Source organism: Sturnira hondurensis, unplaced genomic scaffold (assembly GCF_014824575.4).
Source record: "Sturnira hondurensis isolate 20B ecotype Veracruz unplaced genomic scaffold, ASM1482457v3 Scaffold0002597, whole genome shotgun sequence".
NCBI lineage: Eukaryota > Metazoa > Chordata > Mammalia > Chiroptera > Phyllostomidae > Sturnira > Sturnira hondurensis.
This window is the reverse complement of record NW_028075228.1, coordinates 3,894,287-3,945,473: the sequence shown is the minus strand read 5'-3', so window position 1 is coordinate 3,945,473 and position 51,187 is coordinate 3,894,287. Positions and strand designations below refer to the sequence as shown.

The 51,187-nt window shown below is 54.9% G+C and overlaps 1 protein-coding gene across 2 annotated transcripts; it reads right to left on the bottom strand.

The window, feature by feature from the left end:
• Positions 1-802: 802 nt before the first annotated feature.
• CLMB (calcimembrin) lies at positions 803-46,213 on the bottom strand. Of its 2 annotated transcripts, none has more exons than XM_037040248.1 (4): positions 46,051-46,213; positions 21,238-21,283; positions 3,602-3,742; positions 803-1,282 (listed from the first exon to the last, which is right to left on the bottom strand). In XM_037040248.1, the coding sequence occupies exons 1-4, from the start codon at positions 46,081-46,083 to the stop codon at positions 1,224-1,226; spliced, it is 279 nt and encodes a 92-aa protein (XP_036896143.1). In that variant the 5' UTR covers positions 46,084-46,213; the 3' UTR covers positions 803-1,223. The 2 variants fall into 2 exon arrangements, with proteins under 2 accessions (XP_036896143.1, XP_036896144.1); XM_037040249.1 differs by lacking the exon at positions 46,051-46,213 and adding an exon at positions 31,478-31,706.
• Positions 46,214-51,187: the final 4,974 nt, after the last annotated feature.

The window sequence follows — 51,187 nt, the reverse complement described above, 5'->3', positions numbered from 1 at the left end:
CTGGAACTGCGGTTTGCTGCCCCCTACCCATGCACCCCGGGATCACCGCCCAGACAGACTTCTTGATCCCCAAGTTGTGGTCCAGGTTCTGCTTCTGGGAGAAAACCCAACTATGACGGCGGACAAACCAAAGGCAGGACAAGCCTCTGATAGAAGCCAAAGAAAATAGACAGAAACTCCTGTGCCACGATGAAAACGGTCCACAGGGAGAGGGGCCCGCCAACAATCCGATGTGCTTAAGAAAAAAACACAAAACCGACCTGGGTGGTGTGGCTCAGTGGATTGAGCGCAGGCCTTCAAACCGAAAAGGTCGCCAGTTTGATTCCTCGTCAGGGCGCACACCTGTGTAGCAGGCCGGGTCCCCAGCTGGGGGCGCGCGAGAGGCAGCCCATCCATGTTTCTCTCTCTCTTTCTCCCTCCCTCCTCCTCCCTCTAAAAATAGATAAATAAATTCTTTTAAAAATACACAAAACCACTGCCTCCCATTATTACCAGGATCCCGCAGCTAGCAGGGACTAGCAGGCACAGAGCTGGGGCTCAAACAAGGTCTGTGTGACTGATGAGCCAGTGGCCTCAGCCACGCCCAGGCCCACCCCGTGGCGGTCTGCAAGTCACAGAGCCTGAGACCATCCAAAGGCACATCGCCAGCCAGGCCTCTGCGAACAGTGATTCTCCTAAACCCTCCTCTGTATCTGTGTGCCCTGCCTCTTCCACCCAGACTGAGAAGCAGGGGTCACCATTCATTCCAGAGGGTCTTTATTTGTAATGCAAAAAAACCTATAAATCACTTTTGGACTGTTTCGATACCTGTAAAACAATTTGTAAAAAATGGAGCCACTCCTTTGCAAGAAGTTCTTGTGTGTGTTGACCTCCTGGGCATCGACCGCATGGCCCAGGGTGCTGCTGGGCATGTGTTTGTCCAGAAGAAAGCCGCCCCTGGCACCCCAATGGCCGTCACCACGGGCCTGGGGTCAGCAAGAACGTGCAGGCATTAGAGGTCTGGTCCACTCAACAGGGCCAGGGAAACACCATTCTGGAAGCATGCAGGGCTGATTCTTTGCTCATCTTGCCACACTTCTCCTGGTAAAGTGCCGAAATCACTCTCCCATCCAGCATACTCAGCACATCTGTGCCAGACGGCTACACCCCCTTGGGGATGAGTGGGATGAGGGATGGCCAGAGCAGGAGCCGGAGCCAACAAATCCCTGACCTGTGCCTCCTTCTCACGCTTCAGGGTCTATTTCTCCATCCTCTGGACACGACCCCGTGTCTTCCAGCCAGACTAGGAGACAAAGGGAATCAACATGTAGATGAATCCCCCACCCCATCTTGGCCCCCCTTCCCAGGGAGCTCCAGGGACAGTGCCTCTGGGCTCCTTGCTCTATACCACCTTCCTGAGAACCCTCAATGGATGTTGAGAGGGGACTCCAGTGATGTTCAGTCCTGCTGGATTCCTATGCACCCCTAATCCCACACTCAGCGCTGAGCTCCTGGTGTCCCTGGCTGAGGTTCCTGGGATTGTGCCATCCACCTGGGCCGCCCTAAGTTCAGCCTCTTAAAGCCCAGGGCTGGGCAGTTCTAGAGACAGGAACCTGAGGCTCAGAGAGTGGAGACGCGCTCCAAGTCAGCAGGTGCCTAGGAAGGGCCAGGGTTTCTCCAGTTTCTCAGAAGCTCCAGGTGGCTAGCTAATCACCACTCAGAGCCCTCAGGCGGGGAGGAAGTGCTACCCAAGTCTGGTGGTCTTTCCTCCTGCACTAAATACCACTGGCGAGAATAGCCACAACATACCACAGAAATCAGCACTCGACCTTCCTCATTTTTAATCATCTTCAACCTCTCTGAGGCACTATTATTGTCTCCATTTTACAGATGGAGAAGCTGAGGCTCAGGGACGTGGAACTTCCTGTTCAAAGTCACAGGCTGGTGAGTGGCAGAGCCATGGTCCAAATTCGGGATTTTCTGATTCCAAACCTGTGCCCTTTCTCCTGTGCTTCCCTTCTCTGAATGGGGAAAGCTCAGGGTGAGGTCTGAGCTCTGCCTCTGGACGGGACAGGAGGGGACCCCGCACTGGTCCCTCGCACTAACCCATCCTTGGAACTGCTTAAGCTTAAAAGGAACCTCTCCCGGGGCCAGGAATCCCCCTGGGGGCCCAGAGCCTCCAGGCTCTGACCCCACAGACCCTGTAGAGTAACAGAGTCCCCCTGCACTCACACGGTCCCAGGAGCAGGAAGGGTGATTAGGGTCCCATTTAACAGATGGGGACACTGAGGTTCAGGGAGGGAAGGGAGTATAATGGCAGTGCCAAGGACCTGGGCCTCTGCCGCCCACACTGAGCTCTTGACTGGACACTAGAGCAGGGGCCCAGCCCTTCTCCCACTTTGCTGTGTGCCCTTGGGTGAGTCGTTCTCCCTCTCTGGACCTCAGCTTCCCATCTATAAACTAGAGATAAGGATGGTACCCACAACCCCTGGGGTTGGTATGAGAAATAAGATTGTGGGAAGCACTTAGCCTGGTGCCTTCCACTTGGACAGGTGACATAGGAAGGTGACCCATTGCAATCCTTACTGAGCGTGGCCCAGCCTAGTAACTGCACAGGCCTGGCCCCGAGTCCAACGTCTTTCTCTACGTCACATGCCCTCCAGGGCAAGCTGAGATCCCAACTCAACACATCTGGAAAAGTGCGCCTAAGTTTTTGCTGCCAGATGTCCAGGAGCCCCACACCAGCCTTGTCCACCTGTGCCGCCCGCCCGAGTCAGGCAGAACTCACGTCTTGGTGGTTGGCTGGCCGAACACTGCCAGCCACTTAGGAGGGCATCTAGACTAGGGGTCCGCGGGGTGAGCTCCAGACCACGCAGCCTGAGCCTGAATCCCAACTCTGCCACTCATCAGCTGTACGGCGAGTGTCCCAACCTCTCTGACCTCAGTTTACCTATCTATAAAATGGGGGTGAACACTGGACCTATTGGGACTCAATGACTGCTGTCAGAACCATTACTTACTATTCTTACTATTCCCAGTGGCAGCCTCAGAGCCCCACACAGGCCTGGCTCAATAAATCTGTTTAACGAATTTGTCCCGCCAGCTCCAACAGTGTCTATAGAGGGGCCCAGGGCCCTCAGTGTCTCCTCTCCCTCTCGCCCTCTCTCTGGTAACAGTTCCATCTTCTCCCCGCACCCTGCAGTGAGCTGCATCCAGAGGACCCAGAGATCAGCCCCAGCCCAGCATGAGTGCATTTCCAAGCCTGGCCTGTCCCGCTGAACCTCTGCAGCCAGCAAGATGGAGCACCAGTCTGCCAGCCAGCAGGGGAAGGCGCATCCATCAATCACCTTGGGGAGCCCACCCAGCCCCATCCATCACTTGCTCGGCCGCCGGCAGGGGCTGTCTAGCTAATTACTTAACATGCCTCGTCTTGCTGAGGCTGGTGCCACGGTGAGGGGCCCCTGGTGGGGGGCCAAGGGTAAATATTTAATAGACCCAAGGAGAGGTGGGGACATGCACTCAGACCCACAGCACAAAAGGGGACCCCTTGAGCTGTCCCCAGCCAGACACTCCCCCCCACACCCACCCTGGCTTGGTAGTGAGCGGGGCAGGGTGGCCTCACCTGTCCTCCTGCAGTCCCTTGGCAGCATCACGCCTGTGGGGGTCGGGGGGGTGATGATGATGTTGGGCACGTCCAGGTGCTTGTTGTTCAGGACGGGGGCCTCGTCGTGGCTGCTGCTGCTGCTGACACACATTTTAAAGCCTGAGAGGGCAGGCCACGGAACACACACGTACACACACGACAGAGAGACACGCATCAGTGGCCGCTGGGGAGTTGCCCACATTGGCTGGCTGCCTGTCTGCCCCCCCCCCTCCCACCGTCACTGCGCGTCCAGACAACTCTCTGGCAATAGGGCATTGCTGTCCCCACCTAACTGAGGCTCAGGACAGTTAATGACCCACCCGATCTTGCACACTCGGCAAGGACGGTGAGTTTTACCTGCTTTGTTCACTGACGAAGCGTCAGTGCCCACGGCGCTGTCTGACATGTGACAGGGACTCAGAACATGACTCTGCACGGATGAAGGCAACAGGGCCCCAAGCTACAGCCCAGCCTGTCTGGGGGGCGGGGCCGGGGGGCGCTGCGCACGTAGCACCCGCCCACCGACGGCTTTCTGACGCAGGCTGGAGCACCGTGCTGTTTCTTCCTTACGAGTTAGACCAAACTCACCAGGGAAACTGTCCAGGCCTGGAATTTTCTCTGTGCTGAGACTTTGGATGACACACTTGGTTTCTTTAATAGCTATGAGGCTCGTTTGCTTTTCTGTTTCTATCTTGTGTCAGTTTTGGTAAGTCGCCCTTTTCAGGGAATTTGCCCTTTTCTTCTCAGGTGTTAAATCCCTTTTCTGCTCTGTGCTCATAAATTGGCCAAGCCCAGTCACAGACCTCCACCTGACGCACCACCCACCCCACCCAGCACCTCCCTCCGCTTTTCCGGTCTGGAGTCGATGGCATCACGTCAGCCTGGAGCCTGAGTGCCGGCCACACGCCTTCCCTTTGCACCTCACCCTCCAACCCCAGCCCGAGTCAGCAGCCTGGGAGCCTGGGAGCCGCAGGTGCCACCCGCACAATACCTCTGAGGCCGTCCCTTCCTCCTCCGGCCCCTAACTAGTCCCTCTGTCTCCCTCTTCAGTCTGTTCTCCAAACAGCAGCCGGAGAAGGCAAATGTGATCATACCACATCCCCACCAAGAACATTCCCTAGCTCTTGACAATTATCAACAAGCAACATTTCCCAAAATGTGTTCACTGGCCTCAGAGGCTCCCTCAAGAAGGGGGTTCCATGATCAAATAAGTTTGAGAATCCCACTGATTCTATCCGTCTCTTGGAGATTTCCGTGCACGCTGGAGAATTAAAGGCTGTGAGAAGTCCTGCGGGAGGAAGCTGCTGTACTTGTGTTTGACCTTGGGCTTCCTTAAATAACCTTAGAGTCTGTCCACATCTCACAGAGTCATAAAATGCCTTGTTGATGATAAATTAAAGTTAACCTCTTAGCTCAGCTTTCAGCCTTCACAACCTGGCCTCGACTATCTGCAGCCATATCGTATCCCCTGCCGACTGCCCACGCTCTCCAAACTGCTCAGCTGCCCACACACACGGGGCTTCCCAGCCCCTTCGCGCCCCTGTACAGGCTGCTCCCCTGCCTGGAAAGCGCTTCCTCCTTTAGCATGGTGGTGAGCTCCTGCTCATCATTCAAAGCCCATCACAGTAGGCTCTCCTTTGGGGAAGACACCCCAGCAAATCTGGCCTCTCCTCCTTTGCCATCTACACTCATTCATTCATTAGTCCTCCAGCGCTGATCACAACATATTGAAATAATTAGTTCTATTTTTTTAAAGATTTTATTTATTTATCTTTAGAGGGGAAGGGAAGGAGAGAGGGAGAGAAATATCAATGTATGGTTGCCTCCCGTGCGTCCTGCAACCCAGGCATTGCCCTGACTGGGAATTGAACCGCGGTCCTTTGGTTTGCAGGCCCAAGCTCAATCCACTGAGCTACGCCAGCCAGGCCTGAAATGATTAGTTCTTAATCCTGCCTTCCTTTGCTGCGAGCCTTCTGAGGGCAGCCGCACTCTCGCTTGAGTCTAGCGCAGTATCTGGGACCAAGCAAGGAGCAGTGCTTCGCATTTGAGTTGAAAAACAGCTTCAGGCACCCCTGGCCTGGGTGCCAACATCCTTAGCTCTAGGTTTTGCAGTTTTTCCCCAGAGCCCAAGACTATGAGTTCCAGTGTCCGAGCCCCTGGACAGCAGCCAGAGCCAAGCAGGGGATGACTGTCATTCCCGCTCCTCCTCAGGCCGACCCTGAGCGCCACTGGAACGGTGCTCCCGAACAACCCCCACGGGTCGATGTGGTGGTTCTCGGGTCCCGAGAAGTGGGGCCCAAGTCCCTGCCCTGCAGTGTGGGGTGGACTCAGGGTGAATTCTAATGAACAGAAGAAGACAGACGGATGGTGTGTGACTTCCAAGGGGCGGTCATAAGAGATACTACAACTTCCTCCTTGCTCTTCTTCCGGGGGAAGCCAACCGTCACGTTTGAGGACAGGAGCGCAGCCTGTGAAGGAGCCACCCAGGAAGCGGGTCCTCGGCCCAGTCAAGCCTTCGGGTAAGACTGAGCTCAGGCCAACAGCTTGACCGTTACCTCACAAGAGACCCTGAGCCAGAACCTCCCTGCTAAGCCATTCCTGAGTTTCCGACCCACAGAAACTGAGATAATGTTTGAGCCACTAAACTTTGTTGGGGGGCGGGGCGGCTAGCCGCATAGCAATAGATGCGTGGTGCTGTCAGCACGGCCTGCCCGCCCTGGGGAGCCCCCGTAGCCCTCTGAGTCTGCCAGGCTGCTTAGTTCTGCAGGCAGAGGCCCCAGCAGACTACCAGCCCCGCAAGAGCACCTGCCCAGGCCTCTGCCAACTCCACCCAAAGCCGTGGTTTCCAAGCCTCCTTTAAAGCAGCAGAACGATTCTGCCTGCGGAAAGTAAAATAAAAGGAAGCCACTCAGAGCAGGCCCTCCGGTCAATACTGGTAACAGTCGACGTTTACAGATCCTTTGCTGCTGGACACATAGGGCTGAACGCCTTCATGGCTACCCCGAGACGGTGAAGTATGAGCAGCCCCATCGCACAGAGGTGGAGACCGAGGACCAGGTAGAAGGAGAACTGACGCGGAGTCCAAGAGCGTGTGGCGAAGCCGGGATCCGAACCCAAACCAAGCCTATCAGATTCCATAGCTGCTGCTTCTAACAACCACACTTTTGTATAATGGAGCCAGAAAACTTTATGAAAAGGGCCAGATAGTACAAACTTTTTACTGTTGGGGCTTTGCAGCCTCTGTTACAAGTATTCCACTTTGCCACTGTGGTAGAAAGCAACCTCAAAGAGTATGTGAATGAATGGGTGTGGCTGTGTCCCAATAAAACTTTATTTTTTAAAAAGGGCAACAGGCCCGATCTCTGTGGTTTGCCAATCCAGTTCCGTAACATCTCAGTGGAGTTTGGACCAGGGACCGGCATGGTGTCGGAACAAGTGATAACAGACCCTCAAAAACCAGAGGCACTTAAATGCTAAAAACACAAACCAGATTCCAAACCTGGCTGCTGCTGGCACTGGCAGTACCGGCCTCTGAAGGGCGGCGGGCAGGACGCAACGCGTGAACCGTGTAAAGCTCTTGCCCAGCTAGTGGCCCGGGGGGCACTCGATCCCTGTAAGTGGCCCTGTAATCATCCATAAAGAGCGTCTCCTTGAGCGCTGGCAACAAAAGGAAGCTCTGATTATTGTTATCTGTGACAGGAGGGAGCCTCTCTGCTTAGTCTCTGAGGCCCCTTCCTCAGTGAATCTTCTACGGCTCTAAAACAAAATGCTAATAGAGAAAAGCCACACTCCTCCCAGGGCCCCACATTTGCATTTTAACATGTTCTGGGAGCTTGGCGACAAAGCCACATTCTTAATCAGGAAGCATCAGGTCACTCAGTGGGCCCTGGAGAGATGCTGCAGGAAGAGAGGGGAGAGGAGGGAGAGGGGGCAGGAGGGAGAGGGGGCAGGGAAGAGGGAGGAGGAGGGTGGGCCTCCAGCTGCACTCAAATCCCCAGGCTGCTCAGCCTCCAAGCAGAGGTGGCCGTGCAGGAGGGGAAAGCTCTCAGGGGGTAAAGCTGACTTTGGGGATTAAGGACAAATGCCAGCCCAGCCCCCCCTGACAAGGAGATCATGTGTGCAAAAGCCAGAATTGTTATTTGTTAATTACCTGCCTGCCTCCGGCCTTTAAGAGCCTATTTCCTGAGGGGAAGAGCTGGTCTGAGGTTCCAGGGCCCTGTGACCCAAGAAGGGAGGAAGCAGGGAGGGGACCCCAGCACCTGGAGTCATTCAAAGGTTTCTTGAGTGGTTGTGGTTGGAAGCTTGAGCAGGAAGCCGTGCCCCTGTGCCCCGGACTTACCTGGGCCCTGCTGGTTATGGGCCCTGGAGATCAAGGAAGCCAGACTGCCCAAACCGGGCCTCCCAAGCCTGCCTCCCCAAGGGTGACACCAGGGAGCTGGCTTCCTCTGCACCCAGGCTCTGCTGCTGCCCTGCGGCAGGGCAGGGCAGGGCAGGGCAGGGCAGGGGGTTCAGTGTCAGCTGCTGCCCAGGGCAATCATCTGGGAAGTTTAAAAATATGGATGTGGGAGCCCACCCCCAGGGTGCCAGATGTCACTGCTCACCACCAGGGCTTCTAAAAGCTCCCAGGAGAGTCTCATACCAGGGTTGGGAACCCACAAGCTCGGGTGACTGGAAACGGGTGGATTTACTTTATGAGCCTCAGTGTCCTTGCCTGTACGAATGGAGTTACGATACCAATCTTGCAGGAATGAAATACCCGGCGAGGGGCATGTGGCTACCAAGGGCGGGAGAAGTGACCAACAAGAGCCAGCTGGCCAGGGCCTGAGGGACCCCGGAGGGGGCGGTGGGGGAAGCGGATCCAAGGACTGTTGGCTCCTCCCACTGAGACTGGCCACCTCTCCTCAAGCAGCCCTGTGCCGGCTCTGGGCTGAGCCCGCCCTTTTCACGACTGCATTAATCCTCGGTGTGGAAACTAGGGTCATGACCATTCTCCAGATGAGAAAACCAAGGCTTAGAGAGGGAGGCCCCAAAATAAGCAAAGGCCAGGGGGCTCCAGGCCCACGCACCCACCTTGCCTTTTCTGGTATCAGCCACCACTTCTCAGCCTTCAGATGCCCTGAACCATGCAAGCCTATCCTCTGTTCAGAATGCCCCAGGTTCCCGGGGACACAGCACTGTTCCCTATGTCAGCTCTCAACAATCCCCAGGCCACCACCACACCAGGCCCCAGTGGTTGGAGCCGAGGGCAGGTGCTGTCCTTCCACAGGCATCACGGCACAATGGCACCCTCTGCTGGTACATTTAAAAATGATGCTGGGGCTGGCACCTTGTCCCCCCATTAGGATGGCATCCACTTTTCCTCAAGACACCAGCTCACACACAGTGGGCCTGCAGGACCCAGAATGCAGTGGGAGGCCAGAGCATACACCTGGGCTTCAATCCACCTGGGCAGTGGCTTCACCTCCTTGGAATTCCTTTCCTCGCCTGCAAAATGGTTTGAATAACAGTCCCCACCTCCAGGGGCCGCGGAGTGGATTGAGACCACACTGAAGCCCTCATCCAGCCAAACTGGGTGCCGTCTCCATGTGCAGTTTGCAGGCTAGAAAACCAGAGCCGGCCTCAGCAGCACCCACTCCATAAATACACACTGTTATTAGTAGCATGCGATGCCACCCTTAGCACTTATTCATCGATTCAGCCATTACTGAGCGCCTCCCGGGTGCCACCTCACCAGAGTTTGGGTTGGGGACCTTGTCCCCCGCCACCTCGCCTTGCAGCTGCACAGCTGGAGCTGGGGCTAAGTGTCTATGCACTGACTCTGGCAAGATACTCCTGGGTTCCACTCAACACTGCAGTGTTCCCCGCTGGATGGGAAGGGCCACGGGCTTGGGAAGGAAGAAAAACAGTCTGAGTTTCAGTTCCCCGCTTCCAGGGAGTGACCCAGCCTCGCTCAGGCCAGCTTTCTCACCTGTAGAGCCTGCTGCTCCCGTGCCCTGCGGCACCGGTATAAAGTCCAGCACAGAGCTGGGCTAGGGAGGGCTCAGTCAACAGGCATTTCTTGTGCACCTACTATGTCCTAATTTGTTCCAGGTGCTGGGGACACAGCAGAGAATAAAATAGTCTCAACAGATGTTTCTCCCCTTCTCCACCACTCTTTGCCTTCCTATGCCTCCAGGCTCCAACAGCGGAACGGGGACCCCAAAGATTTCAGGGTCAGCTGGAAAAGAACAGGGAGGAGAGAACCAGTGGTCCAGGCAGCTGTTGGGACAGGCCCACACTGCTGAGCTGGGAGGATGGCACCCACGGAAGGTCAGTGGCTATGTGAGAACCTCATGGGAATTCATCATTGTCCTTCCCAGCTGGGCTGACATTACCAGACACCAACCTTCCAGACGGGCACAATGAGCCACAGAGAAGTCAGGGTTCTTGCCCAGGATCATGTGGGATCTGATGCTGAACCTGGCCTCCCTGGGGCCCAGAAGCAAATCAACACCTCCCAAAGCTGGGTCAGCGATAGGAGGAGCAAGGAGATGATGGGAGGGAGTGTCAGGATGGGGAGAGACGTGGGAATCAGAAAAGGTCTCCCAGAGAGGGCTGACCTGAGAGCAGCAGGAGGGATGGAGGAGAGGGCATTCCAGCCAGCCACAGCACGCACAAAGGCCCTGTGGCAGGGGCGCTGGGCGCTGGGGCCCGCGCTAATTCCTCAGAGGTGACCAGGAACCTGGATTTAGTGCAGATCTTTCAAAACACAAACCAACAAATGCCTCTGAGGGTTTCAGACGCACTTAATCTTTTTTTAAAATTCCAATTAAAGGGAAAGCCTTGTGTTATTATGGATGAGGCCAGGGCACCGTAGCGGTTTTACCTTCTAGAGGCAGCCGGCCCAATGAAGATGACAGTGGATGCTTTAAATCTCTTTTTAATTAAGGAAAAAGCTCTAGTTTGCGTCAGGGATGAGCTGCTGGAGAGAGAGCCTGGGGGGAGGAGCCAGAGTCAGGATCCAGCACAGCAAGGTGGGGGGATGTGTTCACCTCCCTGACTGTCCCACCCTCCTGCCAGCCCTTCCCAGTCCCAGGAGATGGTCCCCATTCTTCCTAGCTGCAGCCCCTTTGGGGAGGCTGTGGGGTCTCAGCTGTAGTTGGGTGTGCTAGGTTCAGACAGCCCCCTCCCAGCCCTCAGTCTGCTCACCTCTAAAATGGACGCAAGAAGATCGCTGTGAGAAACACAAAGTGCTTGGCAACCACCAGTCCTGGGGACTCGTTTGATGTGAGCAGCCCGGGGCTCCTCCCCGTTGCATCGGAAGCGAGATCGCTCCTGCTCCTTTGGCGGGGCTGTCCCATGCACTGGCAGGGGTGCAGATGCGTCCCCGACCCCTAGATGCCGCTGCCTGCCAACTGGGCCAACAAAAGTGCCTCCGGACACTGGGAAGCGTCCCTAGGGGTGGGGTTGCCAGATCAAATTCAGGACACTTTTTTTTTAGTATACTAAAAAGTATGTCCTGCCCTGGCCAGTGTGGCTTGGTTGGGTGTCGTACCACAAAACAAAAGGTCGTCTTTTCAATTCCAGGTCAAGGCACAAGTCTGGGGTTTGGGTTTGGTCCTTAGTGGGGCGTGTACAAGAGGCAATCGATCAATGCTTCTCTCCCTCTCTCTCTCCCTCCCCTTCTCTCTAAAAATAAATGAATGAATAAATAAATAGTATGTCCCATACAATATTTGGGACATAATGTACATTAGACAATCATTCCTTGTTTATCTGAAATTCAAATGTAATTAGGCATCCTGCTTTACGTTTTTTTCCTCCTATATTTGGCAGTGCTACCAGTTTGGGGGGAACAAGGCACGCGGTCACAGCCTAAGTCAACAAGAGCTTGGCACTTGGGAATGGTGCCAAGGGCAGCTGTTCCCCTGTCCCGGCGTGGCCCCACCGCACGGCCCCACCGCTGGAACTGCAGGACGGCCCGAGCCAGAAGGACTGGCATCCCCAGCTTGCCCTTGCCAGCTGAGTGAACAGAGCAAGTTTTTCACCCCCTCAGAGACTGCTTCCTCGGCTGCAAAGGGGCTAAGTTACAGACGGCAACACGTGGTGGCCCCTTGTGGGAATAAAGATACGAGCTTTCAGCCTGGCTAGCGTAGCTCAGTGGATTGAGCGCGGGCCTGCGAACCACATGATCGCGGTTCAATTCCCAGTCAGGGCACATGCCTGGGTTGCAGGCCAGTTCCCAGCAGGGGACTCACCAGAGGCAACCATACATTGATATTTCTCTCCTTCTCTCCTTCCCTTCCCCTCTAAAGATACATAAATAAAATCTTAAAAAAAAAAAAAAAAGATACGAGCTTCCACCCTAGACCAAGACTCAAAACCCGCAGGGCTCTCACAAGGAGGCATGGTACTAAGTGGAAGGTGTCCGGGGCTGCTGGCCAGCAGCAGGGCACAGTGGGGCCACATCATTAGGACTGTGGTTCCTGCTGTTACAGGGACAACCAGGCAAGGGGATCCTGGGACCAGACTTGTGCCTCGCTCCTCTCCCCTAGTCTTGGCCCTGCCCAAGATATGCCCTTTCTGGGTACAGCCCTCTCCCATGTCCAGTAGATGGGCAGATAGAAGGCCTGTCCCCCTCCATCCTGGACAACTCTAGGGCAACCCTGGCTCCAGAGGACCCATACAACAGAAGGTGCCCTCGGCCAGCCGGGCTTCCCATTGTCCGTGGCGGGAGCGAATGCTCTGAGCACTCCCAGGCCCACGGGTCTGTCCTGCCTCCCAGGCCAGGCCAGGCCAGGCCAGGCCAAGAACAGTTATCGGCTTGTGTGCTAGACTCCAGGCCCAGTTGGTGACCCTTCAAGGTGTGTCCCAAACTCGCTCACTGGTGCTTTGGTTGCAGAGGACCTGGCCCATAGTCATACACACAATCTTAAAGACATTTTGAAAGGGCAGAAAGAATACAGGCACATTTTAGCAGCAACAATGGCCCAGCAGCGATTTCTGGGCACCCACCACATCCCAGGCCCCATTCTCAGCTCCTGACCTGCCTCCTTCCAACCCAACAACAGCCCCGCCCTAGTGCTCATTTTATAGCTAACAACGAAAAGCTCTCATTCAGCGAGTTGAAGACCCTTGGCCAAGTCACGCAAGGTTTGGACCTGTTGGACCAGAGTGATGGCTCCGACTCCGGCACCGAGAGGCCTGCAAAGCACAAAGTAAAAGGATGGGAGGAGGAAAGATCCGAGGTGGACGTGGGCGTGGCACTGCCCTGGCCCAGGCTCCCGTCTGCAGCCCTACCCTGGCGTCCGTGCCCCTATCCTGGCTTCTGAGGCTCCTTGGAAACCATGCCCCCAGGAGGGAGAAAGGCAATTCCTGGGGACCAGGAGAACCAGGCTGCTCAGCCTCCGGGCCAGCTGCATTCTGTCAGGGGATTATTGGCCAGCACAGACCTTACTCAGGAGTCCTGAGCAGCACAAAGCCAGGGTGGCCCTCACTGTGGACAGCCAGAACCGGACAGTGAGTCTCAGCACCTGCCTCCCTGTCCCTTGTGTCCCTTCTCCTTCCTACCCCTCCCTGGAGGCTCAGTCTTCATTCTGCATTCATTCCAAATGCTTCTAGAACACCCGGTCCATGCAAGACTTGGAGGAACCTGCCAGGCAGGAAGAGGTAGGGATGGGGGCGGGGCAAATGTCTGGGTGCCCCGTCAGGTTTGTGGACGCCCTCTGCAACCCAGCTCGGTCACATTCTAGCTGTGACCTTGGGTGGGGACTTTTACCACCTGATGCCCCCGTTTCCTCAGCTGTACACTGGGGGTGATGACCAACTCTCCTCGGTGTGGGAGAGTGGGAGTGGGGTCTGGCTGGAGGCAGTGAACTCCCTGCTGGGCAGAGGGAGTGGCGGCACAGCGGTCTCCACCCCTGGGGGAGGGTCCAGGGACCGCTCATTCCGCAAACAGCGACTGAGTCCCTACTGTGCGCTGACCCAGAGCCAGGGCAGCTGTGGTTCACGACCCCGTGGAACTGGGACAGTAAGGGGGACGGAGGTCTCCTGAGTACTAACTGGTGCACTAGACTGGCTCCTGCCACCTGTTGTGACACTTGACTTCCACACCCAGGGCCCCCCCTCCCTCCAGAGGGAGGGCAGCAGGCGCTGGAGGTTTAGTTCAAGTGGACGGAGACTCAGTCCCTATAGTGAGCCCGGAGGCTGCTCTCTTCAGGGCAGGGCAGGGCAGGGCAAAAGTAAGCGCCATCTGCTTCAGTGTTTATGACAGGTTAGGGTTAAAAAGTAAATTAAAAAAATCATAAAACAGGCTCAGATTCTCCACCCCTCCTCTCAGCAGGCAGGCTGGGGGGCTCCAGCCCTCCAGCTCCTATCTCCAGGGCATAGATCTTTCCAAAAGGTTCCAGAACGAGCCCTGGATTGGAGCCCCCATACCTAGGCTCTCAGCCGAGCTAACCTGCCCCCTGTCACCTTGGGCCCATCTGAAAAGCAAGGACAATGGACCCGGACAGTGGTTCTTACCCTGGGCCGGCCAAAGCTTCGCAAACACACCGGTGCCCAGGACCCACCCACACCACCCACCCTGGAGAGTGGGCCAGGCCCGTGTTTTTCGAAAGCTGGCCACGCAACCCAGATGTGCGGCAGAGGTTGAGGCCCCTGGTCTGGGACAACTGTGGGGCTTCCTGCTGCTCTGCAAAGCAATCCTTGATACCGCACTGCAGCGCCACCGCCCTGCTCAACCCCCACTCCCACCACGCTTGCCTCCTGCGTGTTCATTAGCTCACCAAGTTTGCTGCGATCTCAGGGCCTTTGCACCTGCTCTTCCCTCTGCTGGAACACTGTTCCCTGTACCCACATAGCTGGCCCTGTGACAAAGAGGACCTTGCCCATCTCATGCCCCTTGATTGCACATCCTTCATAGTTCTTGTCACAAAGTCTGCAATCTGGGTCGTGAGTTCAAACATTCATTTCTGTCTCTCCCACGGAGCTCTGTGACATTTGCTGCCACATCCCTGGGCCCGGTGCAGTGCCTGGCATGCAGCAGGTGCTCAGTGACTATCTGCCAGACAAATGAGAAGTTACGCCGGAATACAGCTCTGGTCTGGGCTCTTTCCCCTTGGGAAGGGAGCACCTGCTTGGGTGACAGGTGCTGCTCCGGTGGGTGCAGGGTGGGCAGAGCAGACAGAGGCCCCTGCCGGTGGCCCCATGGGCAGGAAGCCACAGCCCATTTCACAGATGGGAAGGCTGAGGCTCAGGACATTAAGACAATTTCTACCTTGTGGTAGATCTTACCAAGGGACCTTCCCTTTCAGATACTCACCCTGAAAACTGCTCAAAGTATATTAGCCAAATAGATGCCTTTAATCCTCTCCCTTTTCATGCAGCTCCCCATCCCTATTAGTGTAAAATCCCAAATTCCCTGCCCACCTCATCGGCTGTCGCTGTTTCCTAGTCTTTGTCCACGCACTTCCTGCTGCCTGGGACACTGCTGGCTTCCCCACTCTTTCCCAGGCCAGCTCTGGCCAGCTTGGTTGCATCCTCAGTGACGCCATCCCTACCAAGCGCGGGCCAGGGCACTGGTCTCCATCTTGGAGTTCGGCAGTCGGTACTCAGGCCATCTGACCCCAACACCCCAGTTGCAGGGGTCAGGAACCACGGCTGTCCTGCTCATCCCTGACTGGCCCTGGACCAGTACCCAGGAGGGACACAATTGGTGTTTGTGCCGTGAACAATCTCGCCCAACCCCGGACCACAGATGTGAGACAGCTGGGTCCAAGTGTTCACACCACAATGGGCAATATGGATGGTGCAGCTCACGTTGTCACTGTGACCTGTGGCTAGTCTGGGACCTCTAACCCCACTCAGGCAGAACGGGCACCCTAAGTGCCAGCCTCCCCACCCCCACCCTGCCCGGGTCACAGGCCAAGTGGAGGAGAGGCTCTGAGCCCCTGGGTCGGGCAGCCAGGAGACACGCCTGGGCAGTCAAAGGGTCCCAGTGCCCAGCCCCATCGCCACATCCTCAGCAGGGGAGGCTGTGAAAACCTGCTACCACTAGCCAGACCCCACCAGCAGGGCCTCCCACAAAACACCTGACCAGGCGTCCTCAAAATGATCATCACAGAGACACGAAAAACGTCACAAAGACATGGAACTTCTGAGAAACCGTCGCAGCCCAGAGGAGCCTAAGGAGGAGACAAAACACGAGGTGGGACCCTGGGAGAGAACAAGGACACTGGGTAAAAACTGAGGAAATCTGAACAGAGTACGGACTTTGGAATAACGTCCTGGCACCAGTTCAGTGACTGTAATGGACGCACCGCACTCGACGCACGACGTTAACTACTGGGCAAAGTGGCTGGGGGGATGTGGGAATAAAGGCTATTAAACAACCAACCGACCACTGACCCAGGACAAAATCTCTATCTCCCGGCCCTTTCTCACCTGGCCGTGGCTGCCCAGAGGCCAAGCAGCTGGGACCAGCCCTGTCTCAGGAGCCTGTGTTCGTGGTGATGCGAGTTGGCTGGGGCTGGAGCTGGCACCGTCCAGAGGAGGGTGGCACCCTCAGGGGGCCCCAGAGACCACACCAACCCCCATGGAGGCCCACTGGGCACCCCCCCTCCAGTTTGGCTTTCCCCTGTGGCGGTCTCTACACAGTGGGAGCTGTTGCCAGAGAGGGAAGGTGCGCTTGGTCAGCGTGGACAGGGAGCCCTGTCCATTGGACATCGGCTTCAGTGCTCAGCTCAGGTCTTTCTTGAGACCTGGCCCTGGAGATGTTCCCATTCATCCCTCCATTTTACAGATGGGAAAACTGAGGCTGGGGCACATCAAGTGAGTCGCACAGGTCGCAGTTAGTCAGGGGCAGAATGGGATTTGAATTCAGTCCTCTGTGCCCCCTGGGCCACTTCATCAGTGGTTCTCAAACTTGACTGGGCTCCAGACAGAATCTCCCTAGGGTTTGTTAATAACCCCCAGAGCTTCAAACTCAGTAGGACTGGTGGGTCCTGCACGTCCGCATGTCTGACTGGTCCCCAGGTGATATTTAGGCCGCAAGTCTGAGGATCCCACTGACAACCCCAAAGCTCCACCATGCTGCGTCCTGGGCAGTGCCCCCTGCTGCAGACCAGCAGAGAACGTGCTTACGAACCTGGGAAACCACCCCGCCCCCGACAGGCCACGTGACCTTGAGCTCCCCTGTGCCTCAGCCTGTCCGCAAAGCTACCTCCATAGTCCAGCTGCAGTGAGGACGAAATGAGCAGCTGGGCGCACGTGCTCAGGCACAGTGCCGGGCTCACAGGGATGCCCACTCAGCACACGCCAGCCTAACACGAGAGGACACCAGGGAGGTGCTCTTGGACCGGGAATGTTCCAACCCATCACAGCTGCCACGGCCAGGCCCTGGCGCAGAAGGACCCCACTTACCATGCCCACTCTCCTTTGTCACATTCCTCCCTCTCTGCAATGTTGCTCTCTCATGATCCCCCACCTCAGCTGAGTCGTTACTGCCAGTCAGGAGAAGCACATTCCTGCCCCACACGCTGGAGGCTCAGTGGCAAAGTGACTTGTGGTGGGTTGAATAGCGTCCCCCCCAAAAATTCAAAATTCAAGTCCATCCAGAACCTCAGAATGTGGCCTTATTTGGAAATGAAGTCTTTACAGATGTAATTAGTTAAGGATCTTATGATGAGATCATCTTGGATTTCATGCTGGTTCTAAGTCTAAAGACTGGTGCTTTTGCAAGAGGAAAACACAGGGACACACAGGAGAAGGTCATATGAAGACAAGGCAGAGATTGGGGTGATGTGGCCACAAGCCAAGGGACACCTGGAGCCCCCAGGAACCAGAACAGACAGGAAGGATCTTTCTGTCTCCCCACTCAGTGCTTTCAGAGGGAGCGTGGCCCAGGGGGACCCCAATTTAGAACTTCTCACCCCCAGAACTGGGAGTGAGTAAATTTCTGGTGTTGTAAGCCACCCCCCACTGTGTAGACATGTGTTACGGCCACCCTGGAACACAAAGACACCATCATACAGGGCCAAGGTGAAGACTTGGGAGCTCATGTGGGTAAAGTTTCTGGCTACGATGGCTACTTTAAGTCAAATTAAAGCCCTGACTGGTGTGGCTCAGTGAGCTGGGCATCATCTTGCAAAGCTAAAGGTCACAGGTTCAATTCCCAGTCAGGGCACACGCCTGGGTTGCAGTTTTGGTCCTCAGTCGGGGCACGTACGAGAGGCAACTGATTGATGTTTCTCTCCTTCTCTTTCTTTCTCCCTCTCTTTGTAAAAATAAATAAAATCTAATTTTAAAAAAAGTCATACTGAAATGTTTTCCTTTGATGAAGCCAGGCTTCTGGGACCACCCTGCCTGGGCCCCGGCTGTGTGGCCCCAGACCAATGGTACTGCCTCTCTGCGTCTCAGCTTCCTCGCCAGGAAATGGAGTCACATTGGGGCCAACTTTGTGGTGGTTGTGGGGCGAACGAGTCACCCACTAGCGTGCAGAGAACAGGGCCCACCCAGGCTTGGCCTCCCAGGAAGAATTCGCCATTTATCCTAATTATTTGTATAACCCAGATTCTGATTGCTTGAGCTTATCCCAAAGAAATAATACTTTACAAAAAATCAAAAGAGCAAAGATGTTCAAAATGGCATTCTCTACAAAAGCAACAAGTTGGAAACAACCCAAAGACCAGCTCTATTTTTTTTTCTGTTCTAGCAAATTCTATTTCTAATGACATGCAATGAAAATTACTACACAACCCTCTTGAGTAAGAAATGAAGCCTGGCCCTAGCCAATGTGGCTCAGTTGGTTGGGTGTCATCCTGGAAAGCAGAAGGTCACGGGTTCAGTCAGGGCACATGCCTGGTTTGTGGGCCTGATCTCCAACTGGGGTGTGTGCTAGAGGCAACCAATCAGTGTCTCTTTCCCTCTCTTTCTCCTTACCGTCCTCTCTTTAAATAAATAAAATATCAAAAAAGAAAAGAAAAATAAATGAAGCCTGCATAAAGGAAAAATACCCAGTTGCACGTGAGACCCGCTGGAAGTGGCTTTACTGCAGTGAAAGTGACACATTGCTTTGTGGATGGCCGGTTTTAAAGTCCCATTTTCTACAGAAATTTCTTTCTTTTTTAAGTTACACTTTATTGATTATGCTATTACAGTCATCCTGATTCTGCCCCCTCTGCCCCCTCCACCCAGCACCCCCACTCCCTCAGTCCACCCTCCGCCACTGTTCTTGCCCACGGGTCCCGGGACTCGGGCCAACCCAAAGACCACCTCCTGATGCACCTGACACGGCACTGAAGAACTGTGGAAACAACACCACCTTGAAAACGGCAGCACCAGCACCAAATCATTAACTAAATTTTAAAAAAGGTCGCACAGAACTGTATGTGCCAGCGCCACCACCAGGTAAAACTGCGCCTGCTGGCAGCCAGGTAAGAGAAGGCACAGGGACAACTGTGAGGGTCACAGGGACAACTGTGAGGGTCACAGGGCTGCAGGTGTCTGGCACGGTGCGGCTTCCTTGAGTGGGGCGTATTCCTCATGGAAGCAGAGAAAACAAGGCTCTGTAGAGGACACCAAGGCAGCCAGGTTCCTGGGCCTGGGCTATCTTGGTTTAGCACAGGGAGAAGGGCTCCGTGCCCTGCCCTCCCCAGGCATGCCTAGGCCTGTGTTGGCCGAGGCTAGGGAGAGGGCTGGGGGTGGGCAAGGTGCTGGCCCCAGAGCGCTAGCAATGAAAAATGCATAAGCAAACCTGCTTGGTACCGCTGGCTCCCGTTCCAGCACTTAGCTCCTCCAGGGCCCAGCAGGAAGAGGAGGCCCTTTTAGAAGCTCCCAGCCCCAGGAGTACTCTGCCTGCAGCTCAGGCTTTCAGTCCTGGGTGGGGTGATGGGTAGGGGGTGGGAACTCTCGGCATCTGCAGGTCCCAGGTCTCTCCCAGGGCTGAGTCCCCGGCCTACCTTGGGCTGGAAGGTAAGTGACCCCAGAGGTCCCTTCAGGGGCTTAAATATCCTGACACAGAAGCCAAAGGTGGAAGCAGCCTGTTGTCCCTCCGGGGAGGAATGGATGGACCAACTGGGGTCTACGCCCACAGTGGAATATTATTCAGCCCCAGAAAAGACTCTGACACGCACTACAACACGGATGGACCCCGAGGACGCTACGCTGAGTGAAATAGGCCAGTCACAAAAAGACAAATACTGCACGATGCCACTTCCGTGAGGGCCCCAGAGCAGTCACATCCACAGCAGCAGAAGGCAGGGTGGTAGGTACCAGCGGCCGGGGAGCGGAAGGGGGAGTTCGCATTCGGTGGGGACAGTGTCAGGTCGGGAAGATGGGAAAGCTCCGCCTGTGGATGCTGGTGACGGCTGTGCAGCAGTGCGAACGTACTTGGTGTCACCGAGCTGTACACTTAACGACAGCTAAGATGGTAGATTTTACATTATGTATATTCACAATAAAAACCAAAACAAAAAGTTTGTCCTGGCCACCTACACTGTGCCGGGCACGGGGGAGACCTGCAGTGAAGCCTAAGGAGCAGGGTCTTGGGCCTCTAAGGTTGGATCTCTGGACCCCACCCCTGGACTTCCACCTCCTGGAGACACTTCCCCAGCTCCCACCTGGGCTCAGCCTGGAACCTCAGAGGGGCTGGGTCCTGGAGGGATACAGGCTGTTTAGGTCCCGTTAGCACCTTACACCCACTTAGCCAACAACAGCCTGATTTTCTCCAGAGGAATCACTGCTCCCTACTTGCACGTAATCTTGGAAGAGCTGCCCGTCAAGTCGCCCCGCCTCCCACTGAGGGACAGGCATGGGCCCTGAAGGATGGTCCTTCATCCTTGCCTGACCTTCCCCTGCCTCCTGACTTCCTGTGGCAGAGGGATGGAGCCAGGGTCAGCTCCTGGACATCCAGGAGAGCCTGAACTGGTGAGTACACTGCACGTGGGCCGGGGCCATCCAGGGGGACTCCCAGATTTCAGGCTGGGGAGATGTGGGTGGGAGCGTTTGTCATGGAGTAACACATGGGCTCTGAGGGGAGGCCTTGGAGTGGGCCGTAGTGGCCTGGGTGCCCCCAGGCCATCCGGATGCCGGGCAGATGGGCCCAGAGCACAGGACAGAGGTCTGGGTTGCCTCTGCCAACACCTGCAACGCCTCTCAGTGATTCTGTGTCCTTCTAGAACTTTCTCCCTGCTGTCCTTTCCCCTCTCCAAGTTTGCCTTCCCCAGATGCCTGCAGCCCGAACCTGTTATCAGGGTGATAACAGGCCAGTGGAGCAGAGAGCAAGCACCCGTGCGTGCCTGGCACTACACCTAGAGCCTCCTACCCCCTTATTCTCCACAGGCCTGGAACGAATCCCACTGAGGGGGAAACTGAGACCCAGGAGGTGCCGTGACTTTCCCATGTCACTCCACTGCCAGTAAAAGGAAAGGCCCAGAGGAGCCCTCCGAGTAAGGGCCAGCCTTTCTGGAGCGCCCACTATGTCCGCGCATGCTGCACAAGTGGGAGGGGCCGCGCCCTCTGCAGGGCAGCAACGCTAGGGTTTCGGGGTCTGCCCTCTCCTGCCTCGTTCCTTCGCCTCCCCACCCGGCCCCACCCCCACCCCCACCGGAGCTGGTGAGGACAGCAGCCCATCTTACCTTTCAGACAGGACAGCTTCAGCCCCATGGCGGCACTGGTGCGGGCCTGCGGAGAGAGCAGAGGCTTGTTTGTATTGGCCACGTGTGGCCCGGACCCCACCCCTGGGCCCTGATGGGTGCACAACAGGAAGTAGTGGGCAGAGAGACGAGGGCCTCCAGGTCATGGCGCCTGCTGACTACATCTGGGCTGAATTTGCTCAAAGCTGAGTCTGTGCTGGCGGAAAAAACTTTCAGGCACCTCAAAGCTAAACATGCTGGAGGCCGGCTGCAGTCTGGGGTGAAGTTGACAGTGAGGGCGTGGTCAGGGGCTGATGAGGCGGAACCCACACCACCTGGTCTTTTCTTTTAGGGACCACAGATGGCGGCTGACTTTATGCCGTGAGGACCCTCAGCCAGGCTGGGTGCCCCTCTTTTATTTTTATTATTTATTTATTTATTTTTAGAGAGAGGGGAAGAAAGGGAGAAAGACATTGATGTGAGAGAGAAACATCGATCGGCTGCCTCTCATAGACGCCCCAACCAGGGACAGAGTCTGCAACCCAGGCACGTGCCCCGACCGGGAACCAAACCAGTGACCTTTCGCTTTGCGGTACGACGCCCAGCCAACTGAGCCACACTAGCCAGGGCAGGTACCCCTCTTTCAAAGTGCAGGTTCTTTGGAAATCTAACAGATTAGGCTATAAGGGTGTGTGGTCCCCAGTCCATAAGCATTAAAATCATCCCAGCCAGTGCTCCCAGGACCTTCCCGAAATGCGATGCATCCTCAGTGTCCTGGAAACCAGTGAACAGAGGCAGTGGCTGGAGGTGCTTGAGCACCTGTGGGCCCCTGACACCGGATCCTCAGCAACGACCCTGAGAGGCGCTGTTGCCGCCCCGTTTCATAGATGTGGAGATCTGGGCTCAGAGAGGCCGCGTCGCCCAGCTTACTCTGAGAGTGGAGCCAGGATCTGAACATGGGACTGCCCTGACCCCCAGCTGGGGCCCACTCCACGGGGGCCTTAGAGGCTCGTTTCCACTGTGGAGGGCTCCCTGAGTCTTTGAGAGGCCGGTGCGGGGAGCTCAGCCCTCTGTCCATAGGGTGTCCCCTGTATGCCAGGCTGGACAGGAGGGTGGGGGTGGTCACAAGAGGTGACCCCAGATTTCTGACACAGCTCTGAGGCCCCGTGAGAGCCCCAGCCCTTCGCTCTGGGACACATGGTCTGCTTTTCCTGCCCGCAGGCTGGGGTCGAAGGCAGGTGCCCCTGACATGCAACTGTGGCTTTGCCAACACACTCGTATGTTCCGCACCCTCCCAACCTCCCTCATTCCCTGGTGTCAGACCTCCCAGGCCCATCCCCATTTCCCACATGTCCCCCATCCAGGCATCCGATGTGAAAGCGGCCCCCACACAAGTGGATATGAGGCCAAACGGGGCACCACCCCTATGCAGCGTAGACTAGGAGGGCAGACAGACACACCAACTGGCTCTGACAGAGGCATCGCAAGCCCAGGGGAAGCAGAGAGAAGCCAGGGGTGCAGAGGAGGGCTCCTGCCCCAGCCTGGGAGGCCTGGGGAACATGTCCCTACAGATAGGCTGGAGTGCCCTGGCCGGGTAGTTCAGTTGGTTAGAGCATTGCACTGATACACCAATGCCAAGGTGGCAGGTTCAATCCTTGGTCAGGGCATGTACAGGAGTCAACCAATGAATGCATAAATGAGTGGAACGACAAATTAGTGTTTCTCTCTCTCCCTCTCTCTCCTTTTGTTTCTCTCTCAAATCAATAAAAAATCTTAAGAAAATAAAATAGATAAATCAATAAAAGATAGGCAGACGTGGGCCAAGCAGGGAACAGCCTCTCAGGCTCCAGGGACAGAATGTGCAAAGGTCCAGAGGACAAGAAGGGCATGGTCCACAGAAGGAACCAGAGGGAGGGAGGTTGGAGCAGGAACAAGATGAGGAGAGGCAAAGGTGTGGTTACAGGGTTCAGAGGTTATTCTGAGGGAACCAAGCAGCAAGTCTGCATTCTACGGGGCCAGCTAGGAAACCCCAGGGCCCCCAGACCCCAGACCGTCCCTGCATGGGTAGTGCTGATGGGCCCACAGCCTCAGCACCCTCAGGAGCTTGTCAGCAATGCAGCACCTCGGGCCCACCCAGACACACCAAGCCAGACCCAGGGCTTTAACAAGGCTCCCGGGGGCTGTGTGCTTGTTAAGGTCAGAGAAGCTCTGTTCTGGGCCAGAAATTGTACAGCCTGAACTTCGAAGACAGTGGGGCAGCGGGAGGGAAATGCAGCTGCAAGTTGGGGTGACACACAGGCTTGGGAGAGGGTGGGTCCCCAGGAGGGGCTGGTTTGGAGGAGGGGCCAGGATGAAGGCTTCAGTGTTGGCCAGGCTGGGTTTGTGGGGCAGGTAGGAGATGGACTGGAAACGCACACTAGGAGGTGGAATGGGAAAGACTGAGGAAGTGGGGGTGGGGAGAGAGAGGGAGGGAGTAAGAAACATACTGAGAGAGGGCAGGAGAGAGACAGACAGACAGACAGACACTGATGGAGCCAGACTCAGGACGCTGTGTGTGAAAGGAAGTGTTCCCCGCTCAGGAGCAGGCCCAGGGCGTTGCTCCCCAAGCTGGGACCAGAGCCCGGCTCAGTCATGCGACCATAAGCAGGCTCCCAACCATTCTGGGCGCCACTTTTCTCTTAAAATGGGGACGATGCACGTGCAGCCTCATCGAGTAGCAGCGGGAACTGAATGTCGAGGCCGATGGCTGTACAAGGGCTTCACTCTGTGCCAGGCACACAGCAGAAGTCCAAGAGTGTCAGCTGCTGTTTTTCAGGACAGCGGGGCAGGGATGGGCAGTACTGGACCCCAGTGGGGCCTTTTCTCCGGGGTCATGCTCCTCAGATTGTGGTCCTGGACCAGCGGCACAGGCACCACTGGGAACCTGTGAGAAATGCAGGCTCTCAGGTCCCACCCCCGACCAAAGGTTCAGGAGATGCATTCCGACAATACCCACGGGGTGCTTGTTACCGTGGGTAACAAGTGCTAAGTGCTAAGCATCTTCCCGGCACATCGGCACACGGGGAGCACCTGGGTGCTTTTAAAAAATACCTATGCCTCAGTCCCATCCCAGAGATTCCGGCATAATTGGCCTGGGGTGTGGCCTGGCACTGGGACTTCTAAAAGCCCTACAAAGAATTTTAATGAGCTGGATGAGATGTTAAAGACAGGGTTCCCTTCTCAGAGGAAAAGGTTGAGCTGGAGCTGGTGGAAGGCACAGCCTCAGGGAACAATGGGCGCCGTTCTTGAGCATCACTGTGAGCCCCAAGCAGGGCCCCTTCACAGAGATTCGTGGCCAGTGGATCCTCACAAGAGCCCTGTGAGTTTGGGACCATTTCTATCCCCACTTCGCAGATGGGAGAGCTGAGGAACAGAGAGGACAGTCAACTTGGACTCCAGAGCCCAGACTTCCAAACACAGAGCTTTCAGGTGGATGGTAGCACAGACCTTGCTTCTGTCTCTCTCCCCGGCCCTCCCCAGGTGGGGTCTGCCCCTACCCCAGGGGTCCTGCAGCCAACGTCGGATCATTAACAAAGAAACCCAGGGCCCCTGATGGCCGCCGGGAGAAAGACACAACATGGCAGCCACACGCACGCTCTGCACAGCACAGTGCACTCTGATTTTATGGTCTGTTTTCTTTTTAAAGTGTTGGTCACAACCCACTTAAGAGGTTTTACGACAGGTCCCATCCCAGGGTCTGAACAATGATTTATGCTGAGGTCCTTGCCAATGAATCAATACCGGGACTTATCGGTAAAACACTCCAGAAAAAAGGGGGCGCAGGGAAGACACACAGCAAGAGAAGGGGAGGAGGCCTGCTGCCGCAGCTGAGAAACGGAGCTCATTCCACACTTGCGTGTCTGAGACGTATAAAGCAGTCACAGGGAAGGCAACAGCCTGCCAGGGCAGAACGCAGGGCCGATGCTCCGTCTGAGGATTCAGATCACGGCGTGGTGTTCCGTGAGAGGGTCCTTGCTTCGAGGAAACGCTGACATGCTTGGGGTCAAGGTCATCGTTTCTGCAATTTCACTTTCATACGGCTCAGCCAGACATCATGACACACACGTGTATGTACAGAGAAAGCCGGTCATGCACACGTGGCAAGGTGCTCACGTCTTGTGCTGCATACACAGGACTATTCTGCGCTCTGGCAGTTTTTCTGTGCGTGTCAGGCTATTTGAAGAGAAGAAGTCGACAAAGGAAGGAGAAGCAGATAGAGGCAGAGCAAGTCAGTAGGTTACCTCTCCTCTGTGTCCAGCAGCGCAGCTCCCAGCAGCCACACACAGTCTGTGGTTTTGTGTCAGACCTGTGTTCCCAGACCCCTCTGCCTGGCTGGAGGCGCACCCTAAGGACGGGGCTCTGGCTTTGTTCGGGAGGGCTCTGCGCTGTGCTGGGCCGGGGGCACCACCTCCCAGAAGAGTTGTCTGAACTGGTAGGTTTTGTCCCCAAAGCTGTCTTGTAACTTTAAAAATATGTATTTCACCCTGGCTTAGTTGGCTTAGTTGGTTGGAGCATCATCCTGTACACCAAAAGTTTGCAGGTTCGATTCCCGGTCAGGGTACATAGCTAGGTTGCAGGTTCAGTCCTCTGTCAGGGCACAGACCGGATGAAACTGATGAATGTTTCTCTTTGTCCCTCCCTCCCCACCTCTCTAAAGCCAATAAACATATCCTTGGGTGAGGATAAAAAAATACCTATCTCAAAACATTCAGGGAAGGAAGAAAAGAAGCCAGAAAACAAAAGGAAACAAGAGGACGAGGGCCCTGACCAGTGTGGCTGGATTGGTTGGGTGTTGTCCCGAAAACCGGAAGGTCGCCAGTTAAGTTCCTGGTTGGGGCACAGTCTGGGTTTTGGGCCTGGCCCCTGGTCGGGGTGCATATGGGAGGCAACCCATCAATGTTTCTCTCCCTCACTTTCTCCTTTCCTCCCCTCTGTCTAAAAATAAATAATAAAATCTTTAGGAAAGAGAGAGAGAATGAGGGCCCAGGAGGGCCCCCTCCCGGATTTCAGGAACGCTGGGGGACCAGAAACTTCGCCAGAGTGGGGCAGACGTCACGTCACGTCGCGTCACGGGCTCATCTCCATGGACAGCATTCTATTTCAGGTTTTTGAAATTCCCCAGTGGAGAGCTGGCACAAACCAACGGTTCCCATCCCAACCCATGCTGCTGCGGCTCTTATCCCTGTGTGTCTGCTCCCCACCAGGACAGGAGGAGGGCAGTGGGCTGGGCCCGGGGACAAGGGTGAGAACCAGGCACCTGCAGGAGCTGTGGGGCCCCATCCGGTCGGTCTGTCTCCTCTCTGTGCCTGAAGTGCTCAAGTCCTGCCCACCCCCTGGCTTTGGGGCTCTCACCTGCAGAACAGGCACCTGGCCCCAGCCCCTGGGAGGGGGCCGGAACAGCCATCCCTGTTGTCACTGTTATCGTCACTGTCATAATATCACCGCAGAATACTCCCACGAGGGCCCCAGGGTCCCTACGCTGCCCTTCGGTGTGGCCGCTGTATCCAGAAGTGCTCCCAGGGGTGCTGTGATGGGTGGCGGCCCCACCCCTCCACTCCCTCTCTCCAGGGCTCTCCCTCAGGGCTGCCAGGTCAGGGCCAGCCCCCCCGCTGAGGCTACAGATGCTTTTATGGGAGAGCCCCCCCACACCCCACAAGGGGGCTGCGATGTTCAGAAAGGAGGGATTAAAGCTTGATGCTACACCTGTCTGAATGGAAGTCAGGCAGCTGCCTAACTGTGGGGAGGGGGGGCTCCTCGCACCTTAAACTTCAGCGTCACCATGACAATAACAGCATACGTATACCATGCTAATGCTTTCTAGAGGCCAAGTCCTGGGCTGAGTTCATTATAGAAACGGTTCCATGGAACCCAAACAACGCCTTGAGAAACATCACTGCAATCCCCACAGCACAGCTGAGGGAAGGGAGCTCCAGGGGGTCAAGGGCTAAGAAGCCACAGCTCTGGCAGGTCGACGGCCAAGGCCCAGGCTGGCCTGGCCACACACTTCAGGGCTACGACATTCTGCACGCCACACTTCATCACTGCACTTTGTTACAAAGATGCACAGTTTCATGATTAGAAAGTAAAGATTTAATGGGAGGGGGCCCCTTAGCATGGCAAGATGGCACCAGCTCAGTCAGGTCCATCAGAACTGCTGGTTTAGGTATACATGTACTCTCTCTTTCACACATTTGCCTGAGTGTGAAAAACCTCCCTTTCAAATCGAATCAGGCTCTGTTTATATGTTCCCTTCAAAACATCAGATGAATTATTTGTACAACAGCTTGAAGTAGAACAGGTTCTTTCCTGCACCCAGGCAGAAAAGCCTCCACCAACAAAGGGCCAGGACAGGATCCTCTCCAACGACAGAGAGGTGCAACGACAAAAACTCACTTCCTCCCACAGGGCTCCGCCCTCCTCCCGGGGTGGGGAGGCAGGCGGGTGTCTGCCGCCCTGCACCCGCACAGCCTTCCTGAAAACCAGGACCGTCTCCAGCACCCTTGGCCAAGTCCTCTGCTATTGTTTTCAGAGCAGCCTTGAAGATAGAAGCCATAAACTACCAGCCCACAGCGGTGAGTGTGTGCTAGCTCACCGCCTGCAGGTTTTCGGTGCAAAAAGTAAACGAACGTGTTCTTTGCAGAGTAAAAAGTAATTAAGATGGAGCACTACCTGCAGGAGACACCAGAACCACTCGCCGGCTGGAGGGCCCTGCTTTTACAATTCTGGCACCAAGGTCTGCTGCTTCCCTCTCAGCTATTACTTTCGTGGATCGTGAGTGTTGGTCTAGAGGGCGAGATAAATCTTCCTGGGGCGAACTGCAAATCTAGACCTGGAAGTGGGTGTAGAAGAAGGTTGCCAGATAAAACATAGGATGTCCAATTGCTGCGTGGGGCACGCTCACACTGGAAATTAGTCATCATTTATCTGCAATTCAAATGTAACTGAGCATCTCGTGTTTTCATTTGCTAAATCTGGCAACCCCACGCAGAGGTTGTCAGAGGTTGTCGTGTTTCTAATACCTGGGTTTCCCAGATGAGGCCATGGAGGCCCAGAGAGGGAAAGTGAGTGCAAGGCGGGGTCAGGCTGATCTTGGTCTCTGTACAGCCGCCTCCCAGATGAAATCAGAACAACCCTGTGAGGCCATGACTCACCTCGGTGCCTCACCTTCCCTCCTTAACAAAGACCTCACTTGAGGACCAAGGGCAGGGGTGAAGAATCAGAGCTGAGGAATGCATCTGTTTGCCCAGGAGGGTGGACCCACCAGACCAGACAAAAACAGGCTGCACTCCTGCTGGGAGAATCTGAGGAACCTCAAGGAAGAAGGTGCTAACTAACGGGCCAGCCATGCTGGGCTCCCACTGGGCACATGGCAAATCTTGGTTTTCTTCCTTCTTTAGAAAAGGCATTTTCTTTTTTGCCACAGGATTAGAATTCCTGCAATTCCAGCCAAAGGAGCTGTGCTGGGAACAGATGCTACAAGCGTCAACATGCCTTCTATCCTGGTACACAAGTGCAAACATGAGCATCTTCCTGGCTTTAGCCCATGGACCTGCAAGAGGCCTCGAGCTCCTCTCCGATGGGCAGGGCAGCTTTGGGGCCCACAGGGAATCCCCCAGAGGAAGTGAAAAGGGGCTGGGGTGGGAGGAGGGGCAGGGTGCCCACTGAAATAGCAAGCTGCTTCTCTATCACAAGGCAGTATCTCGGGCCACCTGCAGTCTAGCCTCGGCCTCCCACTGATGGGCCAAGTAACTCTGAGCAAAAGACTTGCTGTGTCCTCCTGCTCTGGGCCTCTGTGTGGTCAGCTCGATGCTGATGATGTGTGTACCTTTCATGTTATGTGTCAATACAAATGTTCACTGAAAAGTCGGGGATATGCTATTAGAAGTCAGGTGAGTGGTTAATTAACCACAGGGTTAACTGAAAAGCATATATTTGTTTTCACAGCAGCTTTGAAGACAGACGTCACAAAGCTCAGCCCACAGCAGCGAGTGCCCGCCGGCTCACCCCCGGCAGGTTTTCGGTGCAAAGATTAAAGTAAACTACTGTGTTCTTTGCACCAAGTCAAAGGCAACTACCATGTGGCACTGCCTATGGGAGACACAGAACCACCCACTGGCTCCAAGGGGAGAAGGGGCTTGCAGGGGCAGGAGGGGCTTCCTGAGGAAAACCTGTTTCTCGATGTGGCTGTGCACTTCTGATGTGTACATATTACTGCATGTCTGTTATGCTGTGATCTCTTCACTGGGGAGGGGGTTGCACTTGGTGGTCTCAGAGGTATGGCCTTGTCTCTGCTATATTCAAGAGCAAGGCACTGTGAGAGCTTGGAGTTCAAGCCCTGGCCTTGCTGCTTACCCACCCTGTGACCTTAGGTCATTTCACCTTGACAAGCCTCTGGGTCCTCATCTGTAAAACGGGGCTGTAACAGTGTTTGGCCAGAGGATGAAAAGGGAAAATGCAGCCCTGGCTGGTGTAGCTCAGTGGATTGAGCACGGGCCTGCGAACCACAGGATCGCAGTTCGATTCCCAGTCAGGGCACATGCCTGGGTTGCTGGCCAGTTCCCAGCAGGGGACTCGTGAGAGGCAACCATACATTGATATTTCTCTCCTTCTCTCTTTCCCTTCCTTGCTAAAGATAAATAAATAAAATATTTTTAAAAATTAAAAAAAAACCAGAAACATTTAAAACTATTGTTAAAAAAAAAAAGAAAAGAAAAGAAAAGGGAAAATGCAGGAGATGGGCACCAGGACTCAGCGCAAGGTCTGGCATGGGGCAAGTGCTCAGTAAACATGAACTACCGCTGCTCTCTTGTCCACTTAAGGGAGTTCCCATGTCTAGTCTCCAGAGGGACTCTAAACCTGGGGCTCGGGGGCCCCACTGCCAAAAGAAGGTCTTCCAGGGAGAGGAGATTAGGCATCGGAGCTTCCAAGCTCCTTGAAGCTAGCAGAGGGATTAAGTCTTTCCATAAATACACGGCCTCCCTCCTATCCCAAGGATGAGGTACCCGGGGTGGGGACACAGAACCTAAGGAGGGTATAGCCTAGACATGTTAAGAGGTCCTTTAATTTTTTTAAATTTTGTATATTGATTTTAGGGGTGGGGGGGAGAGAGAGAAACATCAATTTGTTGTTCCATTTATTTATGCATTCATTGGTTGCTTCTTATATGTGCCCTGACTGGGGATCGAACCCACAGCCTTGGCAAATGAGGACAGTGCTCTAACCAAGTAACCCACCCGGTCAGGGCCAGAGGGTGCTTTCTAGTTAATCCGCCCCCAAACAGGGGCTCCCAAGCACTCCTGGGAGCTGGGCAGAAACGCCAGAGCATGCCCATTCCGGTGCGCCCTTCTGAGCCTCAGCCTCCTCATCTGTAAGATGGGTGTTGTTCCACAAAGGTTGCTATCTCTTAAGTGCCTTCCCCCTCACTACCTTTCAACTCCTCTTCCTCCCTCTTCCTCACTGATTCAGAGTTGCTCAGACTTTTCTCTCCATTCTATCAGGCCTAACAGCCAGCCAGGGGCAGTCTGAGAGAAGTCCCAACCACCCCAGACCCCAGCAGAGCTGTGGGTCCCCCTTTATAAAGAGTGCCTCCCCGCAGTTTCGCTGAGCTCAGCGGGCCAGAAGTCGCGCGTGCGTTCACACTGGTCGCCCTTTGCGGTTGCAAACCCACTTTGATGCCCTGGAAGCCAAGGGGGCCCCTAAGTGAGGCAGTTCATAAATAATATATTTTGAAGTACTCGATAGAGGGGAAATGGTTCCTCTCGAGGCCTCCTGCCCCCACCCTGTCCGGGCTCCTTTCCAGCTTTGAGGAATGACGGTTTGGTCCCTTCCCAAGGAACTCGTGACAGAGCAGAGTGTCAGGTGAAGAGTGGGGGGCAGAGGTTCCGCGGGCAGGGACACACCCCCACCCGCTCGGTGCAAGTTGCAACACGACCAGAAGGGGCCCAACTTTCCCCAAAATCGCTTCTCCGCAGAAAAGTCTGCGAGAAGTTCGGGAGATTACCGGGCCCGAAAGGGTCCCCCTACCGTCGCGGTGGTCCCTTACCCTCCCCGGAGCAAGCCTGTCCAGCGGCCGCAGCTTGAGGGGCGTGGATGCCAGTGAGCGGGGCTGCAGCCCGGGAAGAGCAGCGTCTACTGGAAGGGGTGGGTGGGGTAGGGTGGGTAGCGCCGGACGGGCACCGGGACGCGCAGGGCGCAGAGCACTCACCGCTTCCTGGTGGGCTCACTGCCGAGCCGTGCCCGGGGCGTGCGGGGCCCGCCCGGGCGATAGTGGCCGCGGCGGCAGCCGGGCTCGGGTGGCCGCGGCAACCAGCCTGCAAGAGAGAGCAGCGTGGGTCATGGCCCAGGCCCGACAGTGCGCTGGGGGCCGTTTTGCCCCGGCCCACGGTCCGGACCGCCGCCGCGCGCGCCCGCCTCCAACCGCCCCTTCCCGACTCCTTGAGGCGGTGCTGACTGCAGCCCCGCCCAGCCCGCGGGCGCCGGATTGCACCGGCCCAGAGCTGGGGCGGCACCCGGCGGAGCTGGCTCGCCCGTCGCCTCCCTAGGGAGGATGACTGGGGCGCGCCCGCTTGCGTCTCCGGCATCCCGGACTCCCCGCCACGCCCCGCTTGCCTCAGTTTGCTCTCGCTGGATCCTGGGGGAACCGGACGAAAGTTTGGGCCGCGGTCCAGTGGAGGCTCCCCACTGTGCGCCCCTGCTCAGATACCAAGCTTTCGGTGGCCGTTCATCCCAGCCTTGGGTGGTGAAAAGGGGTGCAACCTTCCCCCATACCGGGTGTCCGTGCCAGAGTGAACCCCACCCCCTGGCTGCGGAGAGGTAAGGGGAAAAGTGGGAGGCTGCCCCATCTCTATCCACAGCCCCACGCCCCTGCTCTGGGCCCTGGGGTGACATAAGCCATAAACCCCGCCCCCCGCCTTGTGGCGGAAGCTGGGGGGCTTCGGATAGCCCTCAAGATCAAAAAGGGTGGTGTTAGGCCCTGGCCCTTTGCCTCTCAGCACGCGCTTGGGGGTGGGCCCAAGAGTGGGTGTCAGGAGTTGCCTTCTGGTGGCTGAGCGGACGGACTTCAGGGCTTTGATGACTCCCAGCAGGGAGTCATCCCCCAGTTCCCTTGGTGTGGGTGCAGGGCCTTTTATCCACGTGGGTTTCTTAGGAGGCTCCCACTCACTACCAGGCGGCCTTTGCAGGCACATACCCAGCTTGCTTGGAGAAACGAAAGCCGTCCCCTGCCATGTGTTCTTCCTGTCATTGTCACAAGCCTATCATGCCAGCACCGTCTTACAAACCCCAGCTTTGAACACCCCATGTCCTGTGTCCTTCTGGAGCGTTAGAAAGGGAAACCGAGTCACAGAGCAGGACAGTCACGCTCCTTTGGTGAATTCAGGCAAAAATCATGTCAGCATCAGAGCTGTGTGTCCTCCCCTTGACTCGTTCCTAGAGATGTGATCTCTGGTTCCTCTGACCACATCAAGTCCAGCATGATGGGCAGAAAACATATCATGTCCTCCCCAGATCGAAGGACAGAAGGGGGCAGGGTTAGGGGCAGGATGGCCCTTCCACCTGTCCCCACTCCCTAACCTTGGAGGGAAGGTGGGCTGCTGGCTGCCAAGAGGCCTGTGTCCTTTTTGCTCCCCTGATGGGGGTAGCCGAGGTGGGGAAGCCCAGGATGGCGGGCACAGCCACTCCCGTTCTTGTCCCAGAGGAATGGGGAAGGGCCTTTCCCGGACAGCCTCGTGCAGGCGGGATGCAGGATGTTGGGCGTGAGCTCAGCCTGCCTCTGGGCCCTGTTTCCGCAGAAGACGGGGGTTCATTCGTTTCCCCCACACTTCAGAGTATCTTCTCTACCCGTCCCCCGGGGTAGCCCAGTGAAGAGGCTGCCTGTGAGCCCTGATGTCACCCCCTGCTCAGGACAGCTGTCTGAGGTGTGGGTCTTTGGGCACGGACACGTCACAGGTCACCTAGCCCATTAACAGTGGTCTGTCCCACTCTTGCATTCTTCTGCCTCAAGCCTCCTGCCCCAAGCGGAGAGGAGCCACCAGTCTCAGGAGACTTTGGCCCAACCCTCCTCTGCCTGAGGCAACAGGGTGCTGGGGGTGGGCTGCGGATGGGGCACTGAGGAGAGCAGGCCCAGGAGCGTTCCTTCGGTCAACTGGGTACTGTGTGGACGGAGGTAAGGGATGGAAGGAATCCCCGTTAATATGCTCCCCCAGCCTCGCCCCCAGGCCTCCCCTCCTTGAGGACCCCTCAAGGTCTGTGCTTTAGTATCAGAGTGTCTCAGTGTCTGGTACTCTGGCATTTGGGAGTGGGTCACTCTGTCCTGGGGGCTGCCCTGGACACTGTAGGATGTTGAGCAGCATCCCTGGCTTCAGCCCCTTCATCCCAAGTCGTGATGACCAAAAATGTCTCCAAGACATTGTCACCTGTCCCTCGGAGGCACAATCCCTCATGCCAGTTGATAATCCAGGGGTTTCCAGCCCTGGCAGCCTGCCAGGATCACTGGGAACTAAACACAGAAATCGATAAAAATGAATAAAGCGATCACCCAGGCCCAGCTCGCCCAGGCGTCGTGACCTCATGGTTTTAGGTGGGGCCTAGGTGTGGGCGTTTTGTAAAAATTCACAGGTGACGGTACTCGGCGACCCCCATGGAGAACCTCAACACTAGTCAGAGTCCACGGTCGAGACCGGAAACTGAGGAGGTAAATCAAGCAAATGCAGGTGTCAAACTTGTGTGTGTCCTGATTGGGGCAAAGCAACTCGGAAAAGATATTCGTGAAATAGTAGCAGAAAATTAAACCCAGTCTGGGTACTAAATAATATAAACACGATGACTGATTTAACAGATGCGGTCGTGGTATCACTGTGTCTTTAAAGCCCTCCTCCGTGATAGATGTGGAAACGTATTTGTGACTGAATTTAGTATGAAGACTGGATCTGTTTCGACAGACTTCTGGAAAATAAAAAGTAGGTAGAATGAGGGTGGGGGAGTGGAGAAAAAGAAACAATAATGAAATAATGTTGATAAGTGTTAAAGTTAAGGGATGGACACCTGGAGGTTTATTATACTAGTCTCTCTATTTTTATGTGTTTGAAATTTTCTGAAATATAAAGAAAGGTTTTTGTTTGAGAGAGAGAGTTCACTTGGACATTGTGTTTTTGGCCAGGTGAGGTGCCCTGTCCCCTGAGGAATTTGGCCTTGGTTTTGGGGTGGGGGGTAACGGGGAGCTGAAGGTGGGGACCCCCTGGGCACTGAGAGGAGAGTTTAGTTCAATGGGCTCACCCCGTAGCACCCACTTGGAAGCAGCTGCAGCGATTGAAGAGGGGGGAGGCATCCTTGAACCCACAGACTCGGGAGAATAAGCTGGGGCAGTAGCCCCACACCTGCCTGTGATCAGGATCACCTGGAGCTTTGGGCGAAGGCAGGTGCTGGAGGTGGGGATTCCTAGGTGAGGGCCGTGTGTGTGTGTGTGTGTGTGTGTGTGTGAGCCGGCCCCTCACAGCTGTTCCCCAGAGCCTTCTCTCCTTAGCCCACGACCCCTTGGTCTGCAGAGGAAGTAGGAGTCAAGTAACTAGACAAGTCTGCCCCTCCCCTCAGGGAGTAACGGTTTGGAGAGCAACTTCCTGTGCATGATTCTACAAGAGTTTCAGAGTCCGCATGCTTGGCATGGTTCTAGGCGCTGAGAATATGGCAAATGAATGGGCCACCAAAACCCCTTACCCCTCATGGATATGTGAGTCTGGGTGCTGAGAAGGAAAAATAAAACAGGAGGAGGCTCTAAAGGGCAGAAATGGAGAACTGCAGTTTTAGACAAGATGAACAAGAGGGGACCCTTTGAGAAGGTGGCCTCAGAGGGAGCCCCTGAGGGGAGTGGGGAAGCCTTGTGGCTGATCAGGAAGAAATGCTGGCTGTGGGAGTTCTGGGTGCAGCCCGGGACAGGCACAGAGGGATCAGGGCTGTAGGCCAGCTTCCTCTGCTGCCCTTCCTCCCCGGCCCCTCCCCACCCTCGCTCAGTTAACTCTTTCGTGGCTCTGAGCAAGTGTCTCTCTCTGGACCCCATCAGCCACGGCAGACTGTTGTGGGACTCCGACGTGATTGTTGCAGGGCTGCCTCTGCACTCACAGGTGAGCCTGCGAGGGCAGGGGCCGGGTCTGCACTGCTGGCCGTTCCCACCCCCACCACGGGGCACAGAGCCGCGCAGTGCAGGCACACCCCACTTCCTCACAGAACAAATGGGGTTTGGATGAACCCATGAAGAACTCTTAAGTCCTCGGAAGGTTTCCGGGGGACCAGGGGGGCCAGGCACATCCCAAGTAAAGAAGCAGGTGCCACTGTTCATTCCCAAAGGAAGCCATCTGCCAAATGCCAAACCAGTGGAGTTGACCCAGGGAGCTGCAGAGAAGTGTCTCTGTGAGGCTGCCGTGCCCAGAAGCAGCGGGAGGCTGTTCTGTCTGCATGGCCTCGGTCATTTGTGCCCCTTCTCAGTTGTCAGAGGGGAGCTGAGGTGAGGAGAGGGATGATGCCACACCAGGAGGGGGCCAGTGGATGCAAAGAGAAGGTCAGGGCTGAGATGTCACTGGCCAGCAGGTGTCTTTAGGCGCCCGGAAGGACATCAGGGCAGCCCTGAGGCTCAGTGGGGCTCAAGTGCCGACTGAAAGTCATCCCATTCAGGATGGCCTCGAGCAGAAGCGCTTGGGAGCCCCCATGGTGCAGGGAGTGAGGGCCCCTGCACACGGGCCTCCTAGCAGACCTTGTGTGAGTCTGGGAAGCCGTGGGTCTTACAGATCACCATGGCACAACCTCCCCACGCCCTGGGCACACAACCCAGTCACATTGGGCTTTGGAGGTGTTCAGGCCCAGAGGGGCCCCACAGGGTGCCATGGAGGGCTAAGAGGGATGAGATCTTTCCACGTACAACTCCCCAAGCTCCAGAAGCAGTTAGCCCCCTATCTGAGGCAAGTCTCCGAAATTCAGCTCTGTATTCCACAACTCAACGATCATTTATGAAGCACAGAAGTAGGTTAAAGAAGGCTTCAGATTCTTTGTTCCGCTCCCTGTTGAGAGGCAAGGCGGATTTCCCCCTCAGCAGGGGTAACTAAGTCTGGAGCCTTGGCCGCGCTGCTTCCTCCAACCTAGAACAATTGCTCTCAGGATGGCTCCCTCTTGGAATCCAGCTGAGAGACGCCCCACAACCACCGGGAGAGCCCAGCCGTGCTCCCGGCTGACACCCAGCACCACCCATTTGCCCCATGCGTTTGTCAGGTTGGACAGCAGACCCAGTCGGTGTCATGCCTTACCAACAGACCACCTGGCCAAGCCCAAGAAACCCATGGAATTGGGAGAAAATATAAAATGGGGGTTTTAAGCCACTAAGTTTGGGACGTTTTGTTACACAGCAAGAGAACTGAGGCAAGCACGCACCACAGGCGGAGCACAGACACGTTCTGAGTTACCGCTCTCTTCCAGCTTCACTTTCATTTGCTGCAGTTGGACTCATGAACCAACGCAAATCTTCAAAAAAGCATAGAGCCCGAGAAAAGCTACACCTACATGTTCACCAGCCACCCAACGGTCACAACTTCCCATGTTTGCTGGAGATTTTTTTCCTTAAGAGGTTTGCCGTTACAGATACTCGAAGCTCTGTGTGTGCCCCTCCCTATTCTCTTCCCCCCTCCCTCTGACGTTGGGGCTGATCCCCCTGTGGTGTCTTTGTTTGTTTTTCTGTGTAGCTGTGCACCCACCGACAGTCTGCACTCTCCACAGCCAGCTTGCCAGCGGCAGGCACTGTGTCCCATTTTACAGGTGAGGAAACTGAGGCTCAGAGAGTGAAATGGCCTGGACCAAGGACACTTCTGTGTGGCAGAAAAAGGGGAAGGTTGGAGGCTCACCAGGGCCCACCAATACCAACCAAGTGGAAGGTGGTCTTCGCTTTCCGGAGGGACTTCTGTGTACATGTGTGTGCCCACACTCCCACTGTGGGATTTGGGAAATGGGGGCCACAGGAATGGAATGAGGTGATACCTGGAATTTATTCAGTGGGTGGGAGAAGGGATGAGCATGGCCCTCAACGGTCACTGTTGGAGTTGGGGATGGGTACGTAGGGCTTGGTTGTGCTCTTCCCTATCTGTATGTGTTTGAAGACGCCCTGGATAAAAAGTTAAAGGAGGAAACACAGGCCGTGGCTGGTGTGGCTCAGTGGGTTGAGTGCTGACGGTGAACCCCGAGTGCCAGTTTGATTCCCAGTCAAGGCACGGGCCTGGATTGCAGGCCAGGTCCCCAGAGGGGTGTGTGTGAGAGGCAATCACACACCGATGTTTCCCTCCCTTCTCCTCTCTCTGAAAATAAATAAAATCTTTTAAAAAATTTAAAAATTAAAAAAAATTAAAAAGAAACAGGCCCCAGGGGCATGGGGGTGGGGCTGTGGACAGGTTGGCCACACAGCGAGGACGCCTCGGTCATTGTGGGCCTGCCTGCTCGAGAGCCACCTGAGAGCCATGCCCTTGCCTCGTGCCCTAGGGGAGGCTGGGAAGCCCCCTGCTTGTACCCCAGGCTGGGTCTGGCCCCTGCTCACTGCCCCTCAAAGCCCAGGCCTCCATCCTGCTCAGACCATACTGCGTGGTAGCAGTTCTGCCTTCCCTGGGCGGGGCAAAGGGTCCCGCTTGGGGCAGCAGCAATGAATGTCTCTTTTCTGTGCCCCTTGTGTCCCTTGTCCCAGGCCCAATGTCTGACCAAACTGGTTTAATAAGCAGTGTTGACATGGGGCCGTGTGGGTTGGGGACAGTATTTTCCTGAGCTTCCTGGGTGACAGAATGTCTCACTTTGCCTTTGGGGGGCAGCTGTTGGGCTGGAGTCCCCCCAGCCGGGGCTGGCACCTTGGCAAACCCCCTGAGGGGCTGTGGGGCCTTGAGCCAACCGCTCAGACTTTCTGAGTCTCAGTCTTCACGCCTGAAGTGGGGTGAGGAGCACCGGCTCAGGAGGCCACCGTGAGGATCCCAAGCAAGAGCGAGGGAAATTCACTGTAACTTGGAAAGAATCAGACAAATCCAGCTCACATTTGAGCTAAGTCGGTACCAGGCCCTGTTTTCGGTGCTAACTTTGCATGGCCTTCAGGGGCGGGTACTGTTACACCCGTTACAGACGAGGTGACTGAGGCCTAGAGAGGTGCTGTCGCTTGCTGCAGGCCCTGGGCTAGTGGGTAGCAGAGCCTGGGTTTTCACATGGCACTGCCCCTTCGCCGCTAGCGAGAGCCAGCAAGAGCAGGGAGCAGCCCCCCCCCCCNTTCACTGTAACTTGGAAAGAATCAGACAAATCCAGCTCACATTTGAGCTAAGTCGGTACCAGGCCCTGTTTTCGGTGCTAACTTTGCATGGCCTTCAGGGGCGGGTACTATCACACCCGTTACAGACGAGGTGACTGAGGCCTAGAGAGGTGCTGTCGCTTTCTGCAGGCCCTGGGCTAGTGGGTAGCAGAGCCTGGGTTTTCACATGGCACTGCCCCTTCGCCGCTAGCGAGAGCCAGCAAGAGCAGGGAGCAGGCCCCCCCCCCCCCCAGTCACAGCCAGGGGCTGTCCGTGTATGGAAGGCACCGAGAGAAAGGGCCCCAAGAAAGCCAGGCCAGGCTGGGCACCCAGCAGAAAAAGCAGCATCTGCCAACCGATGGAAAGTCTTCAAGAATCCATGGCCACTTCAGCAAAATTAAAAACTTCAAAAGACACCATTAAGGAAATGAGAAGCCAAGCCGCAGGCTGGGAGAGCACATTTGCAAATCGCGTTATCTGATAAAGGGCTGATGCACACTGAAGTCAGAATTCAATCACAAGGAGGTAAGTAACCCAATTAAGAACTTCAATTTAAATGAAAATATTCGATCAAAACGAAAAACGATGAGAGAAGACATTTCACCAGAGCAGATAAACAAATGGTCAAGAAGCACATGAAAAAAAAAAAGCTCAACCTCCTGGGTCTTCAGGGAAATGCAGATGAAAACCACAGTGAGCTACCACTGCACGTGCACAAGGGTGGCTAGAATCCAAAAAGGAAGGAAACCGTCAGCGTGGACGGGGAGGAACGCTGGCCTGAGGGCTGCGGGTGTGGCAGGCTGCGGCCACTCTGACACACCGGTCCACACATTCCGGGAAAGTTAAACATTCATTTGCCGTGTCGTCCAGCACTTCCACATCTAGGTGCCGACCCAGGGGAAATAAAAATGGATGTTCCTAGCAGCTGCGTTCACAGCACTCAGACAATAGAAACGGTCCCCATGTCCCTCAGCTGGTGGGTGAGAAACTAGCTGTGGTCGGGCCACGCACCGGGGACTGACCCTTGGCCACGAGCAGAAAGTCGCACCTCAGAACCATTGTGCTCAGTGCAAGGAGCCAGGCACGGGAAAGGGCACACACCGTGTGACCCCGTGTCTGTGAAATGTCGAGAACATGTCTCGACATGGAATGTGTTGAGACAGAAAGCTGGCTGACGGTTGCCAAGGGCTGGGGCTGGGGGTGAGGAGGGACCGTAAATGGGTCGAGGGATCTCTGGATTCACTAAAAATGACTGAAACGCGCCTCACTTAAAACAGGTGAACTCCCTGGTATGTGAGTCATACTTCATTTAAGCTGTGAAACGAGAACAACATCTGCCACGCAGATGCTTCCAAAGAGCAGAGGAAGGGACACCTCCCCACCCCTCACTGCCAGGGAGGTGCGGGGCACCAGAGTGACCGGAGTGACCCCGTGACCAGAGATGCTAGAGCAACCCCCGCTGTGGGGGTTGGGAGGGCGGCATCTCAGGCTCTGGGGCATTCGGAGAGAACTAGGGTGATGAACCCCACCAGCAGCCTGAGGGCTTTTGCTCTGCAGTAGAAAGAGAAGCTGGGGAACTTCCATGAAGGGAGGAGCCTGAGGGCAAGAAGGCAGGGAGATGCCAAGGAAGACTAACAGCAGGAGCCACCTGAGAACTGAAGATGAAGTGGAGAAACCGAGAAAAAAGGAGCCCTGCCCAGGTGCCTTGGGAAGCACCCTTGATGACTAAAGACGAGGGAAGTCCAACTAAGAGGCAGAGTGGGCAGCCGGGGCCTCGTGAGTCAGGGGTGTGTGTGCAGGATCAGAGTTAAGTCACATGTTCCCCATCCCACACTGATGGCGAAGGGCTGGCGCATGCATCCATTCATCCGTTCCTTACTGAGCGTTGGCACTCTGTCGGATCCGGGCAGTCTGGGGAGCAGACAGGCAAGACCCTGCTCCCTGGGGTCTGCAGGCCAGCAGGCAGAGAGCCCTGACATATTGATGGGTAGCATCATGGGGGTTGCAGAAGCAAAGTTCAGGGGCAGAGGCAGATGGCAGAGTTCACAGACAAGGCAAGAAGGTGCCCCTGAAAGAAGGTGGTAGGATGAGAGTGGAGCAGGGCCGTCTTGCCTTGAAGGCTTCGACGGAGCCTGGTGAGGAGCCGAGAAAATGAGGAGCTAAGAGTGTGAGCCTCGGCCAGAGGTCGGAGGTGGCCAGACCGGTGGGCTCCTGGGACAGTGTTCAGGAGTTTGGGCTCCGTGACAATGGCTGCAGCTGGTCACTGAGGCATTTTCAGCAGGGGAGTGGCCAGATGGAGAGGCATGCTGGGAAGCTGGCTCCACTCTGCTCCGGCCGGTGATCTGGAGGGGGTGGGGGTGGATGCTGCTCCCCGGGGTAGATGGTGCCTGGCTCTGTGGCCTCTCTAGGAGCCTATAAAATTGTATGAGAGTTGCAAAGAAAAACAATGGAAGCAGAAAAGATTGTTCTGCGACCATAAGAAAGAATGACAGCTCTTTATAACCTAATACAGAAAGATCGCCAAGTGAAAAATAGAATAAGGTGCAGAGAGTGTACAAATGTTCAACCCTTTCAGTGAAAAGGCAGAAGAACCGGGCTGCGCCCTTGCTTACGCATAAGCATAAAGTGTCTCTGGAGGGCTCCACCAGACACCGGCTGCCTGCGGGGGAGGGCATGGGGGCTGGGGCAGAGGCCCTGGGGGACTTCATCCCCTCGTTCCCTTGTATCTTTTGAAACTTGAATCAAGAGAATAGATTACCCCGTTCAAAAGTTAAATGATAAAAACAAAACAAAACAAAAAACCCATGGGTTCTAAAATATAGGGAAACCTACAAAATAGAAACTAACAAAAGTTTACTTAAGACATTGACATGTTATTAGTTGTTAAATTCAGTCTTCACAAAAGTTTCGGTACCTTTGAAAACACTTTGTGGTTTAGCTTCCTTCCTAAGCGTTCTCCTGAGTGTGCAGGATTGCTGAGCACTCAAAGCCAACATTAAATTGAAGAAGTTACTTACTAGCCAGATAATTTTAAATGAAAAATGATAAGAGTTATTTTTTAAGCCCTGGCTGGTGTAGCTCAGTGGACTGAGCGCCAGCCTGCAAACGGAGAAGTCACGGGTTCGATTCCCAGTCAGGGCACATGCCTGGGTTGTGGGTTCAGTCCCCATCTGGGGCACAAGCAACCGATCGATATTTTTCTCCCTCTCTTCCTGTCTCTCTAAAATAAACAAATAACATCTTTTAAAAAAAAGGATTATTTTTTAAAATGTTTCAAAATCATTGGTGTTTAACGGTGGGTTTGGGTGGGAGTTTTCATGTCGGCAGGGCTCTGGGGCTAGGACCTCCCGAGGCAGGAGACTTGGAGGCCGTCAGGATAGGGGTGGAGGCAGGGCTGTGCAGCGAGGGAGAGTTCCCGAGGGGCAGGGCGGGAGGCAGTGGGATGTGGCGGGGGCAGGAGTGATCACGGTTGGCTCCTGTCTCTGTGCCTCCTGAAGCCCTTGGGTGAGTTGGCCTTGTTGAGTTTATTTAGATTGTGCCAAATGCAGGGAAATAGCAGACCCAGGAACCATCTTGAAGACAAAACAGTCGATCCTTTGTGATGTGTAGGGAGCTGTTGCTTTTGATGGGCATTCTTGTTCATACAACCCATGTGTTCTCATAAGGGCAGTAATGCCATTTATTCGAGAGCGTGTTGGGGGTCCTCGCCTGTCCACGCCCCAAAGCCCTGTGCCAAAGACCACCCAGAGCTCAGATGCAAGACCTGGCTCAAACCTCTGCCCTCACTTTAAGTCTACCTGAATAAGCTCGGCTTTTACCAAGCTACCTCTACCTCTACCTCTACCTGAATAATCTACCTGAATAAGCTCGGCTTTTACAGCTCAGCTTAGTAGAGTCATTTCAGGGATGAAGGGACAGTCCTCAGTGTTCAATAGCACCCAACTACGTCTCCATTCAACAGTCCAGCCTTGTAATGAATGGTCAGCATTTGTCATCGAGGAAAGGATAAATGCTGCAGTCAAACATCTCCCACGTAAACCCCACGAAAGTATGTTTAACCACTGTGCCTCAAGGGGTAGGATTTGGTGATCAGGAACCGAAGGCGAAATCCATTGCTCCCCAAGATGACAAATGGGTAAGGTTTCTGCAGGTCTTTGGAGACAGGCCAATGCCCAGACCATTCAGACCATCTGCTCGGGGGCCGCTCTGCAGGAGGCCGCGGGCTAGAGGCCTCGGAGCTCTTCTTTTCAAGCCTCGCCTGGCTCAGGGGCCCGACTGGCAGCTTCAAAGTTAACCTTTTGCAAGGCATCAAAGCCAGTGCCATGGGGAGCAGGGCCTGGGCGCTGGGCCCAGGGGTGGGGGGTGAGCACCGTTGGCGTTCTTCCTCAGAGCAGCCGGCTCACATCCCTCTGCAGCGTGGCCTGACCTCCCATGGGCTTTGAACATACGGGGACAGTGCCAGCAGGGTTGAAGGGGGTCACGTGCCTGGGCTGGGAGGGGGCTGAGGGTGCTCGCTGGACCTCGAAGGACATCTTTTCCCTGGTATATGTGGGGCTTTCTATGAGGCCCACTGGGGAGGGGAATGGCCCGACAGACAGTATCTTCCCTCCACTGCCATCAGGCTCCCATGGCACACTCCCTCCCTCCCTCTGGGGCAGAGGAAGGGAGGGAGGGGCCGTGGTGCCAGGGTTGTTATGCAAGGGACCAGCCTCTCTGCACTGCCTGAGAATGTCAAGGGGTGGAGCCAGAGGGGACTCAGACACAAGGGGTCCTCCTGTTCACAAGCATCAGATCATTCATTTGCTTATTCATTCAACTTTCCTTGGGCACCTGCCGCATAGCACCAGCCTGGCACGGTGTAGGGTGCCAACTCAAGTCTGATCTGACTCATGAGGGCCATGTATAATTTCCTAGTATCCTTATTGAAAAAGTAAAAAGAAACGGATGGAATTCATTTCAATAACATAGTTCACGTAATCCTAAAGGTATCATTTCAGCATATAGTCAATATAAAATTTGTTAATAAGATCAGTTACATTCTTCCTTTTCATACTCAGTCTTCCAAGGGTGCTGTGTACTTTTCACAGTAAGAGTGCATCTCAACAAGCCACATTTCAAGTCCCTGGAGCCAAATGCGGCTGTCAGCTGGCATGCCAGACAGCGTAGATCTAGAGATACAAAACATAGGACCACCCAGACCCCCTACTGGAGAGGGTCATTGCCTTGTATGGGGGGGCAACCTATAAACGGCCAATTATGTAAATCACAGCTTGGTAAGTGCCAGAGGGGGCCAGAGCGAGAAGGCCTGCAGAATCTCCCATGTGGGCTCTGGAGACAGGGCTCCTGGGCCCGCCTTTGTCACTTGGTAACCCGGCGCAGGGCCTGGCGGGCTGCCCTTGCTGGCAAGCATTTACTGAATTAACCACAAGGGGATGCTGGTCCTGGCTGGAGAGCTGGGAACTCTCCCTGCCCATAAAGTGGAAGTGGGACACTCCTGGGGGGCAACTTGACAACAGCTGGAGAAGCTCGTCCCCCGCCTCCCAGCCACCCCACTCATGGATCTGTGTCTCCCAGGAACCTGTGCACTTGTGACCATGAGGCAGTGGCAGGAGGGTGTTCACTGTAGCATCTTGGGTCAAAGTTAGAACTCGGAAATGTTCTCTTTGTCAGAAGAATGAATGGACAATCTGTGGCATATTATTGTGGTCTACTCCTCCAGTGGAAAACCACACAACAGCCAACACGAAAAAACTGGATCTATGACACCCGCGTGGGAAATACTCAAAAGCTTACTGAGTGGGAGGAAAGCAAAACTGTAAGGTGTGACATCAATCTGAACATTTTAAGAAAGACACAGCAGTTTATAAATGGGCATAAAACACCATAGAGCTCTCTGAGAGAGCTGCAGATGAGTGTTTGATTCTAGGAAGAAGAAAGAAAAAGATAGGATGGGAGAGGAGGATAAAGCAGGTATCGTCTCAGCATTTTCTCTCTTCAAAACGTCAGCAAATACGTTATAAGTGCATGTTAAGGTATCCTTTGTACCTTCCTATACTGGAACAATTTCATACTAAAAAGTTACAACTTCTCTGAATTAAAAACATGAATTAATGAACGGCCTTGAGTGAGTCGCTCACGCTTTCTGGCTTCAGTTTTCACATCTGAAAGATGGGACAATAGTGCTATGTGCCTGAGTTGACATGGGGCAAAAATCTGGCTATTTTTTTCACGACCAGCATCTGGTAATAAAAGCCCTCAATCACCAACCGCCCGGAATGTTTATTGAGTGCTTACCATGCCCCAGATACAAGTGAACTGATTTAATGACAACAAACAAAAGGGAGGCATCCTTATCCCCACTTTACAGATGAAGACACTGAGGCAGAGAGGTGAAGTTGCCCAGCATTACTGGTTAGTAAGTGGTGGACCCGGGATCCTGGCTCAGCCAGCCAGGCTCAAGACTAGCACTTTGACCCCCGTCTGTATGCTGCCTCTAATCAGTGCTCTGTCTATTTCCTTTCCTGGAGATTGAAAATCATTTTCCAAGCCAAGTCAGGTGCCAAGTGGCCCCCCAGTGCTCCGGGCCTGCATTAATCCTGGGAGATGCAGGCGGTGCCTGGTCTGGCTGCAGACAGCTGGGTGCCCGGCCCCTCCTCAGCAGGGACAGGCCTGTCTGGAAGACCAAAGCGCCACCCACTGACTTTAGGGGGCCCCCCACACACACCCAGTCCAATCAACTTATTCAATGCTGCTGAGGACTTGGCCACCGGCAGCCTCATCTTTAATCTCCCAGCTGGAAAAATATTCAGCAGGGTTGGGGGTGGTGCATGCAGAAGGGGGACTTCCCAATCTTAGATCTGCTTTCCAGCTGCCCTGGGACCCCAGAGTGCAGGTCACCTCCCCGGAAGGCCTGGCAGCCTCCACTGGGGAGTGAAGGGGGTCACAGCTCCCTCGCAGCCTAGAGACAAAACTGAATGCTTGGAAATTCTCTCCTTGGCAGCGGGCTCCACTCTCCAAGCAAATGAATTGTGCAACAGATGAATACCACGTTCCCCCGGGCGCTGGCAGCCAATGGTGAGAAGAAAATGAACTTTCTTTTCTACATGCCATTGAATTTCAATATCTCATTTGATTTAAATTGGAGCGACCCACACTGAACCGTGGTTTGGTGGGGGTGGGGGTGGGGGTGGGAGGAAGCAGCTCCACCACCTCTTTCTCCAGTGTAATCTTCTGCCATCTTTCTATAAAAAATATCCCAGGAGTGTATACGACTTCCGCCATAAGAAAATATACAGTTTTAAAAATTCAGGAGAAGAAGTAGAGAAGAGTGCTTGCCATAAGGCTGGCACAGAGGAGGCGATGTTACCGACCGACAGATAGGACAAAGGGCGGGCTCCCACCAGGCCTCTGGAGGCAGCCCTGGACCAGGCTGCTTCCCCTCCGGGCCCCGTGAGGGAGCCCCTGCAAGGCTCCCAGCGACCCCCTCTTACCTCTAGGAGAAGAGACCAGTGGCCATCTGGCATCTCAGGCTGGGGAGAGTCGCTCGCTCTTCTGGGGTGGCCATCTGGGCCGTGGCTGCTCCCTGTCCCCTGCTGGCCTGACTCTGCCCATTTGGACTAAATGCCTGCCCTTCGCAGAGAAGGGAAATTACCTTTAAGCTCAGGCCTTCCAATGGCCCCTGTGGCTTTCGGAGCTTACTCTGTGCCATTAATCCCTGGCTGATACCCCCAGTTCTGGCCTTGAGGATAGAGGAATCGGCCAACTGGAGCCCATGCGGAGGACAGAAACCCATGTGGCAAGAGGAATCAAAACCACGACGGGAGGAAGACGGAGACGAAGGCCGTGACCATTTCTGAAAGGCCCATTTCTGGGACTTTTATGGGGGTCTAGTGGGGGAGTTTCAGGAAATGGTTTATATATAGCAGAGGGGAAATGTCTAGCAGTCAGAACTGGGGTGAGCTGTTTCAAGGACCGCCAGTTCCCCGAATTCGGGTGTGTCAGGCGTGTGATCACCACACCTGGCCTATTGGGATGGTTGACTTGACGACTCTGAGACCCTGCGAGGATCGAGGCTTTCCAGCTCCAGTGTCATTTTGCACACATTCCCCTGGTGGGCAGGCTGCCTGTGGCCTCAGCTCCCTGAGAGGGGTTCGGGGGCAGTTTGGGGAGGGAAAGCAGACCACTGTCCCCTGAAGCAGGGCGAGGTGCCCTCATAACCGTGGTGGGCCAGGGTGCTGTGCTCCAGTGAAGCCCCCGTGAATGGCAGCCAGTCAGCCCCAGAGCGGGAGGGCGGCCCAGTCCCAGCCTGGGGACTTCCAATGAAACAGCCAGACAAGCAGCCACAGGTGAACGCGTGGATCCAGTTAGGTAGAGAGCTGCAAGGCCAAGAGCTGTGGTGGGTGGTGAGACCAGCTGGTTGGAGAGACCCGCATTTCGAGCAAGCTGCTAAGAACCAAGTCGGCCGTGGCAAGGACATCTGTCCGCTCAGACCTGTGAAACCCCCGAATCCACTCACTCATACCAGTTCTAGGAAGTCCAGATGAAGCTCGCCAAGGCGGTGAGCAGACAGCCCCCCCTTCCCAGCACGTTCCTCAGGCTGCCACTTGTCTCTGGAGCCTTTTGGGGTTCAGATGGAAGAAAGCATCACTAAAGGGCTCGCTCAACTCGGACCCCCTCAGGAGTATAAAGAATGTTCTTGGAATTAAAGCCAGCCATGGACAGTGGGAGGCACAGGAAGTGGAGCTGGGTGCAGGCGGTTGTGGGCACGTTGCATGTTTCGGATCAGGCCAGAGGGGAAGCGAGCTCGGAGTCCTTGCTGCCCGCTGAGAGGGGACTGTGTGAGGACTGCATTCAGTCCAGTGAGGGCACTCTTGTCCCTGCTGTGAAGCAACCTTAGTGACTTCTTCTTCTTGGGGTTTCTTTAGGGGTTCTGTGATTCTGAGAATGGATGTAAATTAAACATTGTCGAAGGCCGACCTTGGCCCTCTGGGGTGGGACTGGGAGTGTGTCTGGGACAGGTGCCCCCCAGGTGGTTCAGGAAGCTGGAACCAGCAAAAGCAGTTTCACAGCAGGTACTAGGCAAGGGGGAGCGTGGGAGGGCCTGTTCTCAAATCCCACTGTGTTCTTTTACCATAGGGAGCGTCTTGGGCATCAGCAGAGAGGAGGGAGGTCTGTGTGCACAAAGGACCCCTTTCTTTTTCTGACTCACTGTAAAGATTTTCATCCCTTCCTCAATGCCCCGCCCCCTGCCCCTCAGGGCCTGTGCAGGTCACACCCACACACCCCTCTGCCATTCCAGACATGGGGGTGGGGAGCGGGGGAGGGGGCGGGCGGCCTGCTCTGGATGCACCAGAGGTGCAAACAGAAAGGTGGTAAGTTGACTGTGACATTGGCCTCCAGGCCTACCACCTGGGCAGAGGGTTCCCACACCTACTGTCAGGCTCTGTTCACCATCCAATCCTTAGTGCCATAGGGCAGGTCAGTGCAGAGCTACATGGAACTGGCCTAAGCACAGGAGAGACAGTGGCCAGAGATAGAAAACACTTCAGTTGTCTCAGCCTGCCTCTCCTCACCCCTCGCACCTTTCCCACTTGGCTCTGCCATCTCCCTGACTGCTCAGATGGAAGCCCCACCCGATGCTTCTCTCTGCTCCAGGCTTCTATCTTCCCCGGGGAACCTCCTATGGGGAGACAGCCATTGCCTGAAATGGGCTTCATCCCGCCTGCACCTGTTCCGGCACTTATTACACCAAGAGCCTATTGGCAGGGTCTGTGGGTCACTCCTGTGTCTCTACTCCCCCAACACAGCATCCAAAGGGCTGATGGAAGGGCGGTGAGTTGGCTGGGTTAGAGGGTGCAGAGGTGGGGGTGCGGGAGCCAGTTCTCAGTACCCACCCCAATCTTCCTGCAGGACCAGGGAAGGGATGGGGTCCCCAGAAGAGTGACCTAGGCTGTGCCCACACGGGGCTTGTCTCAATGGTGGGCTGCTTCGGAAACACATTTAGGAAGGGAGCCAAGGAACCCGTTGCTGGGGTTCCAGAAAGAACTCTTTCTGTTTCTGGGGAAAACAGAAAGAACACTCCGCTGCATCTTCATTTCCTTTGGGACCTGGGCTTCTCCCCATCTGTTTGCTCCACGGGTCTTCCAGCCAAAACACACTCCTGTTTTCTCCTGCAGGCCTGCCAGACTCACCCAGTCCTGCCTCAGTTTCCCTCTGCCCAGATGTCAGTGCAGCCTGGTGTGTGGCTGCCTCTGTGGGAACATCAGCCTGCATCGATAGCCACACTCTCTTGTTATGGAGAGTACCAGCCATCCCGGATAATCCCATAATGCTCAGATGAACAGTGCCTTCGTCCTGGGGCTCCAGCTGTGCGGAGCCTGCTATAAAGGCACCCTGGGTCTCGGTAGAGTTTTGAAAACTGCCTCTTAGCCCCGAAGTAATTTGGCAGAGAGCTTACCTGACCTCAGGGCAGCCATTTATCAGCAGGATCTACAAATGGCTTTTGGGTTCCTCAGAAGGCAGGCTGCTGAGTAAATTCCAGAAATTACAGGTGATTAGCAGAACGACGCTGCTCAAGAAGGTCCAGCTCTGAGCTGCCGGGCAGGACCAGGTGGGAGGCCAGGCCGGCAGAGGTGGCCGCAGCAGTCTCCGCAAGTCCTGCATGGGACGGGTCCGAGGCAGGCCAGAGGAGACCACAGCTGAGACCCTCAGACCCAGAATTGTTACTTCCTCTCTGCCTAGGTCAGGTGTGAAAGCGGAGTCTCAGAAATACTGTCCCAATATTCTGAGCTGCGAAGGCCGCTCTTTCTCTGGGGGTGTCTGACAGAGGCACAGGGGGACTTCCTTGGGGTACTCAGGACACTTGGACTCTTTCGTGACACTTTCTTCCCGTTGAAAGACGGACTATCCCGTTTTCGGTTTGCTTCTCCTTGATGACATTAGTTGAGCACGTTTTCACATGCTTATTGGCCACTGGGTGTCTTTTGGGAAGTGGTGGATCAATTGAGTTATCGTTTTTTAAAAAAAATTGACCTGTAACTTTAAATATATTGGGATAGATATATTGCATAGAATTCTTTTGTTGGATAATTGTATTATAAATTTATATCTTCTTTCTGTCTCTGGCTTCCCTTTTCACTGTGCTAATTTCATTTTAATGAATAAGTTTGTGATTTTAAGGTAGCACAGTTTATTATTTCTTTGTGTCCTGTTTAAAAATCTTTGCCAAGCCCTGGCCAGTGTGGCTCAGTTAGGTGGAGTGTCATTCTGTAACCGAAGGGTCATGGGTTCGATTCCTGATCAGGGAATACACCTACGTCTTGGGTTTGATTCCTGGTCCAGGTGTGTACAATCCCTGGCCCGGACACATGCAGGAGGAAACCAATCGATATTCTCTCTCACATCAATGTTTCTCTCTCGTCCTTCCTCTGTCTTTAAAAAGGCAATTAAAAAAATGTCCTCAGGTGAGGATTAAAAATAAATAAATAAACAAACTAACTCTTTGCCAAGCCCAAAGTCATGAATACATTGTTCGTTTTTGGAAATTCTATTGTTTTACTTTTCATATTTAGGCCAATAACCCACAAAGTACCATGACGTGTCACCAAAGCTTCTAAAATTAAAACGACTGATAACAAAGTGTTCGGTGAAGACACGAGCAATTGGAGCCCTCACACACTGTGGCTGGGTGTTCAGCTAACAGCACATCCCGAAAGCTGAACGAACAGCCCCCCCAAAGGTTCGCATCTTCATAAAACCGGAGAACTGTGAACGTGTGTACATGAGAAAGCACACAGAAGAATGTCCATCACCTGCAGCAATACTGGGTCAGCCTTCCCGACGTGAGCACAAAGTCAGAGGCACTGGCTAGAAACAAATGGTAAAAGCTCACTCAGGGTTCTTAGGGTTTGCAAATCATAAACACAGCTGGGTAATGCCTGGCGTGCTCTGAAGAAGGAAAACAGTTCTTACCAGAAAAAGTATGTTCTTCAGAACAGTCCTGCATTCCCAGCCTCTGGATTAGTCCAAGACAGTGGTCCTCTAACCCAGGGGTCCCCGGCCTTTTTAGCACCAGGGACCTACCTGTCTCATGGAAGACAGTTTTGCATGGATGGGGCAGGTGGGGGCGTCACAGGAGGCGGAGCTCAGGCGGTAATGTGAATGAAGCTTTGCTGCTCACCTCCTGCCACGTGGCCGGGGCCCTAACAGGCCACCGAGCAGTGCCAGTCCATATGTGGGGTGTGTGTGTGGGGGGTGTGTGCGTTGGGGGGTGTGCTGGGGACCCTGCTCTAGACGATTTGTGTTCTAGACTGTAACCACTCTTTCCTACGTCCTTCAGGGGCAATCACAGGGCTATCTATAAGGACCTATATATCTGTATCGTCAGGCATAACTGGGGCGTTCAGAAGTTTTTTAGGTTCCCAGGCTAGTTAAAGCAAGCCTTCGCTTCCTCTGTCTCAGCCTACTTAAGTAATTTAGCAGCTTGACTGTAGCCACTCCCCTCCACTTGTTCTTCACCACCAGGCTGGGGATGCAGTGTAAGTAAGACATGCAAGCTGCGGTTACCTTTGGAGAACAACGTTTTTATTCACTCACTTATTCATTCGGTAGATGGTCACTGAATGTTTA

Bases quoted from the DNA above. Each gene is read 5' to 3' on its own strand.
- CLMB (XM_037040248.1), bottom strand. From the start codon at position 46,083: ATGCCAGATGGCCACTGGTCTCTTCTCCTAGAG. The intron at 21,284-46,050 runs GTAAGAGGGGGT...CTCTCTCCGCAG, and splicing joins ACTGGTCTCTTCTCCTAGAG to GCCCGCACCAGTGCCGCCAT. The intron at 1,283-3,601 runs GTGAGGCCACCC...TTTGTCTCCTAG, and splicing joins AAGGGACTGCAGGAGGACAG to TCTGGCTGGAAGACACGGGG.